The 61,884-nt window shown below is 37.2% G+C and overlaps 5 protein-coding genes across 8 annotated transcripts in view; 3 read left to right on the top strand and 2 right to left on the bottom strand.

Moving 5' to 3' along the window:
- Positions 1–2,860, top strand: part of LOC131312853 (microtubule-associated protein 70-5) — a 6,171-nt gene extending 3,311 nt beyond the window's left edge. Inside the window, exons 5-12 of the mRNA XM_058340854.1 lie at positions 1–104; positions 229–399; positions 482–637; positions 1,112–1,258; positions 1,431–1,502; positions 1,581–2,180; positions 2,297–2,445; positions 2,609–2,860. The exon at positions 1–104 is cut by the window's left edge and continues 67 nt beyond it. Coding sequence (XP_058196837.1) covers positions 1–104; positions 229–399; positions 482–637; positions 1,112–1,258; positions 1,431–1,502; positions 1,581–2,180; positions 2,297–2,440 — 1,394 coding nt within the window. The 3' untranslated portion in view covers positions 2,441–2,445; positions 2,609–2,860. The remainder of the gene's footprint in view (positions 105–228; positions 400–481; positions 638–1,111; positions 1,259–1,430; positions 1,503–1,580; positions 2,181–2,296; positions 2,446–2,608) is intronic.
- On the bottom strand, positions 1,687–11,970 carry LOC131312850 (pentatricopeptide repeat-containing protein At4g16390, chloroplastic). Of its 4 annotated transcripts, XR_009196002.1 has the most exons (3): positions 9,818–11,970; positions 7,920–8,018; positions 2,668–2,931 (listed from the first exon to the last, which is right to left on the bottom strand). XR_009196002.1 is itself a non-coding variant. In XM_058340846.1 (2 exons), exon 1 carries the CDS (start codon positions 11,894–11,896, stop codon positions 9,821–9,823), a length of 2,076 nt encoding a protein of 691 aa, XP_058196829.1. In that variant the 5' UTR covers positions 11,897–11,970; the 3' UTR covers positions 1,687–1,821; positions 9,818–9,820. The 4 variants fall into 4 exon arrangements, 3 of the variants coding, with proteins under 3 accessions (XP_058196829.1, XP_058196831.1, XP_058196828.1); XM_058340846.1 differs by lacking the exons at positions 2,668–2,931; positions 7,920–8,018 and adding an exon at positions 1,687–1,821; XM_058340848.1 differs by lacking the exon at positions 7,920–8,018.
- A 7,016-nt stretch (positions 11,971–18,986) lies between these two features.
- Positions 18,987–25,460, top strand: LOC131312854 (stemmadenine O-acetyltransferase-like). Its single transcript, XM_058340855.1, has 2 exons — positions 18,987–19,200; positions 23,934–25,460. The coding sequence occupies exon 2, from the start codon at positions 23,937–23,939 to the stop codon at positions 25,308–25,310; it is 1,374 nt and encodes a 457-aa protein (XP_058196838.1). The 5' UTR covers positions 18,987–19,200; positions 23,934–23,936; the 3' UTR covers positions 25,311–25,460.
- A 1,710-nt stretch (positions 25,461–27,170) lies between these two features.
- Positions 27,171–29,158, bottom strand: LOC131312859 (protein PYRICULARIA ORYZAE RESISTANCE 21). Its single transcript, XM_058340859.1, has 3 exons — positions 28,707–29,158; positions 28,319–28,400; positions 27,171–27,962 (listed from the first exon to the last, which is right to left on the bottom strand). The coding sequence occupies exons 1-3, from the start codon at positions 28,719–28,721 to the stop codon at positions 27,406–27,408; spliced, it is 654 nt and encodes a 217-aa protein (XP_058196842.1). The 5' UTR covers positions 28,722–29,158; the 3' UTR covers positions 27,171–27,405.
- An 18,973-nt stretch (positions 29,159–48,131) lies between these two features.
- On the top strand, positions 48,132–53,120 carry LOC131312849 (heavy metal-associated isoprenylated plant protein 7-like). The gene is made up of 5 exons (XM_058340844.1): positions 48,132–48,392; positions 48,603–48,777; positions 49,809–50,005; positions 51,994–52,084; positions 52,472–53,120. Exons 1-5 carry the CDS (start codon positions 48,384–48,386, stop codon positions 52,804–52,806), a joined length of 807 nt encoding a protein of 268 aa, XP_058196827.1. The 5' UTR covers positions 48,132–48,383; the 3' UTR covers positions 52,807–53,120.
- The last annotated feature ends 8,764 nt before the right edge of the window (positions 53,121–61,884 follow it).

Genomic DNA, 61,884 nt, shown 5'->3' with positions numbered 1-61,884 from the left:
CAACTCTTAGAAGGGTGCATGCAAATCAAAAGGATGATAATTCCGTTCCTATTGAGTCTGTCATTGCTCCTCTTGAGGCTGAGATCAAGATGTACAAAAACGAGGTATATAAGTTAAGGTTGAAAAGAATTTCTTCTAGGATGAACAGTATCTTTAGATGCTTATGCTACTCTTCTCCATTTGTCTTGTCTATATCCATGACTGTGTTATTTCCGTTGGCTTTGCCAGATTGTTGCACTGCAAGAAGATAAAAAGGCCCTAGAACGGCTCACCAAGTCTAAAGAAACAGCTCTGCTTGAAGCGGAGAAGATTTTGAGGAGTGCTCTGGAAAGAGCTTTAGTCGTAGAGGAGGTTCAAAACCATAATTTTGTGCTGAAGAGACAGATTGAAATTTGCCAGGCATGATTTCAACCAAAATTTCCGGTCTTTTATCTATTAACTGTTGAATAACTTGCCTGATGACAAAATGTTAATAATGCAGGAGGAGAATAGAATCCTTGAAAAAACCAATCGTCAAAAGGTGCTAGAAGTTGAAAAGCTTAGTGAAACTATCAAAGAGCTTGAGGAGGACATTCTAGCTGGTGCTGCAGCTGCCAATGCTGTTCGTGACTACCAACGACAGCTTTGTGAACTAAATGTAAGACTTCAGTTTAGAGTCGGTGATATCCACCGCTACATTGTAGGCTAGTAGATATTATTTACCAGGCGTTCTCATCCTTTGACAACTTTAATGGGGCTATATGTTGATGGACTATGATAGATGGACAGGGGTATAGGTGTTAGCGTTAGTTGCGGCTTGTGTGTTAAGTATTGGATTAATCTAATTCCTCACAAGGACACACCGGAATCTTTGTATTCTTGCTTACGTCTATTTTATGCAGTAAGGAAATTTGTGTTCACAAGGTGCCTTTGGACATTTTTCATGCTTTCTGTGAGTTCTATGCATAGTTCACAGTATATATTACAAAATATGCTTGCTAGGTGAATGTACAACTAAGCATGTCAACACAAAACATAGCTTTATACACGGAGCACATAAGTGTCAGAGAATAGTCTATATATATAATATCGGATAGGAACATTTATCTTGCATCTGCTCAATGTTATTAAGGAGGAGAAGAGGACCCTCGAAAGGGAGTTAGCAAGGGTTAAAGTTTCAGCAAACCGAGTGGCAACTGTGGTGGCTAATGAGTGGAAAGACGAGAATGACAAAGTTATGCCTGTCAAGCAATGGCTGGAACAAAGAAGGCTGTTGCAGGTATTTTTCCTAGTAAATGTTATCGTACGCCAAATTTTCTCCAAATCCAAGTTCAGAAAAAATACCATTAATGCCAGGAAATCAAATTTCTTTGTCACAATGCTCTAAAAGTCCTTTAGGTACCCAAGCAGTGACTCTAAACATGTATGGCTATCATTTTTGTACTTTGTAGGCAGAAATGCAACGGTTAAGAGACAAACTAGTAATATCAGAGAGGACAGCTAAAGCAGAAGCACAAATCAAGGTAAAGAAAATAGAAGAATACAGCTGCTTCTACTTTCTTTGTCAAAAAACTGGCCCCATTAATATAAATTTGCTCCAGGATAAACTAAAGATGAGGCTGAAGACCTTGGAGGAAGGCTTAAAAAATGTGTCACCTTTCTCCATCAGTCCTAATGCATTTCGTGGTTCTCCAAAACCTGAAAAATCCACTCACACCTTTGGATTCTTATCGACCAACAATGGTCAAAAGAAGAGATCTACATCACAGCCAAGAACGTCTGGTATATGGAAAAGATCTCCATTGCAGCAGCCAAACTTGGAAGATGAAACAACCATCGCTGCTGGAGAACCCAAAGAAGTTAATAACTTGAAAAAGAAACATGGCTCTGGAGAAAATTTTCTGAGGAGAAGTTTATGGGCATCTAGAAGTAAGGTTGTTGACAGTGGTGAAAAAGAAAACAAGGAGATGAGCAGAAATTCCCTTGTGAATGTTGACACGTTTGAGGACAATGAGACTGCAGTTTCGGGGGACATCACAATAAATAACGCAGGCAATGAAGCATCACAGATTAAAGAAAGTGAAAATGATGATATGGTTTCAGGGTTTTTGTACGATAGGCTTCAGAAAGAGGTCATCACTCTAAGGAGGTTTTGTGAGGTGAAAGACAGTACTTTAAACACTAAAGATGAAGAAATCAAGGTGAAGTTGCACCATCTCTCTCTCTCTCTCTCTCTCTCTCTCTCTCTCTCTCTCTCACACACACACACACACACACACACACACATGTTGAATATGTGTGCTACCTTGATTTACAGATGCTCGTGAAGAAGGTTGACACAATGACAAAAGCAATTGAAGTTGAGTCCAAGAAAATGAAGAGGGAAGCATCAACTAGGGAGAAGGAATCTGTATCAGCTAAGATGGATAATCACAACAAGGTCATAAATGCAAATGCCTAAAAAAGGTTTGTGAATTTGTCATACTTAGAAAGCCGTGGGGTGCTTTCCCGACACCAAGTACTTGTTTTTTGTTAGCTTTTCTACAGCTCTTCTGTTCAACATCCATGTTGGGTTTTGGTTTTTAACCTGCTGAATAGATTCATTCATAAACCTTTTGGTATTTTGCAGTGTTAATAGGATTCTGAAGAATGTTGAAGATGACTTTTGCCAGATGAAGAAGAAGGGACTGGGAATCAGCAGCTTCATCAGCCACATCTTGTGATTTGTTCTGTGTAAATATAAATAATATTTGAGTGATGGTACATAGTTGGAACAATGCTCTGATTTAGCAGGAGAGGATTTGTCCAGGAAAGATTTTTGTTGGACACATTCTACTCTTGAGATTTACATGAATGACATTCCACAATAGGTTTGATTGTATGTCTCTGTGAATAGCGATTGGTAGTTGTTTGTTGGATGGAAACACGAGACAGTGTTTGTTATGGGAATTGCTGCAATTAAAATGGATGAGATTTCTGTGAGAGATCCGGGAAACATATAAAGCAGCTAGTTGAAATGACATCATGTGATACAACAAATTGATTGCTTAATCTTAAGAGATTCAATCGGATATTGTGAAAAACACCACGAAAAACCCATGTGAAGTAAACCCTAGCAGAATACTTCTAGAGGAAATCTGAGCTCAAGAAGCTTCATCAGCAACTGAGATGATCAAGTAACAATTTTCACTACCTTGAGCTAGAAGAACTTCTATGTTTCTGCTAAGTCTTATTCTATAGCTTCTCTTGAGCGCCAAACCAACACTACTCCGTTCAGAGATACAGAACAGAAACAACTCTCCCTTGCTCCTTGTGGTTACTCTTTCCATCCTATTAAGTGTTTTTTACACTATCGATACCATTGAAATCACAGTTGCATCTACCAGTAATAGGAAAGTAAAATAGTTTTCCTAGTGGCACTACTACTCTGGGATGGTAACTAAAGATGGCTGTTATTTCTGACACCCTTCTCTCCCACATAAAGATTGAATCACAGCCATTTGAGAATGGAATTCTACATTTCTCAGCAGCAACTGTAAGTTACCCTCACGACTATCTTCATTTTCCGGCTCCTGCAACCATATCATCACTCATCAGCCACTATATGTAAAAATGAAGGGCTACACATACATCCTGAGTGCAGCATGAGATTGCAAACCTAACCTTGTGGTTGATGCCTAGAACTCTTCTTCTCCTCCATCAAACGTTAAAATTCTAATCTTCTTCTGCCATGGAGAAACCAACACATCTAAGCAATTTCCCAAAGTTCATGGATCAGTCCTAATACTCAACTACCTATAGTGTTGCTTAAATTGGAGTCACATCTCAGGCAGCTTAACGTGCAGGCCACCTTATTGCTGTTTATTAGTTCCTGCTAGTGCTTTCTAAAGAAAAGGGCTTATTTGTACGGATGGTCCTCAAAGTATTTCCGAAATGTCAATTTGATCCCCATATACAAATCATGTCTATTGCATCCCCAAAATATATGATGCACGTTTAAATGGTCCCCGGAGCTAACTCTGTCCAAATTGACCGTTAAAGGCAGGGGTATTTTGAAACTTAGGTACAAATTATTCATCTCCAACCTCCAAACCTCTACCCTAACCCTAAAAAAAAAAAAAAAACCTAAAATACTTATTTTAAATGAATTCTAAAAAAAAACAGTCTATTATTATTAAGTTTTAAAATGCATACAGTACTCTCTCTCTCTCTCCCACATCCACAACATCCCTCACAGACCACCGATGCCACCACTAACCACCACCCCTCTCTTTCCCTAACTTCCATCTCTCTCTCTCTCCCAAAATTTTCCTCGGGATTTTGAGATCTAAAACTTAGATTTTCCTAAATTTGGGTCTCCTGGATCTTCTTAAATGGCTAAACACTATCATCATCGCCACCCACTTCCAGCCACCAGGCTTTGCCTCTTCCTGACAACCACTGCCGCCGCTGCCACAAAACTCCTCAATCTTAGATTAATTACCAGAATAAGCAAGACAAAATTAGAGCTAACAAGACAAGCCATGCCGTTCAAAAAAACAAGTAAGACTAGCCTTTCTTGGCATTAATTGAAATTACAACGCTGTATTTGTATACATACATACATACATATATATGGAGCTTTGAAGAGGCAAATCGAATCTCCCTTCGTAGAAGAATGAAAGAGGAAGCGCGTGACTGTACATCCCAGGTTTCATTTTATCGACCTTGACAATCACTAGCTGATGCATTCGGCTGTGCTTCAGGGCCATTGGATGAGTGAGAACCCCAAAAGCGACGAAGATGGTGTTTCGTCTGAAATTTGGTCTCTCTCTCTCTCTCTCTCTCTCTCTCTCTCTCTCTCTCCATTTCTTTTTCTAGGAAGGGAAAAACTATGATACACGGACACGGGTATGTGAGGTGCGGGTACACATCTGAGGGTTGGACACCTCAAAGCTGAAAATAGAGGATTCAGGGATATGTATCCGAATTTGGGTACAAGTGCGGGGATCCGCTGAATATTTGTATATGCATAGAAATTTTGTATTATTTATAGGAATATATAAATTTATTTTCCAACATATCATTGTTTAATTAAAATTTTTATACATTCCAGCACAAATATTTTAAAAAATACTGTACTAAATAGGAGTAAAAGGTGAACAAATGTCTTTATGGCCCATTAATAAAGGAAATGCTGTGATGGCCTACTTATTGAGAAATACAAGTACATGCCTCATAAATGGTCCAAAAGTGTAATGGCCCAACAACTAGATGGTCCAAACCAAATAATCACAGCCCACGTCTAACATAAAAATAAAACCCTAAAATCCATATCTGCTTTCTGCGATTCTGGATCTTAGCAGCGAGCTGCTCTGATTCGTCGGAGATGACGAAAGGCTTCAGGTCAAGCGTCTCTCTCTCTCTCTCTCTCCCTTCTTCTTCTTCTTCGAAGTTCTTCCTCTTCCTCCTTTAACTAACGTGTCCAATTTTTTCTTGGAGGATCCAGTGCAGATCCCACACCCGTACGCGTATCGTGTCGACACGCGTTGGGGGATCCGTGTATCATAGGGGAAAAGTGGAAGAATGGGGTTTCTTTTCATGGTTGGCCTTAGGAGATGGTTGAATTTTTTTTTAGGGTTAGGGTGGAGGTTTGGAGGTTGAAGATGAATAATTTGTACATAAGTTCCCAAAATACCCCTGCCTTTAACGGTCAATTTGGATGGAGTTAGCTCTGGGGACCATTTAAACGTGCATCATATATTACGCGATTTGCATATTGGGGACCAAATTGACATTTCGGAAATACTTTGGGGACCATTCTTACAAATAAGCCTAGAGAAAAGGTATAAATTTATTTCTTATACGATGGTTGTCAGATAAAATTAGTCCCATATCGGTTGGGTACGGAACGGGAGATCATCACCTAATAAGTATAATATTGGGACCTCTCCGCCATGAACTTAAGTTTTTTGGTTGGATCTAAAATTTCTTTGAGGTACTAGAGCGGAAATCTAAAACGGTTGACCTAAAAAGAGGCTGCACATTACATAACTCTAGAATGTTTAAACATAAGTGTGGTGGGCCAAATTAGTTCGGTTTGGACTGGACAGATGGCTAGGCACCCAGGCAAGGCAAGGCTAACTGGGTCTGAGTGTACAGGCCAAACCAAACCACTGACTGAATCCATAGCTCGGGTCACAAGACTCCGCTATTACACGGACTAGCAAACCAGATCCGAACACTTTGATCTGAACCGCTCAATAGAAAGAGTATGCCTTGTCAGGTCCGACCGTTATGAACCGCATGACTCACAAATGCTAGCTCGCCCACGTGCACCTAACCAACTGGCTCCATACGTCAGTTATGACGTCAGCCGAAGCGGTCTCGCACAAGCTGGGCACATGCAAATTCGAAAAATATCTTCTACACGTGAGTTGTAACCGCCCCGATCAATACCTCAGTTGTGATGTCAGCCGAAGCGGTTACCGAGCTTGTCGGGCATGCGCATACTTGGAGAGCAAGTCTTGGAGCTCTATATGAGGGAAGCAAATCAACCCTAATGGGTACGCCATTCCTTCTAACCTTAATTGCTTTGTACGTTGCAATCCTCCTGCAACCTCTCACTCAGGGCCGGCCTTGAGAATTTGGAGGCTTAAAGCGACTTTTAAAATTGAGGCCTTAGGTTTTCGAACAAAAAAAAATTTCAATATAGGTGGTTAAAGTTTAGCAAAAAAAAAAACCATAAGAACGCTATTTTAAGCAATGAGAGAATTGTTTACTTTTTTTTTTTTATCAGAGTTTGTTGAGTGAAAACTAATTATTTTGATTTATTTATAGTCAAAAGTGTTTTATTTGTGAATTTGATATTAGAAGTTGAAAATAAAATTGAGATAAATGAAGGCAAAAAAAACTTATCAAATATTTATCTTGTGCTTTAAGTAATATCTACAATCACTTAAGCATAACTAATTTAGAATACATGCGATGCAAGAATGTCATTATCTACCTAGATCAAACTAGAAAAAAGAAGAAAAAAAAATTAGTTTGCCAAAAGAAGGCCTCCTGAGAGTCGAACTCAGGAAATGCAGGTTTAATAACCACTGTCATTTGCAAGCTTTGGAACAACTTATATATATAAAGTTCTGGTTTTGGGTTAATTTTCGGAGGCCTAAAGCGGCCGCACTCCGCGCTTTAGCCCATGGCCAGCCCTGCTCTCACTTAACCATTAGAGTACCTTGCTGGTATACTTCGACCAATTTGGGCACTAATGGTGGGTGTTACCTGTGCAAGTCAAGCAACTGAGTCAGGCCAATCCCATTCCCCGGACCAGAGGTTCAACCAAGGTCCAAGATTAGAATCACAAACCCACACCAAGGCAGATAGATGATACAAGTTCCACATTAGTTGGGTATCAAGTGGGTGATCACTCGATATTATGTTACGACCTCTCCTCCTAATAGCTTGAACTTATGGGTTGGACTAAAGTTTCTACGAGGTTGACTTCTTAGAATGATGCCTTCAAAGAATCAAAAGTTAATTTTTAAAGGGCTTTCAGAGGCAGTGTCTTGGGGATCATGTACTCCGAGATTTGACTCTTGCGGTCTGTTAATATAAAAACGATGTTAGATGTCAAAGAGTTAAACAAAAGCATTCTTAAATGCACCTAAGGGCATGTGAGATGCAATAAGTCAACCCCATATAATCAGCAGAGGATGGTGGAGGAGAGTGAAGCAGGGTTTCCTACGTTAAGGCAAAGTGCTTAGTTGTCACAAAAGATGGAAAGCCTTACCTAACTGAATTTAAATCACCAGAGACATAAATAGATCATCTATATATACTCGCTATCATCCCTTCATTCCGCGAGAACTACATTCCCAGAACAACAAACAACACATTAACACACGTACTACAAGCAGTGGTGGGAGGCCATATGAGGATAGATTTGTGAAACAACATACCTCGCACCTATCACATGTTCAAAAAGTGCAAAGTGGCAATGACAAAAAGTGCAAAGTGGCGATGAAGAACTTGCATTCAAGTTGCTTGACTTCTTTATCCTACATTTGTCCAACACAACGAAAAACAACCACTGTAACAATTTATCTAACTTGTCAACTAGCTTTTCTGTGGTGGGTTCCCAAAGGAACATGTGGGATGGAAATAAACACCACTATCAACATTAAAGTGCAAATACTCAATCACTGTCTTTTTACTGTCCCAAGGCACCACACTAGCAAGAGGCTGGAAGTTGGTTCAGCTTCCAAGCCTACACTTTCCCACATACCTATTCACAACTCCTACTACTTGGTTCAATATTGGTCCACTAAAGCACGATCGCAAAAGAATAAAAAAAAAACCGATCAATTGTAAAAGAAAGAAGCCAAGCATGAATTACCCATTTCCATGTATGATAGGTGCGTAAATACGCCTATTTACGCCCCCTAACTTAGGCTTGTTAAGTTCTTTTAATGGGCTACTTGGGGTTTGATGCTTGCGAATTGTGTTTCAGGACTCACGGAGCCGACAGATAACATTTGGAGCACAAAGTTAAATTTTATTTTATGTCAAAGCAAAGCCGGTGCCAATGAAATTAATCAAGAAAGAGAATAGAAGGGAGAAGCACTAGATCAAATTCCTAGCTGCAATGGTAATTGGGCCCACCAATTATAAGAAGAAACTTCGGCAGTTAACAAGAGAAAAAGGAGTGCCCACTAATGACTTGTTTTCAGAAAAAAATAAATTATGGAATTGGGAACCGACTACGGGGCTACAATATAAAAGGAGGATATAGGGTTTAAAGGAGGCACTTTTCTCATCACGCAATAACAGAGAACAAAGAGGGGCTGCGATCAAAAGTCTTGGTTCACGCACAAGCAAAGAGCTACGACACTTCGACACAGATCACGACCGAACCAGTGACAGGAGCTTTGGGTTTTATTCTTTTGTCATTCATTCGAAAGCTTTAAGTTACCAATGGAGCTTTATTCTTGCATGCTTATTTATTTTTACTCCATGAGTGGCTAAATCCCTTGACTAGGGTGATGAGGAGGGGTCTCCAAGTAGCGTAGTTGTTTGATTTCTAGGGTTTTATATTTGACTTGATTGTATGACTTGGTCGATTCATAACTTTTTATGAGCGTTTATATTTTTTCTGATATTCGAATGTGTTTGTATCCATGGTTTCAAGCACTGTCATACAATGGTTTCTAATATTTTAGGATAGGCTTTGAGATAGACTATACGACGTGAGACGGATCGTGCCGTTGGTTAAATCCAATGAGACGATCCGTGCCGTGTTGAGATAGCCTATACAGAGTACGAATCTTGATTATCTTTTTGGGAATTATTGATAGGAATTGCTACCCTACGGTGGTCTGGTTGAATGTTGAATGTGAACCCTAGGTTTCGAAATAATTATGAGACTGAATCGGAAACCCTAGTCCTTTCTCTCATTTGTTTCAAAATCCTTTAATCGCTTTCTAGTTTAATTTTAGTTTAATCAAATCCAAATCAAAATCCAACTTCTCTTTACTTTCCGAATTAAATTTAGAAATTAATTGAAACTACTGTAACTCAGCTTTTTACTCCCTGTGGATGATCCGGGACTTAACCACTGTTCTTCGGAATACTAGTTAATTCCTTGGTTTTATAAATTATATTTTTGGTACGAAAACGACAAACCAATGTAATATAACAAAATTTCTCTCTATCATGAGACCTAGGTAGAGCACAAACCTAAGGGAAAGGTGAATTCTGGAAAAACGTCAGCACCATTTATAGAGATGTGACTGCAGCACTAAGGCTGCATTTGGGAGATAAAAATCCTGACAAGTACAACAGCTAAGGATCTACTTACCAGCTAACGTGAGCGTCTAGACTCCAACCATGACTTGGCTGCAACCTTCGTTGTCGTAAACCAGCCAACCTTGTCAGGAGACTCGTGGAATGGAGCATTTAGTTCCTTCAGACGTGACTCCAACACTTCTGCCAAACTCGAGTCTGGATATCTGTGTTTCCCATGTCCAGTACTGATACCAAGCAGTGATGGAAGCTCCTCTTCACTTTCAAGCGCCTTGGACAAGTCATTCATCCAAACATGTAATGCAGTCACAGCTGCCCCAAGCGAGAGGCTCTTCAAGTTTAAAGACCAGAGCACCGGAGACTTTGACTGTACATTTGCGTATAACTCAAGTCTAAGCCCAAGGTCGAACAATTCACAAGCTCTTTCCAACATATTGAGATTAACACAGATCTCGATTAAGGAATTACAGTACGGCCTTCTAATGTCAGGGCCAACTGAATTTAAGAGTTCATGAGTTTCCCTCATAAGGATCTGTTCTTCTCCATTTCCCCCATCTACAAGGAGCTTCACCACATAACCAAGCTTTGCATTAGCCTTCTCAAGGCAGCTGATAATCTTACCAAGTTCTTCTGCTGGTGTGTGGGCCACCACATTGAGAAGACAACAACAGAACCGTTCATCTGGAGTTAAATCTAGCACCAAAATCCAGTTAAATGTTCTAACAACATCGTCTGTGCTTTTGGCTTTTCCATAGCATTGAACGAGTGAAGTCAGGATAAATATACTAGGTTCAAAACCTGCTGCCAACATCTCGTCAAATAAGGCTTCTGCTTCTGAGACTTTCCCGCTGCAGGAATATGCAGTCATAAGAGAAGAGAATGTTCGGCTGTCAGGTTTGCAGGTCCCGGACCGCTTCATATCCTCAAAAACCTCAACAGCTTCATCAACATACCCAACATCAGCGAACATGGCTAAAACGGTATTGTACAAGGTAACATTCAACTCCATCCCCTTCCGCTTCATCTCTCTATACACCCTTAAGCCATCATCAGCATGGCGAACTTTGCTAAAGGCCCGAAGTAGTGCAGCATGGGTTGCCCAAGACGGTTTAAACCCATTGATTATCATCTCCTCGTAAATAGACTTGGCCTGCCAAGGTCTCTTGGCTCTTCCCATAGCATCTAACAACGAGTTATATACAGTCAAGTTTGGCTTAACTCTTATTGCTTTCATCTCTTCATACACATTCAAGCACCCCTCGAAATTCCCAGACATCCCATATATCTTAATCAGAGTAGCGAATGTCAGGGCGTCAAGGCGCCACCGTTTAGCTCTGGCACGGTCATACAAGCTCAAAGCCATATCTATATTACCCGTTTGCCCATATGCGTCGATGATCACCGCGTGGTGAATATCATCCGGTTGACAACCGTGGGCAGGCATCTTCTCATACCACTCCACCGCTTTCTCTGGCAAACTAGACCGCCTAGCGCAGCTGATTATCGCCGAAAACGTAATATTATCCGGCTTAACCCCTCTCCGGACCATCTCACCAAACAACTTCTCTGCTCTATCTAAATCCTTACACTTTCTGAAAACCTTAAACGTAACATTATACAGAATCACCTCTTCCCTTATCGTTTTAATTCTCTCCTGAAAGTACTTGAGCACAAACGGTGCCGTTTCAGGGTTAGACATGCTATTGAGCACGACAACAGCGTCCTGCTCCACAATCTTATCATCCAACGCGTCTAATACGCTGTAAACATCTTTCTCATCTGGGTTACAAGAATTCAAGGACTCGGCAATGCTAACGAGATAAGCGTACCTGGCATCGTACGATTGCTCACGTAGCTGGGCAGCTCTTGGGCTTTTGGGGTTGACCCATACGTAGCTTTTGGGCTTTTCAGAATCTGGTTCGTGGGTTTGTCGTAACACTGGGTCTTGAACGGAAACCGGGGCGATTTGGAGAGAAGTTCTTCGATGAGGAGAGAGAGGGAAGTTGAAGTGCTGTAGAGAAGGGGTGCGTGGAAAAGGGGTTGGTTTGAGTAGGGGTGGAGTAGAGAGAGATTTGATGAAGAAATGGTGGTCTGGAGTGAGAGAACAGGAGCAAGAGCAGAGACGGGAAGCCATATCGACACTCTCTCGCTGCGTGACTCTTCTGGTTCGCTTTGAACCTAGAAGATAGTGGCGGCCTTATCGAGTGAAAATTGTGTTGAAGTACCATAATAACCTTGGACAATTACCAGAAAATTTCAGTGGTTTTCACGGAGCGGTCATTCAGTGGTTTTCCTGGTCTTCTCCAGTGTATATCGGTAGAGATAAATTTTTCACACCGTTGGTGTGAATATTTATTTCCTCCAAATCAAATTATATTGTGCTACGTCGTTAAAACAGTGGTCCCAAATAATAGAATATGGCGATATGGCGCAATATAATTAATTTGATGCAAACAAATATTTACACTCATAGTGTAAAGAATTTAATCTCATATTGGTAAACTAGAGATTTGTGCTCCAGAAGCACTGTCAAGTGATATTTCAAAGCCTTCTCCATCACATTGGTGCAGCATAGGTCATTCAGTGCTCTCCTAGACCGCGTGCTATAAATATCATTATCGGTTCTCAACGCTATGCTCCTAGAAAATGTGCTGTGAATCAATTATTTGACCAGAAAAACTTCCTTGCAGACCATTCCGTAAAGAAGACTTTACGAAGGTCAATTGCACGCGTTTAAAATGTTTTTAGATGATCCGGATAGAAAATCAATTGCGATCGGTCAAAATTAAAAATAAATCGCAGCTATTGATTGGGCGAAATAGACAGCTGTGATTGCGCCACTCTGTGAACAACCTCCATGAATAAGCTTCTCTCTTATTTAACAACCAAAATACCTAGTTTTGCCAGATGTTTACCACTTTGAAGCACGAGTTTCAATTCTTTGCCTATAGAAGCCTACCCCTAACGTCCCATTTACATTTTGCGTTCCAAGTAACATGGATGAACTTTTATGCTACAAATTTGTCCATAAGTTTTACAAGCAAGTGTATGCTTACATCAATATTACAGTTCTATCATGTTAAATGATATTAAAAAATCCCTTATCTATAAAATGATATAATTACATTGATGCGGAATTTTATTAGGGAAATTATCTTGTCACTCATTCTTTTGTTAACGTCACTTTCCTGCAAGTATATTTTTGCACCAAAAATATACTTTACAAAAATATACTTGCAGAAAAGTGACGTTAACAAAAAAATGAGTGGCAAAATCAACAGCCTTTTATTAAAACATAAAGTTTGAACGGGGAGAGAAGTTTGAAGCCTTTTTTTTGTCCATTCGAGCGGAATAAGGACCAAATAGGGGAGAAGAATATAAGCCGCTGGCTTGGATTTTTGTAGATTATTTTTTTATTAAGAAATAGTGTATATGAATGCATATATACGCCATAGCAGCCCAAGCCATTTTCCTAATGGTGCTGCTGTCAAAGGATCGATTTCCCACTTTATTTTCCTAATTAAGAGCCTGTTAAAATTTTCAATTGGCCGTTTTGTACTGAAAAGCTACATATGTTAAAATTTCAACTCACAATTTCATATTAACTGTAATATTTCTCTCCATATTTATGCTAATCTTATTAATAATGACAAAGTACGGATGACCTCCATGAGATTTGGCGATTTGACAGATGATCTCTTTCTTTGAGATTTATTAATGTATACATTGCCCCTCTGTAGATTTGAAGTAAAGTACAACGTCAACTCCTAACTCTGTTAATAGCAGAAGTAAAAAGACCATATTACCCTTTCATAAATAAGAGTCTTTTACTCTCCTTAACATGTTGACACAGAGAGGAGGAGAAGGAGAGAAATGGCTATGGAGATTTGGGGCAAACAAGACCTGCACTCCGCAGCTGCCGAACACCTCATGGACTAAGCCTAGATCGAAGAGTACAAAACAAAAACAGAGCATGCCATATTCTTCTCATCTTTCTTTACCTGAGATTTCGAGGTGAAACAAGATGATGCCTTTTCCACCCAATTAGCTTTACAGTCGAAATGGGCGAAAACCCAGAAATTATAAACACCAAATTTCCAACTCCAAAAAGGATTTTGGGGTTTTGATGCTATTTAGCAACAAACCATAACCAGATGGTCCAAAACAACTAGAAACTCCCAAAATTTAGTTACACAATAGAACCTCAAACAAAGAATCTGGTAACAAATCAGATTTATGTGAGGTCCTCTAGTTAAGGAAACCTTTTTTTTTTTCTTTTGATCCGAAGGAAACCTTAATTCACTAGGAATTAGAGATGATAGAATCTAAGGATCAACAAGGTATTTACCCAAAAAAAAAAAAAAAGGATCAACAAGGAGAGAGATGATTCATGGACACTAAGTAATAAGAATCTCAGGTAAAGAAAGATGAGAAGAATATGGGATTTCGATCCTAAACAACAGTTGTGTTAAAAAAAAAAAATTCATCAATCCCTCTGACTGATCTACGCCATTGCCATCATCACCGGCGTCGGATACGTCTGTCGTCGGACCTTTGCCGTCGTAGGGTCTTCGTTTTCCCTGTCGGTGAGGGATTGGGCCGCTGGATATCTGTAAAAGGAAAGGAGGGGCTATCGAAAAAAGGAAATGCACCTAACCCATCATTAGATGCCAGAAAAATGAGAAAACAGGGCTGGTGCATGCGTGGCGGTGAACTTTTTTCCAGTTCTCGGTGGCGGTGGGTGGCGGTCGGTTGCATCTCCGGTGGTCGGCAGGAATGGGTGCTGGTGCGTGGTGACTGGTGACGAGGGATTTGGGGGTTTTGGGGAGAAGATCAACAATGAGGGCATTATTGTCTTTTACAATGCAACTTTTAAAGAAGAAAAAGTATGTTTTCTCTGGCATACAAGAGATACAAAGCACGTGCTACACAAAATCTGTCTGTTTGGACGGAAAAAGTAACCGAAGCACTTTGCCCCAAAACCACGGGGTGATGTGCTCATTAATAAATCTCAAGGAGATCATCTGCCAAACGGCCAAATTTTAGGAAGATAATCCGTACTTTGCCCCTTCAGTAAATAATTCAACTAATGAACCCTGCTATGTATATAGGAGAATCTAAAGTCTACATAAGCATGGATAATTGAGGTTTAAATAACCAAATTTGCTGCAGTTAAATTTATCAATCTGGTAAATTAGCATGTTGCATAAACCATCGCTAGTGAATTAATTTAACTTGGGGGAAAGTCCACTTTGACCCCCTGTGATTATCGCCATGTGCGGATATCCCCCTTATGGTTCAAAACTAACCACATAACCTACCTATGATTTTAAAAATATGCTGATAAACTCCCTGCCGTCATATTTTCCATCCATATTAACGAAGGTGTATCTCACACGCCTCTAGAATGTAATCTGAGTCGTTCATAATGTATTAAATAAAGAATATAGTATCTCTGTAAAAAATCATCTCGACCAGGCATCAATAACCCAATGATCTAACTTTTAGTAAATTCAAATTTGAAATTTTTATTTCATAACAAAATCGATTCGACCATAAGTTTTTCATTTTTTTGATTTACATGAATTTTGGCATAGATGTAGTATTCGTCAAAATTTACAATATCAATGGTTTGGATTCAATTTTTGGTATAAGAGATGGTGTGGTTATATTTAAAAAAGAAAAAGAATCAAAGAACATGATGAGGGTATATCGGTTTTTTAATATTGTATCCGTTAATATGGATGGAAAACATGACGGCAGGGGGTCTATCTGCACATTTTCAAAACCACAGGTAAGTTATGTAGTCAGTTTTAAACCATGAGAGAAGTATCCGCACATGACTATAATTACAGGGGGTCAAAGTAGACTTTGCGCTTTAACTTGTTTTACCTTGCAGATAATGGAGGTTGAAGTCATATCCAGAGGGAGAATAAAACCATCATCTCCAACTCCTCCTCACTTGAAAATATATATACAAAATTTCTTTGTTAGATCAGCTAGCTCCTCCCTCCTGTCCATGTTGCCTCGGTCTTCAACTTGAACAACAATGGCTACAGATTAGTTCAATCCTATTTCTGTTGCGTATATCAGTATGGTATTATTTATCTTACATGTGGTATCAGAGCAACCCTCTCGCTCATGTTGTTCAGTAATTCGTTTCTGTTTATTTCATGCTCGTTATTAATAACTACGGTATCTTGCATGGTTTGAGACATCCGTGGATTTACTTCTTTCTGTTTCGATCCAGTGCAAATTCAATCATAATAGATTGATCTTTGTTTAAACATGCATGTCAGTTAATTTACCATTCATATTGATAAATGGTAACTCAATCACATGATTTGCTGCACCGATAAAGAAGATTTTGGACATGGCTCTTATATGCTTCTGATCACATCCATTTCTGTTCATTGTTCCTATTTATTGATACTTGTATGATAAACCTATCATCGTACCTAATCAGTTTATATTTTAGATGGGTCATACATGATCGTTTCTTATAACGAAATGGATTTGGTGTTTTGGCATGATGGGGTGCCTTCTATTTTTGGATATGATCGATCGGTCCAAGAGAAAAGAAGTGGGGCTTCTGTTGTGACTTCTTTCTCTTAATACCGTAATACATACAGCCATGCATAAGTTTATATCCAAGTTTAGGAACATATACATAAACTATTTTGGAGATGTGTGTAGCATCTAACTTTGCGTTTTTTCCTATAGTCTACTTGATTCAAGCTTTATCAATCATGTCTACTATTATTATGATATATGTGGCTGTCATATGATTTTCGCGGACAGTACATGATAGCCTATTAGTTTGATCATGAGGCTTATCACATATTATGTTTGTCTGATAAAATTTGGTTGATGTCTTTTTTGAGATGACTTGGACGTCGTAATATTTTGAGATTAGCCACAGCATCTTAAAATATTATGGAGTTCATATTAAGAATAGTCACATACAGATCAAATAGCCATTGGACTATATATATATATATATATATATATATATATATATATATATATATATATATATATATGTTGGTGTTATATGGCATCTATCATTTAGCTTGAATTGATAAGATTAATTATTTTTGTCCACTAGAGAATAATTAATTTTATTAGTTTGTTTGGGACAAAATTGAAAATTCCACATCAACATAGAAATTTCTCTCATTATTATGCATTTTATGTTGATGTTCGAATTTTACTAGTCTTGTTGTTGCACTGAAGTAGATTCAATGCGTGTTGCAGCCGTCGCCCACAAGGAGATTTGAATTTACTTTGTTTAAGATAAAGATTAGCATAAAAGTTTTAATTCATGAAAATAAAACTCAGTCATGCGAGGAGGCTGTTATTTTTGTGATTTAAGTTGAGTAAGAAGATCTTTTGAAAGTTGAGAATAAACTTTTCTTATGCCCACAGGTACGGAGAATTTGTTCTCATTATTTTGATCATTTATCTTATTCATACAGTGTTGCATAAATTCATGCATGATGCACCTCTACCCACAGAAATGTTATATAGAATTTACAAGCAAATTGAGTCATTATTTCTTGGTTGTTGTAGCCATTTATACTACTTATAAAATTGCTTCTTGCATTCCACTATAAAGTTGTGGGAATTATATTGACTATCTAGAAATTGACTTTTCTCTGATGCAGGGGTTATGATTTTGTGTTATGTGAATGAAGCATCTATAGTCACATAATCAAGTGCGCAAAATAAAAGTTAGAACATTAATAGTGGGAGAGATTTAACCCCTTAGGATTAATGTTCAAAGTAATATCCATTTGGAGTTTTTCTTTATACTTGTGGTTTAAGGATTGTTTGAAAATCCAATATAGTTTTGGCTTGTATAGAATTGAGAAAAGAGTTTAAAAAAAATACAGTCATTTTGCTTATAAGTAGAGAAAAAGTATACTCCGTAAGGTCAGTGGGAGCATATACATTTTTCTGGGCTATATGGATATTGGTCAAGTGAGTATGATACGAAGTACTAGAAGGCTACAAATAAAGATTATGAGGCACTTATAAAGAACTGAGAATCTTAAGTTGATTTACATGCATCCCAATCATGTCTTAAGTTGCCATTTCCTATAAATGCAAAAATTAATGGGTGCTATGCATGAAACTAGATAGCATGTAATGAATGGTCTCAGGTTGTCGATAGTATATTGAGACCATTACTATGTTTTTTCAGCTATAGTACCTTGTAAGGAGAGAGACTATTCTTAAACACAACCTGTGTCCATAGCATAAAGTCTAGAACTAATTTTTGCCTACAAAACAGTATATGTCATGTAGTGGATATATGACATGTTAGTTCATTTTATAATGTTTTCTCTCATTTGTTGCTCAATTGGGATTTGGGCATGCACGCTTTGAGTGTTCTTAGTGAACAGGGACGTACATGTGCACATAAGGTAAGAAGTACATATAAAGTTTATCTGTTGGGATAAATAAAGAGGATCCTAAATGACTACTAGTTTATTCATTTATCAAGTTTATCTTATTCATTCTTATCCGGTACTTGTTGGAAAGTGTCACACATTGTAATACATAGAAGGGAACGCCTATTAGTTACGGCACTACTGTTATGAATCATGTTTGATATTTTTCAATGGAGTAAGGTTTTCTGAATTTCAAGGATATGGGTAATTTCAGTTACATGGTCATATTAAAGTATTTATCACTAACGTGGTATACATGTGTCTCGTGGGCCAGTGGGAGAATGTAAGAAATATTTTAGGGTACACCTAGTCACATGTGTGATTATAGTTAGTTGCCCACTTACATTATATGTAGTGGTAGTTTCAAAAGCTTTTGGCTTTCCACTATCTCCATAAATGTGTTTTCATGATGGAGGAAAACTATAAGGTATTCTAAAGAAGATAAAGGGCCCTAACCTAGCATCTATTTAAGCCTTTGACATCCATCACTCAAGGAACTCAAGTCATGCATAGGTTAGAAGACACCTAAATCTCATACGTGTGTGTTTGGTATTCAACTTGAACAACAATAGCTAGAGGTTAGTTCGATCATTTTTTCCGCTGCGTATACCGGTATGGTACTGTATTATTTATCTTACAATTATTACCCTAATATGTTAAACTTCAACCACATATACTTATTAACCTCTATCTACTTTAATTGTAAAAAGCTGTCTCCTTTTGTCAACTCAACAATCAAATGCATGTCCTAATTAAATACCCTTTCATTGGTTAAGTGGGTACCCACATCCTTCAAGACTTCGAACATTAGAGGACAGATTGAGTCACAGAAGGAAACAAGGGGGGAGAGGAATGGAGGATGGAGCCACTTTTCAATCTCCATGAGACGTTGCCATAACCACAAGAGTCATCGTTGTTAACACCAAATTAATTGGCTTACTGACGATCACACAGCGGATCTCCTTTGAGGCCTTCTAATTTGGTGAGATAATTTCTTTTTTCTACTATTCAGGCTTTCTGTTCTCTTGTTTGTAAGATGTTAGAACATTAGTAAAATTGGCCACTCTTGTACAATCTGGCTGAATTTAAAAATTGGTAGTCACTTGGCTAGTCAGACCTCCGGTATATATATATAAATCCAATCACTTTACTACTCGTCCATTGATCACCCATTCGGTTGCGCCACTGATTCTTCATATAATTCCTACCTAAAAATGCCCTTTCACAATAGTAGTTGCAATCGGTAAAGTTAATGCCAACACTAAAGGCTAGTAAACCAATGGATAAACTCGATGTCTTCCAATCTCCTCCATTTTCTATGCAAGATCACTAATTCCATGTAAGCATGAGAACTCAATGTAGTGTGCATATCAATTATGTTCTTATCAAGTATCATGGGCTCCTTGCAGAAAGATCTTCAAGATACAATTCAACCATGTGGGTCAAATTTTTCCTTGTCTTAACAAGAGATGAGGTAGATGGCTTCAAACACGCCACACATAGAAGCAACTCTGTAGTGGACACAAGGAAACGAGCATTAAGTTCTTGAAGTTGCATATCAATTAGGGAGTAGAATATCTCAACACGAAAGTGATGTCAGTTAATTGTCACCTTATGAGCTTTTCGCCTTTTCTCCCCTTGATGTACGTACAAAGAGTTCATATTAGGTGAATGGGCACCAACCCTCCCTCATTGTTTGGAGCTGCCTTTTCGTCAATTGAACTTGACCCATGGCATTAACAATATCTTGATCTTTCCTTTGTAGTGCTTGTGATAAGTCACTCATTATTCCCAATATGATTCTCATGATATGAAGATGTAAGATAAATTAAAAAGATTGAATTTACTCCAACAAAGAAGTTGCTTCTAATCTTTGTTCTAAGTTTGTACCATCTTCCTTCATTATTTCGAGCACATCAATCACCAATGCGTACATACCCGTTAAGCTTACCAAAAAACTATAATGGGAGCTCCAATGTGTATCCTCAGATTGTTTGAGACTAGTTTGGTGGTTCAACCCTTGCCCACTTGAAAGCTCTCCAAGATTAAGGTTCCGTTTGTTTTGACGTAAAATATTTTCCTATATTTTTGGCGTTTGGTTGGGGAAAATACCATAAATTAAACTATTTTACCAGGTAAAACCTTTTCGGTCATATGGATGACAATGTTTTACTCTCTGAAATGGCGTAAGTCGTTTTTGGTTGCTTGTTACTTCACGTGCTCGATGAATATCGTGAGTCTATTGGGCTCCTCCACAGCCTCATGTCTTCAGCCAAGGCACCAACCTTTTCATTCTCAGTATCTTTACGAAGTTGAAGCACTCTAATCACAATCAATCTATATGCTTCATTTGTGTCCACTCTATTTACGTTGGGGAAAATTTTCGTTGGGGAAAATACTCTTCAACTATCAACCAATTAAATACCCAAAAAGACGAAACGGAAATTTTCTTTTGGGGGAAATTGTATTCCATGGAAAATATTTTATACCAAAAAATTTTACGCCAAAACAAACGGATCCTAAGCATTTCAACAACTTTTTCCGCTTGTTTCTCCGAATCTCCCTAATGTCTCACCACTTGCATGATGCTCCAACAACATTCACAACTTTAGAGAGATGCAATACGGTCATCATTTGTCGACATAGCTACACGAGCTAATTGTAATTGGTGTGCCAAAAAATACACATAATCTCCACAAGGATTTTCTTGCAGTATGAGTGCTTTAAGACCATTTAGCTAACCTTGCATATTGCTAGCTAGTTCCATCATAACCTTGCCCCCTCGTCTTCCAATACTCAATCGAAGTATAGAAAACAAATTATACACAGTTTTCTTGAGTGACACAGCACTAGTATTAGGCACACGTTCAACACGTAAAAATCGCTCAATCGCATGACCCGTTTTGTCCATGTACTGAATCGCAACTACCATTTGCTCTTTGATTGAATTGTCACGGGATTCATCAATCGAAATAGCACAAAGTGCATCACCAACATCTCTGACAGTCACATTGACAACTTCACGTGCAGCCACACATAAAATGTCTTTTTGGATCTCAGGTAAGTCAATTCTTAGCTTAAGAGACAATTTGATGAAGCCTAGCTCAATTTATTGATAAACTTGAAATCAAACCATATAAATTGTTGATTCAGTGACTGTGAACCAGTGGATGCTGGAGAAGAATCTGCTTGTTTGCCGCTTGTTTGCCAGTATTATCAACTTAATTGTTTGCAAGTATCAGTTATGGTATCTTCAAACTTGTTGCCAAGCAAGAGTGTTATTTATGCTTAATTGGCTTCTCTAAAATAGTAATTAGCTTTCAGAAGGAACAAATAACTAGCTACTTTTCGCAAGTCTCATCGAGCAATGTTTCTGAATTCCTGGCCTATACATATCTAAGCTAATAACATGTAGTACTTTGTACCATGACCAGGAAAAGGAAACTCAGCAGGATTCGGAGCTCTGTTTGAGCAACGAATTTGATCGATTTCCAACCCTGATCGGTTAATTTTTTCCAATCTAGTTACGTTCGATCTGTTCAATTCCAATAGAGGTATACATTTGTTATATAGCTAAGAAGCACCAGCCTTCGCGGGGCCTTTCGTATAGGGATCACAGATATGCTCAGACACGTTCCCGACACATGTCTGACACGTGAAAATATGTGTCCGAGTATTTAGTTATTTTTCTATGTTGGGAAAGTTTTGGACATGTATCGGACACATTCTATTATTTTCTCATTGGATTTTTTATCTTTTATTTGGGAAAAAAAAAAAAACTATATACTCCTATCAAAATTTTATATGTATACTTAGCAGGGATCATACGAAAAAGGGCGAATTCTAATAGCTACAGAACAAAATCAGAGGATAGAAGGAAAAGTTGTACTTTTTGAAGATGGTATGAAATACATCATCAGAGTAGAAGAGGAGGAATCTTTCAGAAAGGTGGAAATCGTGGAATCGAGCAATCATCTCATGGATTCGAGTTCGGATTCAAAGGAAGGAAACGATGTCAGAGACCATTATCAGAATGAGGATGGGGACATAATGAATTATGAGGAAGTTAGTAATGGCGATATGGAGGGATCAGTTGAGGAGTCTATTGATATCAACTCAATTTCTACACGGGCTGGATTCCATTGTGGAGGATTCAATGGGCCTTCTTTCTCTCTTCCATGAGGATCAAGATATTGGAAGGGTGCATGAACCTATAGTCCTTGATTCTGGGGAAAATGACGGCCAATGACGTGTTTTGATAATTAATATCCGCAAAGGATATTTTCAGCATTAACAAATGTTCTTAGCATGTACTTGGCGGGTATTAATTATCAAAACACATCCTGAGCCATCATTTTCCCGATTGTGGAAATTTCTACTTCAGAACCCAAAGCCAGTCTTTAGTAGATTTGAATCCTAAGGATGGGGGACGGCGTTGGAGCACTCAGTCTTTCGATGACTACCTCCAAAAAAGAGGAGACCAATCTGAGGAGGTTTCACAACAAACTCAGGGCAGGGACCAATGTGATCTTCAATCTCTGGGGGCTGGTATTCAGAGAGGAGTTGGGAGGTATATTACCGGTGATAGATCGTCCTCTAAAGCCATCATTAAAATGGAAAGGAGAGTGAGAAGATCAAAAAGAAAAAAACACCTTGCGGAGTTTGGTGTTGAGACTGGTAATCTAATCCTCAAGAAAAAGAAAGGCCTTTCCTCTTTGCTTCTTTTCAAGGAGGCTCGGAAGACTCTGGATTTTGGTCTCAAGTTTGGCATTAAGCCTAGAGGGGGGAGGAATTTTTTGTTAAAGCGATTCATGGAAATGCAGGAAAATGAATTAGGGGATAGAATTAATGCTCTTGATAACCTGAAGGAGGATGTTGACTTCGAGGATCTGGATAATATCGAAGAAGGCGCCTCTTTTTTCTTGGAGTTTTAACGTCGAGTCTTGCTGTTTTTCGGTTGCCCCCTCGGTTTGCGTTTGTGCTAGGTTTTCTCCTTCAGATTTAGGTAGTTTTTGCAGTTTTTTTGTTTGGGCCTGGTATGCGGATATCTTTGGGTTGGTGTCTTTGGTCTGGTTGTGGTGTTTTGGTCTCCGTTTGCTTGTTTGGAGTTGAGGCTTAATGGTTGTTTTCTTTTAGGTTTTTTCTAGTTTTTCGATTTTTCGGTTGGCATCTTGCCTTCCTTTAGGTCTTGAGTGGCTTTATGCTTGTGTACCCTTATTCCTTTTAATCTTTGTAATCATTTATAAAGATTAATAAATTCTTTTTGCTTGTATAGCAAAAAAAAAAACGTTTCTGTATCCTAAATTTTGGATCGTATTAGTGTCTGTGTCCCGTATCCATATCCGTGCTTCATAGTTTTATAGAAGAGTGTCATTTGCTTCTCATTTCTATTGTAGTGGTGCATGAGGACTTTAATTTTAAGAATTGTTTCTATTGACAATACAGAATTTGAGCTTGTCTTTAATTCGATCAATCTATTCAGACGAAATGCATGACATGATGCATTTTATCATATCACTGTGGTTCTTAAACATATATGTTGATCTCAAGCTTACAGACCTTGTCACATGTATTATTTCGATCGAAATCGTAACGGAACTTAAGTGCACTGTCAGATTGATTGGAATTGAAAATGGACGAATTCGGACTCACATTAATTTGGTTCGTTCTGTGTCAACGAGTAGACCTTACTGAATTACTGGCTTATATTTGCAGATAATGGAGGTTGAAGTCAAATCCAGGGAGAGAATAAAACCATCATCTCCAACTCCATCTCACTTGAAAACACTCAAGATTTCTCTCTTAGATCAGCTCTTCCCTCCTGTCCATGTTCCCTTAGTGTTCTTCTATCTCAACACACAGACTACTAGCCCTATTCCCGATGTCATCTCCAAAACATCGGTCTCTCTGAAGCAATCGCTAGCAAAAACCTTAACTCTCTTCTACCCATTTGCCGGAAAAATAAAAGACCATCTTTCTGTTGATTGTAACGATGAGGGGGTCTATTATGTCGAAGCACGAGTGGATAATAATCTGTCCGAGTTTCTCAGCAAACCAGACGTCCGGTTGACACAACATTTTCTTCCTCATGATCAATCCATGGATCAAATGTACCCAACCGGAATAAGCTTGGTAATGATTCAAGTGAACTTCTTCAAATGCGGCGGTATGGCCCTTGGCATGTACTGCTGCCACAGAATCATCGACGGTCACACTTGCATCACATTTGTAAGAGCATGGGCAGAAACCGCACAAGGCTCAGGAACTGAAGTAATCCCCCGTTTTGTTCCATGTAATTCTCTTTTCCCGCAAAATCCTTCGCTGCCTAAAGATTCAACGTTGCTTATGTGGCCCTCGATGTTCAACCAAACCAAATACGTAACAAGGAGGTTCTTATTTGATGCCTCGGCATTAAGCAGCCTCAAGGCCAAAGTAGCTAGCTCATCATTTGTCCCGACACGTGTTGAGGCACTATTGGGGCTCATCTGGAAATGCGCCATTTCGGCTTCGAGATCAAGATTTGGTTTCCAAAGACCATCCGTTTTGTCAATTGCTGTGAGTCTACGAAGCAAATTCTTTCCACCACCGTCACAATTTGCCACGGGAAATCTCCTTTGGAGTGCGGTTGCACAAAGCAAAGCGGATACTGGGACAGAGTTGCATCGCTTGGTGAGGAATTTGAGAGATGCCACATCGAAAATCGATGGCGGTTTTGTCCGTGGAATACAAGGGGGTGAAGGTTTTTCCAAGGTTACTGAGTGTCTCAAAGAGTTACGGGAATTGTATTCGAATGAGGGGGCAAATTACTACACGTGTACAAGTACGTGTAATCTTGGGATGTATGAAGCAGATTTCGGGTGGGGGAAGCCTATTTGGGTGAGTCTAGGCGGAAACGAGGATCCGATGGTAATGAATCTTATATATTTGTTGGACACGAGGTCGGGTGGTGGAATTGAAGCCTGGGTGAATTTGAGTGAGGAAGACATGGCTGAATTCGAGCGTGATCCTGAGCTACTTGCTTTCACTTCTTTGGATCCAAGTCCTCTTCATATTAATACTCCTAGTAGTCATACCGTATGTGCTCGCATGTAATGTAGTTTACGTGATTGAAAACATATGTCTGATCAGTATTTTGAATGGGCGGGATGGGATCGACTGTGTGTGTAATTTCATAATAATGTGCAATTGTGATTGACGTTGGAACTTTTTAAGATTATAAATAATTATGTGTCCCCACTGTAAGAATCCCTCGGTCCGCTAGGTAGCTTCCATTACATACCTGAACAGACTAACTATTGGACACGACGTTAACGATCCCTACGCCCAAAAGCTATCAGATATTTGCACAATGAATTTTAGGGCTTACAGTGAAATTCATGCTGCTGATTGTCCTTCATGCATACAAGTGTAGCATGATTCCGAGTATACTGTCCAGTGCAATGCAAGGCCATCCTCGCTGTTTCCTAAATTTAACATTTACGGTGAGTTTGGACTAACTTTTTAGGGGCATTTTGCTTATTTTAGATTAATTGGCTTTGGGTAAAAGATAACTTGTTTAAGCTAGCTAACTTAGTTGTGAGGTAGTTGACAAAAGCCCAAGTGGTGACAGGTAAAACAACCAGAAAATGTCAGAGAGAGAGAGAGAGAGAGAGAGTGTGTGGAATTAAAAAAATGTGGTTGCAAATGCCAGTGCGTTATTTCATGGCGATGTCCTCTGTTCCATCCGGCTGTGATTGGATCTTACATTTGTAATGAGAGTTGTGGGTGGGAAAATGAGATATATTGATCCCCACTTGTCCAGACACAAAAATGGACGGCAAGGCAGATGAGTCCAGGCGAATCGGTGACCATCTTACCTACTATTCGATTTTTCACAAGATTACAACATTATTTTTTTCTCAAAATCTTTAAAATTATATAAGTCCGTCCACCCAGTTTGATTAAATAATCAAACACCTATCCAACCAAGAGTTTTGAGAAACAAAATGTTATTCTTACCAATACTTTAAGTTTTTGGAATACGAGTTGCTATTTAATATATATAAACGGAGAATACTAGATTATATGCATTTATAATTGCGAATGATTATATCTTAGTAATTAAATAGGTTGATCAACGTCTGTGTCATAATTTTTTAGTCTTATTTTCAAATTTTAAATACATGCAAAACTAATATCGCATTTCCTATGCTATGTTAGTCCGTGCAACCTTAAAATCATGAGTTCATCCATCTCTAAGCACAGTTCCAGACACATATATGTCCACAGCCTTCTGATGCTTGTGGGTCTAAAGCGTATCGTCTAGGATCCACGTCTATCGAACAGCTCAAGACATATTTTTGTTCCGATATATGTCCGAACATACTAGTGTTAAATAAATAATAAAAAAGCAAAGGAAAGGAAAGGAAAGAAAAGACAAAAAAAATGTACTATAGTTTATCCAATTTATTTTCTTTTTTGAGTGGCATGTGGTGTAGGAGCCCATAATTCTAATGAATTGACCATCACTTGTAAACTGGTCATGTTTTTCTTGGTATCGAAGGCTGCTAAGATGTTTCCCTTCTATAATATAGCAATTTCGTGTGCCTAGTGCCTTCTTTCTCAAGTCCCTTTCACTCTCCTTTTATCATTTCAGTGCTATAAAGTTTTTCATCTTTTGTCCTTAAAGCATATTGGTATATATGCTAGCTGAGGAAAAGTTTAATATATGACCTTTTATTGACTAATAATACATCTAGTATTTTTTGATCGGCAATAATACACGTACTATTACTGGTTTGACCAATCATGCCTATGTCTTGCATATCATGGAAATATATTCCAGTTACATGACCTTGCATTACTCAAGGTCTGTATCCACCTAGCTGTACTCATATTCTTTGTGAGTTCTTGATCTAACTTTGAAGGAACAACAAATTATGTAAGACAAAACAAAAGCACATGTAGAGTATATGATTAAACGAAGAATCTTATTAACCAAAAATCATTACATATCATCTTATAACCCATCTCAATTGACTATTTGGCCACCACCACCAGACTACCAAACTCGTTATTGACCCTTATTTTATACTTTGTATAAAATCATAGTCCGAAAAACATAACCCCCCATATACCCATAAACAAGTATGCCTTTTGTTTTCCAACAAAAGTAATCAAAAAGCTTGATCATGAGGAAGCACTACCATCACATGATTGTGCAACCAGAAGTGTTTTCTTCATTAAAGTACTCATCGCAACGACTTACTCCATAACATGCCCTATTCCCACCATACCCATACCCATCATAGGATGGTACTGGTCTCCCATACCCCTCATAGCATGGGCCCCCAGGAATACCGTGGTAACATTGCCCACAACATACCGGAGCCGGGTAAAATGGTACATAACAAGGTGCGGGAGCCGGAGCTGGCGGAGGAGGTTTGGGCTTCTCCGGTTCCTTGGGCTTGGGCTTCTCCGGTTCCTTGGGCTTGGGCTTCTCCGGTTCCTTGGGCTTCTCGGGTTGCTTGGGCTTCTCGGGTTCTTTGGGCTTTTCGGGTTCTTTAGGCTTTTCGGGTTCCTTGGGCTTCTCCGGGGCCTTGGGCTTTTCGGGTTCTTTGGGTTTTGGTGGCGGTTTGATCTCAATGCTCTTGATTGTTTTCCCACCTTTGCAACACAGCTTGTCACGAATCTTCTCCGGGTTGCAGCATACTACAGTGATCGTCACCGTATTCTGCTTCTCGTCATAGGCCTGGTTTCGAATTTCTATAATTTGTCACCAAAAGTTTCACATTGCACAAAAGTCAGTTTCTTATACGAAAAGTTTAGAAAATAGTATCGAAAAGCAAATAGTAGTTGTTGTACTTACTACTACTTTTTATCTTGTTGTACTCTTCTTCTTATCTTTATTCACGTAAATGCATCAAATTCTTCTTCCCTCTTCTTTATTTGATTTTTATGTACAGAGATAACAATTTTGTACTACTATTTGTTGTTGTTTTGCGTGAATGAAAGAAAGAAAGGATAGAAGTGCAAAAACCATTCTCCCTTCGATGATAAATGTACAGGTTGTATGAATAAAGAAATATACAGTAATTAGTAATAATAGGTGCGGGTCTCACGGGGAAATTTAGCAAGAACTTTCTTGATCTTCTTGTAGCAACTAGGACACTGAAGGTCCACCTTCAGCACCATTGTTGTAACCTGTTACATGATTGAAAAGACAAAATACAAGAGTTACATATTAACAGCACTGTTCGGAAGCAGGGGATATTAACTCAGTGGTACCTCTATGATAGGAGGATCCGGAGATGTATAATTGAGAAGAAATAGAATCAGGATCGGTGGAGTAGACAAGGAACAAAATAAAGCAAAAAAAAAAAATAATAATAATAATAATGATATATATGGCTAAAAAAAGCAATTAATCCACGACCACAGAAAAGCTGAACTATATATCTTGTGTGGTATTTATGTATATAGAGATAGAGGGAAATTGTGTTTACAAACCTTCTTCTCGGCCATAGTGAATTGTTGATGACCTGTAGAGAGAGAGAGAGAGAGAGAGAGAGAGGGAGAGGGAGAGGGAGAGGGGGGGGTCGGTGGATGAGAGAGATCAAGAAGGCCTTGCTTTAAGAATGGAAAAAACGCTGTTGTCGTACGTAATGGAAATTAGCTTAAGAATGGAAAAGGGCAGAATTGAAAATTAGGCCGGAACCAACAAGGTGCCGACACGTGTTAAGGACGATGGAAGTCCATGCGATCATCAAAATTGTCTCCTTCAATTTTCCCACAGAGGTAGAGGTGGCCTTTGATTGCTGACTCTTTACTCTCCTCCTCCACTCCACATTAGCACAGCATGTGCTGGCCTTTGATTGACAGAACCATCTCACCTTCCGATTCTTCAATCACTTTTTTTGTGGACAAGACTCACATCCTCGAATAACAATCAATCTATCTATATACTGGAGTGTGTGTGTGTGTATATATATATATATATATTCTATAAGAATCTAATTACGTCATTATTTAAAACAAAATTCTCTCAGGTCCCGTTTCATAAATCTTCTTAAAAAATAAACAGCTTATTTCATATTTTTAAATTTAAAAATAAAGTAAATGAAAAATATTTTTTCAATTTTTTTTGCATCATATAAAAGATCTTATCGAGATCTTCCAAATAAGATCCATATTGCATATTTTTAGATTTCAATAAACTTATAATTTTTTAACTTGAAATTACTTTCTTAAAAAATAAGAATTTTTTCTGGGTTCCGGAACGGAGCCTTATTGACTCCCTCTCATACGTGATAGTATTCTATAAGAATTGTACGCAGTAGTTATCTAAATTAAAACGAAGTTCTTTCCTCAACTCTCTTTCCAACTGGGCGGAATAAGTGTGAGCCATCTTGTGTGAATTATATTAACTGGATACTTTTGAACACATTTTGTGTCCAACATTTGTGTCTAGAATCTCTCTCTCTCTCTATATATCAAATGAGTACTATATGCGTCTGTATATTTTTGGTGGTAGGATAACTCAAATTTAAGTCGGTAGGGGTGCAATAGTACTGGTTCATGCACCCCACATGGCTGGCCGTACACGTGTCCCTAGATTGATTATCACGCATCCTTCAAAAAAGTGCCCAAGAGTTTGGGGTCTTTTATTATTTTCCTACCCCTCATTTAAGAACTTTTCCAACCACTATAATTTACAACTGTCCTTTTTTTTTTTTTTATTGGCAAAAAGACAATAACTTCGATATGAAGAAATACTCCAGTTTATAAATTACAGGATGTAACATAGGGCGATCCGCTTTCTTTTTAAACTTTTTTTTTCAAAAAGAAAGTAATTGCAAGTTTAAATATAATGAAAATTAATTTTTTAATTTTTTAATTTTTTTTGCACCGTTTGAAAGATTACAATAAGATCTATCAAACAAGATCCATATTTGTAGAAAAATTATTTGCGTAAACAAATAATTTTTTAGTTTGAAATTACCTTCTTTTTTAAAAAAATTCCTTTGTTAAAAAATTATGGATCAGAAATTTTTGTGGTGAACACAAACATGAGTGTGGTGATTGTTGTGACCACTCTCCCAGTGTGTGTGAACTCCACCATTATTATGAATGTAAATGTGTAAATGGTTGTGGTGGTAAAATGATAGTAAAAAAATGTCGGTCTCCAGTGTCTACAAGTGGATTGAAATCTACCAGAAATTTGACTTTTGGTGATTTTTGGTGACGAAACGATTATCAAATTTTGTCGGCAAAAGTAGTATTAGGGAGGAAATGTTTTTTCTGCCAGTTTCGTGCCTATATGTCGTCATAAAAAATAAGGATATATAAATGTCAATAAATTCCCTTTCCAACTGTAACTTGTTGGTGACAAAATTGTTTTTGCCACTAAAGGCGACCCAACTTGAAAAAAAATGAAAAAAAACTTCACGGGTGCTTATATTCGAACTCACGAATTATGGTTCTCAAACTACCACTCTTGTTGATCCCAAAGTTCTGAATACCGTTTCGGACAGGGAATCGATTTTCTTATTGGTACGGTATGTATCGGCACCGGTTAGGTACCGGATACCGTTTCGGATTTACTGCAACTACAATTATATATAATTATAACTCAATTTTTTTCCATACTATGTAATTCATTCTATAATAAATATACATAAGACAATAAAATTCACATAATTTCCTCTTCCCAACAAACTTAGAAATCCATTTCTTCTCTTCCTTTTTTTAATCGGAAAATTACTCCACTTCCATTCTCAAACCATGTGCTGTAAACCACTGGTTTTGTACACATAAAAGAAAATTTCACAGTTTTTGTAACTTTTCGGAAAGGTCTTTTCCCAATCCAACTAACTAACTAACTCTCTCTCTCTCTCTCTCTCTCTCTCTCTCTCTCTCTCCTCAGACAAATGAAAAACCCAGATGAACACCCGCCTGAGGCTTCCTCTCTCTCTCTTATACTTACAGTCTTACACCACTCCATTTTCCTTAACCAGTGGGAAGATCAAATTTCATCACCCGTCCCTTTTATTCTCCAAGTGGGTTGTATTCTCTATTATTGAGAGGAATCCCAATGGAAAGATCTATGTATGTAATCACTTCCGGCCATGGTCGATCCTAGGATAAGCTGGAGAACACCACGAGGAGCCACTTTTTTTTTCCGATCTCTTCGTTTCTCTTTTTTTTTTTTCCTTCTATTTCTCCATTTTCTCCACTGCCTAGTGCGAAAATGGTCCTGTTTTGCAAAATTCCGGCCGAAATCGCCCGTAATATCATCTCGGCCGGTATTGTCCGGTATTTCCTGTATATTTCGGTAAGGTCTGGTATTGGAGCCGGAACGGTATTAGAAAGTTACGGTACCGTTTTTCTATCAAACCGGTACGTACCGGCCGGTACGGAACGGTGTTCATAATTATGGTTGACCCACTTAACATTTCGATGATAATATTGTTAAATTTAATATACAACAAAATCTTATCAATAATTTTTCAAAATTAATCTATGTATAATATATGTGATATATATATATATATATATATATATATATATATATATATATAATATGGGAGGGTGGTATATATTTTTCACCGTTAGATTAGTACATATTTTTCAACCGTTGAATTTGAAATACATGCCTTTGAATCCTTTCACATGACTTTGAATCAATCATGCCTAATATTTCGGAAAGTAGTGACTAATTATGGTAATCTAATGATGTTATCCTAATCCTAATGCTATAATCCGTCAAAATTGTATATTCCGAAAATTGTATAGTCAACCAATATGGTATAATCCTAATCCTAATGCTATATTCTGGAAATAAAATCAATCATGCCTTTCTTTTATTGACTAATCTTAATCTTAATCCTAACTCTTTCTTTTATTGACTAATAATATTCCGGAAATCTGATCTTATGCCGGTTCAATCATGCATTTTCAGTCGAAATTAGTGGAAAATTATGCCGGTTCAATCATTCTTTTTAAGCCGAAATTAGTGGCTAACTATGGTACTCTATAATCAAGCCAAAATTGAATACACATTATGGTAATCTATAATCAGCCAAAATTATCTCCAAAATTTGTAGGACAATCCAAGAAAAATCGAGGACCGTGAAACCGGTCCAGACCGAACAGATCCGTGCCTTTTGAATTTTGTCCGTGTATTTTTGACCCTAGGATTAGAGGTATATTCAAAAAGGGTAATGTGAGATTTTTGGTGATTGGTTCCCTGTGATTTCGGGAAATAGTATTACCACATTTACCAAATCTACGAAACTAAAGTAAACGTGCAATTTTGAACTAAGATTGAAATTGAGATCTTGGGTGATTGGTGCGAAAGATTGTTACCACAATTACGAAAGTTTCGGAAACCTTTTTTAGAAGGTCCACGTTCTCTGTAATTTCATTTCCATCCATTTGAATCTTGCATTTTCAATTTTGTTTCAACGTAGTCCTTCCGTCAGCTTACCAATAGTGTGGTAAGTTCGATTTCTTGAATGATTTTTTTCAGTTATCATGCAAGGGATTCAAACATTGAAGGATTTTTTTTTCAGTTCTCAAGCATGTCACGATTTTTTTCTTGAACACCTTTTACTCATATTGGGTTTGTTTTGCCGAAAATTGGAAAATTCTTGAACGATTTTTTTCAGACCTCATGCAAGGGATTCAAACATGGATTTTTTTCAGTTCTCATGCAAGTTCAATTTTTTTCTTGAACGATTTTTACTCATATTGGGTTTCTTTTGCCGAAAATTGGGAGTTTTTTGAACGATTTTTTTTTTCAGGTCTCATGCAAGGGATTCAAACATCGAAGGAGTTCGATTTTTTCCTTGAACGATTTTTACTCATATTGGGTTTCTTTTGCCGAAAATTACAAGTTTCTTGAACGGTTTTTTTCAGGTCTCATGCAATGGAAACATCGAAGGATTTTTTTTCAGTTCTCATGTAAGTTCAAATTTTTTTCTTGAACGATTTTTACTCATATAGGGTTTCTTTTGCCGAAAATTGGGAGAAAAAATATGAGTGTGAGAGAATAGTTTTTTATTTTTTTTTATTTTTGACAACCTTGGGTCTTTTACGTTAATCCTAATTTTGTTGTTTTCTTCTACCTTCTTCTTACTTTCTAATATTTTACTGCAGAAAAGATCAGCAAAAATACATTTAGAGAAATTCTGCATCGAACTTAAATTCGAGGTACTACTAATATTTTTTTCCTGTTGGTACAATCACATAAGGTAAATATGTAGCAGAGGAATTAATCATGAGGGAAAGAGGGATACACCTCTATAAAGAAATTTATTATATACTCCTATGCTATACGTTACGTGTCTACCCTAATTGACTCAATTTGGTTTGATTGAGACACAAGAGTCAATTTAGTTCTTTAAGTTTCAACACATTAGATTACTGAAAAATGGTGCGAGTTTAGAAAGTTCCTCCACACATGGCTCAGAGTGCTTTCTTATCTTTATTCCAGAAGTTGTATTTGATCGGGAGCGAGACAATTGTGAGCAAGACAATTGTGAACAAAAAAGGTTGGAAGAAAAGCGAATAGAAAACATTCGGTACGTCATTTTTTCTGCCAGTTTCCTCCTTTCTCCCCTTCTAACTGATGTAAAGTGGAGACTATATTATTTGGTTGCAGAAAAACAATTTTGGTTGCTGAGGTCAAGAGGTAGAAATAATCTTAGGATGGAATTGGGCACCCTATGTGTATATAAATTTTCCGTGATGCTACTTTAATTTAGAAATAATCTTATGATGGAATTGGGCACCCTATGTGTATATAAATTTTCCGTGATGCTACTTTAATTTCTTTCTTATACCACCACTCTTATAGGTTGTCGGCTTTTGTTTCTTATGGTATATGTAATTTCTTCAGAACAAGAAGTTTTGGTTATAAGGTTGACCAACTTGAGATAAAAAAAAATGTCATGCGAACTTCCTCGCTTTTTTCTTTTGCTTTTTTGCCTTCTTATGAGGCACCGACACTCTTAGAGATCTTTGTATTTGCGTTGAACACTCCGGGTACACGTAAATCTTTCTTATTGTGGGTCATGTCGAGGACACGCACAGAGACATGACAGGGTAATTTTAACAGATCAAATTTAAAAGCTTTTCGAGGTTGAAACTATAAAAGTACTGGTCCAAAAGCAAAAACATATGTGTTGTATAGGCATGCACCATGAGTCAATATTGCATTCAATAGGCATTCTAACCTAAATATTTTCTGATTAAATGTTTGCATAATTGAAAACAATTATTTTAAGTAATGGCGTGTTCGTGACTCCACTTTTTTAGAATTACCGTGCCCCATTTTGGTGTTTGTGTCCGTATCGGGGCTACATAGATGCCTTGATACTAATTGAGTTAAGATTTTGTAAGCTGATCATCTATTTTCTGTCTCCAATGTGTAGAGGCAATGGAAAACTAGAGAGTTTGATTTGAAGTTGTGCAAATCTGCTGCTATTTCTCCTTTTGCTAATTGTATTGGATTTGCATTGAGGTTACATCTACGAGAATAATTTTGCAATTATTAAAAGGAAAATCGAAGGCAAGGAGAAATGGCTCAATAAAGACAAAGATCTACCACAAAAGACAAGGAAAAAGAAAAGGCAACCGGCCGGTTGGAATAGAAAAGAGAAAAATTGGGTAAGACTTTTAATCTGAGTGATCGACTTGGTTGGTTGGTGCAAGGTGTGGCAAGTGCATTTGGAACATGGTGTATCGTTCTTTTTGCTTTCAATTCCTTTTTTTTCTTTTTTGATGGGCTGCTTCCAATTCCTCTTCATGCAGTATTACAGGTCAATTTTGGAGCGTGACTTCAAAAAAACATGAGAAATCTATATAATAAGAAAACCTTATTACAAGACATGACACATTATTGTATGATTTGGAATCGTGAAACATGTACTTACATTGGAATGGTGCCTTTTGTGAATATGACATGTTTTCGTGCGTTCTTTTAATATATGTCTCCTCAAGTCACATATTTTCATAGTTGTGTATCGTTCCTATTTCCATTGGTGTCTTGGATGGTGTGTTTTATTTTATCAAGTTTCATGCGACAATGAGTTTTTGCATGCACAAGTTGGGGATTGCTAAATTGTTTGTTCTTTATTTGCTAATTCAAGTTAACCAAATCAATGAATAAGCTTGGGCTATTATTTTTTGCATAGTTGGAATCGTTGGGCAGTGAGTTGGTTGTTCGAGCCGTGCCTTCAGGCACGAACATGCGCTAGTATATATATAGTTCATTTCAAATGAGGACGTCCTTATTTTAGTTAAAATGCAGACCTACTCATTTCTCCCCGTTCCCAAACGAATTTTGATAATCCGAGCCGCTTAATGTGATCAAAACGTGATTTTAAGGGTATTCTCGAGAAATCAACAAAAAAAAATGGTCAGAGAGGGCTTCATCAAAACAGTTTTTAATTGAACAGTTCAATAAAAAAACTGCTCCAATCAAGCCCTTCTTGATCAATTTTTTTGCCAATTTCAAGCGGGTACTCGTAAAATCACGTTCTGAACACATTGAGCAGCTCGAATCATCGAAATTTGACCAGGAATGGGGGTCCGCATTTTAAGAGGTCCTTATTTGAAACTTGCCGCATATAATGTATTATTTATCTTAGATAATATGATTTTTTTTTTTTTAAATGTGAAAGATAAACTAGTTTAGATTTGGCGACGAAATCCTATTTGTAAACCAAAAGGTACCATTTGTTTGGCGAGAAAAACATACAAAATTCATCGCTAACTTTTGTCGTCAAAAGTCATGTATGATCATGCACTGTAGCGTCCCTATTTCCAGCAACGCTAATTAAACAAGTTTAAAATATACTGTATATTTCATTAATAAAGCCACAGTACAAGGTGGAAAAAGTGATAAATTTAACATTGCCTCTAGAGGTTCTCAGTACCCAAAAAAATTAATTTAGCCCTATTTTTTTGTGCATTTTCAGTCCTCTGGTTAAAATAAGACAGAACGTAAATACACCATCATAAATTAGGAAAAATTAGCCATAAGTGAGATAAAATAGTTTTCATTTAGGGAAATAATGTCATCAAAATAGTTTTCAGTAGAGGTCCTTCAAAATTTTGAATTATTTAGCCATAAGGACAAAACGTATTTTCACGAAAAAAACTACCTTAGGGTAGAGTACTCTAGGGTTTAGACACTTTTATAGGATATTAGGGTGCACTTTTCTATTATAGGATTTTAGTAGTTTAGACACTATTATAGAATTTAGAGTTTTAGGCATTTTCATAAGGTATCTTAGGATTTTAGTCATAGAGTACCCTAGGGTTTTAGGCACTTTCATTAACTTTCAATTATTAGTGAACTTTTACTAGTTTGAAGAAAGTGTATTTTAGTAATCATGCAACACACCTTCTTCTTTTTTGTCAAACGGAAATTCACTCATTATCCTTATGTTTAATTGCAAAGGTGATTATTCTTATGTTTGATTGCAAAATGTGCTTGTCTTTGAGCTCAAAAAATGTAAATATGAGGGATTATTAGCTAAGTCTCCCTATAAATTATAAAGAACAAGAAAACCTAAATGGGTTGGCCCAGTAGATTTGGGAATTAGATATTTGCTCTCTCCTAAGATTTTAAGTTCAAAATCTCTCATGTGATATTATCTCTTATGGGGGGCAGTCCATTCAGGGATTTGTCCCAACTTTACTCAAGTTCTCCACTAGTGGACGGTGGGATCGTGTCTGTAAAGATCAATCGAGGTATCATAAGCTGTCCCGGACAACTTGAATAATCAACACATAGTATAAAAAACAAGAAATGTAACATTTTGGGGTTCGAAGAAGGACCTGATCCCCTAGCTCTAGCAGCCACACAATGATGGTTGCTCTACCCAAAAATGTAGGAGCCTCACATGATTGTGAGTCTTAGGCAATATTCATTTATCAAGAATGTGATGGAAGAAAATTACTTTCAGTAACGTAAAGAAAAATGAAATATCAAATTTTCAATCGATAAAACACAATTTCAAAATGAAACAATTTCGTATTTTTTACCTGAAAAATTACTCCTTATAATTAGAATGTTCTGAATGTGCACGTCAAAAGTTTCTGCTAACTAAACGAATCGAAACATGAAAAACAAAAGTTCAAAATTTTTATATTCTCTCCAAGTAATCGAACGGCTGGGAATTTACGCAATATGCAGTACTATATATATATATATATATATATATATATATATATATATATATATATATATATATATATATTTCCCCTGCTAGGCCAGCTCAACGTTTTTTGTTTTTTGTTTTTGCATCAGTGGTTAAACTGACTATTTTATTGGACGGAGTATATGGTTTTGTCATATATATATATATATATACAGTGGAGCCGGCCGGACCCATTTTGGAAATTATTATTATTATTATTCTCTCTATATGTCGCGTGTGTATAGGAAAATCGCTATCTGATGTTGATGTTGAAATTAGTAACCAATCAATTAGTTGCAACTAACTCATTCACTTTGAGTGAAAATTTGACTTTAAAATGGATTTCTATCCAACAAATTGCTTTCTCTATCCAACAAATTGCTTTCTTAATTAATTACTCGATCGATCATATGAGTTGATGACAGTGAATTATTTGAACTTATGCATTTAATTAATAAAAAGGATAATTCATTCCGGGGGTTCTTGCAGTCCACAAAATCTGACCAACCCCGCTAGTTAATTAATTTAAATATATATATATATATATATATATATATATCATGACCGGGAACAATAACTTACTACTGTATATATGGAAATGAATATATCTTCAACTCGTAGGGTCTGTTTGGTTAAGAAGAATTGATAATTTTCTTGGATTATAATTTTCATATTGTAGCTTCCGGATTTTACATTACGAAAAACTCATAATTGGGATCTGTGAAAGTGCTTACTTAATTGATGTATATATGAAAAATAAATTATGGTCCTTGAATTACTAGATTGTGGATGAGCATTGGACCTCTTTGTCTGATTATGAACATAACTTTGTAAACATTTATAAAAGAAATTATTCAAATCTGACACACCATGGAAATGTACATACTATGCATATTTTGGATATACTTGAATAATACAAATATTTTGAAATAGGTCTAATCTCTTAAAATAAAAGAATTATTTTAGGGATAAATATTTAATTTGGTTCTCAAGCAATAGCCAAATTAGCAACAGGGGAGAGGGAGAGAGAAAGAGAAGAAGAGGAAGAGAGCCTGCCGGCCAGAGGGGGGGAGCTTGCTAATAATGAAAGTCACAAGAAACTATATGCATTTATCTAAATCAGCATTACACATTTGAGATATGACCACTTTTGTAACAGTGAGCAATTGAAAAGAAAAGATAAAAACTTGAAATTCAAGTTTTAGATAACTAGCTTCACGAAAAGGAAAAAAAAAAAATTGATTTCCTCGTATTTTTTGTTAGAAAAATGACAACTTCAGATGCATTATAGAATTTTTTAGTTTCTTGCATTTTCTCCCTTCTTTTTCTAATCGTAAGACACAATAAGTTTAATTTTTTTTTCTCTTTATTACGTCATTTTCTGTCATGCTCTTACTACTCTAGAAGCCTCACAATGCATGTCACCATCAAGACATGTTGGAAGCAACAATATTGGCAAAATCCAATTAAACTAGCTATATACCAGCCTACCATGATATATAATACAGTATATATTTGGATAACCAATTTGTGATCGAGGAGCTTGAGAAAAGGTGATATTTAATATAATTTTTCAAAAACTAGCTACCAGCCTACCATGATATATAATATTTGGATAATCATTCGTGAGGTGCTTGAGACAACTATGGGTACACACCATTTGACCGACACCAAACGTGTACCGAATTGTGTGGTTTCTACCTCGTAGTTTCACACAAATGATTGGAGCCATTTAATTTATCTAAAATATGTTTTTAAAAGTTGCAATGGAAAATGAGCTCATTCAAATATTAGTAAGGACTTGATCGATATCCGTCCCTAAATTTGTAGGGACACAAATTGAATGAATTGATCAAATCCTTATCGATATTTGAATGAACTAATTTTTTTCACGAACTTTTAAAATAACTTTTTTTAAAAATTAAATAGCTTCGCACATCAATGTGAAACCCGAAATAATTAAGATCCATATATTCTCCGGTGTACCCTTAGTCGGGCTCATAATTCTTTGTTTACATATATATCAAGATTATTACGTCTCTGATCGAAGCCGCCGCACCCACCCTCCTTCCCCTCCCCCGTAGGGTTTTAAACCCTTATGCGGCGGCGGGAGGGGAGGAGTTTCTCCCCTTTGCAGGTGTTCTCCCTCTCCAGATCTTAAATTCGGGAGTTTTCCCTTTTTTTCTCCGTCACCTCCCATCCTCTTCCTCCCCATAACACCAACACCAGCCGCTTCTCTCCGTCACTCCTTTTCCAACGATGTTGCTTGTTTTTACCATTTTGGTTGCTGGAGGTTGTTTGCCCGTGGTCGCTGAATGTGGGTTTTGCGGTCGAGGTCGCTAGAGTTTTGACGAAGAGGGAGCCTTGATCTTAGGATGGTCTGTGATGGTGTGACTCAGTGGGTGACTTAGTGGGCTATTCGGGTTACTTATTAATTGACTGGTTGTTTCTTTTTTCTTTTTCAGATCTTAGCTTTCTGCTTCCGTTTGAAGGATTGTTCTTGTTGTTTTGTTGGGCCTCCATTGGGAGGTTGTTGTTCTTTGGTTTGTCCTACACCTGTGCGTGCTTTTCTTCCCCTTTGCGGGCTCACTCCTTTGGGGGCTGTGTGGAGTGTGTTGATGTGATGACTGTGAGTTTTTAGAGTGATGGCTATTCCGTGGCGCATGATGTAGCCCAAAATGCAGCAGGATGCGTACTTGGCTTGTATCCCCTTCCTGATGTATTGATTTCTTTTCCTATCAGAGCATCCGCACCAGTCTCTTCAAATTCCATACCAAATTACACCTTAAAATGTCACTCTTTATTACTTTAACTAGTCACTTTTAAAATACTGTATCAGTCTCTCTATTCTAACTTGTGGTCTATTAATATATTATTTTCTTCTTCTTCCAAAACAAAATTATATTGAGATGTTATTTTTTTTATCTTTCTCAAATGTAATATTCTATAGCAGTCTATTAAAAAAATTAAGTGCTCCAATTTTTAATTTTTTGATTCGGTGTAAAAAATATATTTTTCTGATCATATTATTTTAAAGGGTCATAATTAATTTTTTATCTCTATGGCTCCCATAATTAAATATCTGCTCTTTATTTGGGACCCTATATTGCAAAAACTTGATTATGAGATTCCTAGAGATTAAAATTAATGATGACCCTTTACGATAAAATAATAAAAAAAAAAGTAAGATCTTCGCACCAGTTCAAAAAGAATGAAAATTGGAGCATTTAATTTTTAGCCATATTTTTTACTATATAGATAGTGTAAAAAAATCAAGTGCTCCAATTTTCAATCCATTTTGAACCGATTATTTTTCTGATCATTTTATTCTAAAATGTCATAATTAATTTTTATTTTTAAGGCTTTTATAATTAAGTTTTTGCTCTACAAGATCCCAAATAAATAATAAAGTAACAGATTAAAGAAATATCAAAAACTCTGTAAATCTATGAAACGAACTTCAAGAACTAGAGAGGGAAAGCTATGGTGAAGAGAGAGAAAAGAGACTTTCATTTCTGTATGTTTTTGTTCGATGATTACAAAGCAGGGGGAAAACCCCTTTTATATGCTCCTGATTACAAGCTACCAGTATTAGCCTTACTAACCTCAACTAATTAACAAACTAACCATACACCACTTAACGTTGACGTGGCAGAAGCTTTTTATTCTGTAGCTGACTTAGAAGAAGAGTGAGCCATGCTTGAGTTCAACTCCTTTACAGCCCCTGCAAACTCAAGGGTGGTTCACCTACCTTGAGTTTGGACTTGAGAGCTTGAAATCTGTGTACGGACAAAATTTTGGTAAAGATATCAGCTATCTGTTCCTCAGAGCAAATATGAGCAAGAACAATACTTTTACGAAGCACTTGCTCCTGAATGAAGTGATAGTCAATTTCAATGTGTTTAGTTCTTGCATGGAAAACAGGATTTGAAGCAAGAGCAATGGCAGACTTGTTGTCACACCACAAAATAGGTGGTGAAGCCAAAGAAACATGCAACTCAGAAAATAGTTACTGCAACCAAACTAAGTCACTAGCAGTATGAGCCATGGCCCTGTACTCAGCTTCAGTAGAAGACCTAGCCACAGTATGTTGTTTCTTAACACACCAGGATACAAGATTAGACCCAAGAAACACTCCAAAAGGGACTGTAGCAAAGTTAAGGAAATTGTAAAGTAGCGAGAGAGGGGAAGAGGCTGATGCATGGGAGAATTTGCTTGTTTCCTCTTTACTTTAACTCTGAAGAAGAAGTAGCGTGTTTGATGTGAAAGCTCTCAATGTAACTATCCCAAACTTTGCCCAAAAAAAAAGTTCTGACAATTACAAGTGCTATGATATTTGCAAAATTGCAAGTTGTTCTTTCTTCTTTTGGGCTGTGGGGCTGTCTGTGGGAATAGACCGCCCGCGAGGTTGGGCATTCGCCAAAAATTATTTCGACACATTTTTAGATTCTAACTTTTAAAAATTAATTTAGGATTTTTGTCAAAAATTATACATAACTAATTTTTAGAATCTAGAGAACCCAAAAAGGAAAGAAATTTTCAAAATTTCAACTGTGGGTTTGGGTAGCTTTTAGAATTCTGCAACATAAATTCTCAAAAAAATGAATGAAATTCTCATAATCTCTCAACTGCAACAAATAAGTATCTCAACTTCTACTAAAATCTGGAATCTAAAATCTGCAGTAGAATCTGAAGTTAAATTCTAAAAAATGTATCCACAGTTATCATAAACATGCCCTAAATTTTAAAAGGATGGGGCCTCGGCCTGCCATTTAATTTTTTTACATTTAGTTTGTAGAGGAATGCAAATAGTTTAGTTCAGAAATTTTTTATTAGAAAAATGTGTGCATGTTTTTTGTGAGTAAGAAATGTAAAGATATTGGTACTTGTTTTTCAAATAAGGAATGGAAAAAAATAATTGTTGCAATGTTCTTCCATCTATCATAGACCCCGCTGGACTGAAAATTATTATGTAGTCCCGGAGCACGGATAGGAGCACGAAATAGTATCCGTGCTCCCTCTCACATAAAATGCCGGACCCGCATATGATCTGTGGGTCCATCTCTTCGATCCCACATGCATGTTATGTGAGAGGGAGCGCGGATATTATTTCGTGCTCCGACACTACTAAATAATTACTCCCGCCGGACTCAAATCTTGGCTCTCCTCTGATTGGAAATAACATGTCTGGTCACTATGGAAAGAGACCTATTAATTTCACAGTTTTCACTAAGAAATACTACAAGTGAGTTTTAGCTATACAATTAATGAGATGTAGCCCGTGTAATTAGTTTTCATATTTTTCTTTAATATACAAACATAAAATAACTTTAATACACTAATGCATTGCCCTACTTATATCAATGTGGCAGGCTTAAATACTAGTAGTCCAAATAATATACGTGAACAAAGATACACAATCGTTGTCATGACGAACCATTATTGGGAACCAGGGACTTTGTAGTGTAAAGGTGCACTACAGGATTAATACAATTTGACCAATCTAAAAGTGTTTTTATGGTCTAGATTTGCTAAAAGTATAATACAAGTAAGTATCTTACTTGTAGGATACATTTTGAATCTAAACCATCAATTGTACAAACTGATGGCTCAGATCACCGACGACGCCCCTGTAGTCAATGTTCTAAATGGTGTTTGGCGGTAGTAGGGCGGAGACCCACCTCCAAGCGCCAAGCCGCCTAGGCGGCGCCAAGTAATTCGGCGGATTTTTTTTTTTTTTTAACAAACCATTATCCAATCAAACTATATTCTATGTGTTCATAATACAAGTTCAAACTTCAAAGTATAAACCCAAATGAAATTAAGTAGTAGCAACTAGCAAATAAGTTGAATAAGACAATAAGTAGCAGGGTTTCGCTCACCTCCCTCGTATTATTTTTTATATATATATTTTTTAGGCCGCCAAAAGCCTCCAAAGATGCCGACAATGCCACCAAGGCCGCCAAGACTGCCAAGACACCAAGGCCGCCAAGACCGCCAAGGCCGCCTAGGCGGCCACCAAGCCCGCCAAGGTCGCCTTGGCGGCCGCCAAACATTGTCAAACCTCCTTGGGCGCCAATCAAACGCCAAGGGCTATTGGCGTGGCGGCAGGGTACCTCCAAGCGCCTAGGCGGCCTCCCTGGGCGCCAAATCCCCGTAATTGATAACAATTAAATCCATGCCCATTGCCAGCCCCATGCAGGCTGTACAATTTCTAGTGGAGAAGGCCACTGATTCTGTTGGGTTTATATACAGAGAAAAGTCTAACTGCACAGGCTTTGAGATTGGGCCTTTTGACAATATTTAGACGTTTTTAACGAGATTGGGCCTTATTGAAGTTCGGCCCTTTATGCTTCCCTCTCTTTCATAACTATATCTACAACAATAATTTAGAATATGGGCTGGACTCCGCCACCAACCTAACTCAAATTTTGTTTTTCTAGAGGAATACCTTAAGTTTATTTTTTACCTAATAAAAAATTACTATGTGATTAATGGAATTCTCTGCAAAACTTGGCTGTCTTTTTGCCTAAAAAGTGAAGCTGTAGTTTTAGAATGGTTGTCTCATAGTTAATTTTCAGCCCTGTTTGACAACAATGATCAAGTAACACACACAAAAATTAATTTGTCATTAGCTTCAAACCACATCTCTCTCTCTCTCTCTCTCTCTCTCTCTCTCTCTGACCTTGACCGCTCGTTCTAATACGAATCGTTAATGCTGGGTGACCATATCTCCCTCAACAAATCACAAACATCTCCGGCCACCGCCAACGACCCACATCTATGCGTTGTCACCATTTTAAGCTTAATTCCGTCATGGTACCAGACAACTGGTGAAACATCTGTTCGGATACCTTTTCTGACAACCACCTTCGACCGCCATTGTTCATCGACTAATGGTGATTTTTATCCAGTTCGGACGGTGTCGGTTGAACAAAGAGTGAAAGACTAATGTAGCAATTTGGCTCAATTAAGCAAATTGATCGATGCTTGCATGTTAGGTGAGGGATGAGCCCGGCCTCGCATCTAACTGAAAGTCCACGGAAGGATCGAGCTAGTAGAAGGCAGGCCAGGTAATCTAACTGATCGAAAGTTACTACTTGATTCTTTTGTATATATAGTACTAGATGGGATGGGATGGCCACAAGAAATTATATATATATATATATATATATATATATATATATATATATATATATATATATATATATAATACTACAAGTTACGGATCGAGCTAGCTAGCTTTTTATCACATTGTCTAGCTATCGGGACCAGTAGTAGTGTTGATATCGATCATGTCTATCAGGACTTTGGGCGAGTGCTGTGGCTTTTTCCTTTTGGGGTTCTTGAATCAATCAAGTATATACATGTACATCAGATATTTCAGAATCTAACTTTTGCATCATATATCCACACACAATTATGCGTATGGGCTTCCATTCCTTGTCTTTTTTTTTTCATATATATGCATGTAGTTTTGGATAATTTATTGCTAGTTCCTTGCCTTAATTTGTCAATATTATTCTCTCTGTTCGATCTTAGATTTCAAGTATTGTATTTGTGTGTACAAACAAGAAGAACATAAATGACAATCTAGGTAACACGGACACTTAATTCATCGGAGCTTGCGTACCGGGGGTGTCAGACATGTGTCGGACCCACACACTCTTCAGATACGTGCCCGACACTCAAATTCAAAGTGTTTTATTTTTTCTCAATGTTTTTTTTAGCAATCTTAGGATACTTTTATATATATATATATATATATATATATATATATATATATATATATACAGTTATTTTCAAATAAGGAGGTCCTTATTTTAGTTAAAATAAGGACCTCCCCATTTCTCCCATTTTTCGATTGAATTTCGATGATCCGAGCCGCTCAATATGTTTAGAACGTGATTTTAAAGGTACACGCAAGAAATCGGCAAAAAAAATGACCGGGAAGGGCTTGATTTGAGCAGTTTTTATTTGAACCGTTTGATAAAAACATAACAAAAGTTGCTCGGATGAAGCCCTTCCCGGTTTTTTTTTTTTGCTGATTTCTCGCAAGTACCCTTAAAATCACGTTCTGAATACATTGAGCGGCTTGGATCATCAAAATTTGATCGGGAAAGGAAGGTCCTTATTTTATTAAAATAAGGTGGTCCTTAGGAGAAGGGGACTCATATACAGTTATTTATATATATATATATATATATATATATATATATATATATACACACACATACATACTCAAGACACACGCAAAACAAGTTCAAGGTCTTAAAAGAAAGGACATATATATACATATAGAAGAATTTTCAAGTGAGAGATCCCTCATTTTGTTAAAATGAGGGACTTTCATTTTCCGATCAAATTTTGAAAATCCGAACCGTTCAATGTGTGCAGAACGTAATTTTATGGGTCCCCGCAAGAAATCAGCAAAAAAAATGACCGGGAAGGGCGTCATCCGAGCAGTTTTTTTTAACCGTTCAATGAAAACTGCTCGGATGAAGCCCTTCCCGGTCATTTTTTTGTGCTGATTTCACACGGAGACCCTTAAAATCACATTCTGATCACTTTGAGCGACTTGGATCATCGAAATTCAATCGGAAAGGGGAGTTCCGCATTTTAATAAAATGAGGGATCCCTCACCGGAACTTAACTATATATATATATATATATATATATATATATAACACACTAATTAAAACTTAAGGAACTCTAATTAAAACATGTGCGCAGATGATGGTTACTTGATAATAACGAAACATATAAATGATAAATTGATAAATTTTTTAGTTTCACAATTTAACTAAATTGTTTTCCTCAGACACATTTACTTTCCAATCATTATCTTCTCATTTGATGATACATGATCTCCATGCATAAATACTACACACAGTACTGATCATCCATATATGTCCATTAATTCGTGTGAAACATTTCTATCAGGGCAAAATTGGAGATTCTTTTGCTAATCAGACACAACTTGCTTGCATGAAGACAGGAATTCCTCATCAATCACCTTTCTTTTTTGTTTCCCCTTTTCATCCTTTTTCCTTTCATTGGAGACTCGAGATGATGATGAACAGAAAGCTTATCGTAACACGCGTCAAGCAATGAATGGATTTCATCTCATGGGTCCCAACCAAAATTCCCAACTTTCTCTTTTCAAAATAATGAGGCATCCTTAGGCAGCGAAAGGGTTATCACGGCTGATTAATGAGTTTGCTTTTCACACAATAAATCTTAGTTTGATCGTGATTCTTGAAGTCAGATGGCAAAAAAATTATTATTTCTTGTGAACCCTATCGTACCGGTATGGATGACGTGTCTTTAACTAAACCAGAGAAGATATTAGTTGAAGTGTGCGTTAGCTGATCCGAAAATTTTGACAAGAGAAAGAAAGAAGGAAAGATAGGCATCCCCTGGCCGGCCATGAGTTTATTTTCGTCCATATGATAACTGGAGGAGGCTTGGAATCAAAAACCACTGGGCTCCACCGCCAAAATAATTCATATACTTGCATATACGCTCATTGAGTGAAGAATAATTCCATGCCCAACAAAAGTGGTCTTCCTTTTAAACCAAAATAATTTGAGATTAGTAGTTTAATTATTTACGTGCACAAATTGTGCGAGGTCTGCGTGGAACACAAGAATATTACCCGTCCTGGACCAATGACCTGTGCTGCCCTAAACCAAGATTGGCCATGTGGCTCGCGGCCTAGCGCAGTCTTGGCTGAGGATATAAGTGGGAGAATTGTTAAGCTGTGAAGAATTGATCGTTTCTGAGGTTTCTGAAAATCCCTCCCGCACAACAAAAAAAAAAAAAAAAGCGACAGTGAGTTGTCACTGAGATAGGTGAAAAGCTGTCCCTAAAATTTTTTTGCAACACAATTTTAGTGACAGCTCAGTGACAACTTTTTTGTCACTATTGTTCATTTTTTTTTGTATTGCCAGGCGATTTCTGAAAATTTCACCTGGGCGGTCGGGCGCGAGAAAAAATGCGCGTTCCAGTATTATTTAGAGTTTTCTAATGTATTAGTTTGCTTAGGCAAATTTCTTAAGTCAGAACCACGTATATCGCGTGTCTCACCTTTCAATTCGATTGCTTGTTTCTTTTCCTTGCATGTGTGTTTGTTCTCTTGCCCTAACAAGAGCAGATCAAACCTAACGTAAGTTCCGAATACAATAGAAGAGGCGTTTTTATTTAGTCTAGCTAGTCTAGATATTCGGCCCGGTGAATTAAGAGTATTTGTACCCATGAGATCAAGACCGTTCGGGATATCAACGCCAAGCATATGCTAGGAATTCTTTTTGAAGAGGTATATGCATGCATTTTCATTTGCATTCATATATGTTAGAGATCTTTCATGCATCCATTGAATTTCATTGTCCAGATTTTTCATGGTGAAAGCACATGTTCTTGAATCTCAAGGCTATGGGTAATTTTCATCATTAATTCGTCATATGTTAAATGGTGGAATTGTGTCGAAAAAGGGTAAATCATTAATTACACGTGTACGCGCGTTATACGTCTGATAAAATAAATATAGTACGTCATGGATCGATGTGCTTAAATTTCATGCAGAAATTTAGAAGTAAATGAGTTGTTTGTCCTATTAGCTAGCTAGTTTGATGATGTTAACAGTACTACGTACCACGTATGGTAAAATTATTAGATGCTGACTCAGCATGAAATGAAAGACGTTTGTCTAGCTTGCAATATCAGATTTGCAGTATCACCCCTCCCCTGGCCTGCTTAAATGTTCGTAATTCTTGCCCCTATAGAGAGGGAGAGAGTTTGTGTGGAGAGAGAGAGAGAGAGAGAGAGAGAGAGAGAGAGAGAGAGTAGGAGGAGGAGGAGGTCTTCAGTGTCTCCTAATATATATATACTATAAGAGATTATACTTGTATATACTCAGCATCGATCTTAGGCTGATCGAATTAAGTAGCTAGCTAGCTAGCGTACTTTGGAAGATATGGGCGAAGTAAGTGATTTCTCTCGGTCTTGAGCTTTTTTCACTTGACTAATTCAAGTGGAGTAGTGTCAGGTTTCTAATCATAGATGTTTGGTTTTATATTTAATTTAAGTTTTAATGTTGGACTAGCTAGTACTATATATATATATATATATATATATATATATATATGGAATTAATTAATGTCTTAAATTAATGTTTGTTTGGTGTGAATGAAAGGAAAACAAAGAGGAGGAAAAGAAGGGAGAAGAGAAGAAGAATGAAGAAGAAGGTGGCGAGAAAAAGGAACAAGATAAGAAAGAAGAAGATCAGCCCCAGGAGATTGTGGTCAAGGTTGATATGCATTGTGAGGCTTGTGCCCGCAAAGTTGCCAGAGCTTTGAAAGGATTTCAAGGTCATTTTTCTTATATATACTCCAATTAAGTACTGCTCCTTTAATTTCTTAATGTGTACGTTGTCGAGGTCATTTCCACAAATGCTAGCTAGCTAGCTAGCTAACCGGTAAATTAATGGTGATGTTCTTGATGCAACAATATCTAGAGTATCAAAGAGAAGTACATACGTTACAGAAATTGGGTGTGGTGGTCATGAATTTTTAAAAATTAATTACTTGTACCGCAAAAATAATTTTAAGCACTTGAATAATTATCATAGCAGTAGTTGAGAATAATAGGCCCACATGGTTGCGATTTTCTAATCTCTGTAACTGTATCAACTCCAAAAATAGCTATCTTTTATTAACTAGTTTGCCTACATAAACTTGGTTTTCCTTGTTTACAGGGGAAGGGAAAGAGGGTTTTTTTTTTTTTTTCCCCTTGAAAAACGAAAAAATAAAACGAGTTTATTGTGGTAAAAAAACAGTAAAAAGTTGATTTTGGGACCAAAGTTGATACTATAACTAATAATTGTATCACATGTTAATTACATGTCATTAATTACTTCGTCTATAAGTAGCAAATAAAATAGTAGGTAAGTTGTAAACCTTTGGACTATAGAAACAAAGATTGACCGGTGGAGGAGATCTACGCATGCTCAAAAAGGGAATTGACAAAGGAGATACTCCATCAAAAGATAAAGCGAGAAAGAAAAAAAAGCTAGCTTTAAGAACCCAAGGATTTTTGTTCGGTGTTTAAGCCCCGAGATTAAGAATTTGTCCCCTCTTATGTTTTGATCGAAATTTATTAGGTGCAATCAACTCAGATCTTGTGAGGTCAATCCATACATGATTTTATCCGATTTTAATCGAGTTCCCGCTAATGGAGAGTGAAATCAAACTGATCACCTTTGAGTTATCAAAAAATAAAAAGAAGGAAATCTCTAAGCTTACAAAAGTACACATTTTTAACCCTAACATAGTCATGCAACAGCTAAAAAAACATGGTATTAAATGGGTTAAATTTAAAGTATACGGGAGCAAGCATGCAGGTGTGGAGGATGTAACGGCGGATTACAAGGCTAGCAAGGTAGTGGTGAAGGGGAAGACAGCAGACCCTATAAAGGTGTGCGAAAGGATTCAAAAGAAAAGCCGCCGGAAAGTTGAGCTAATTTCACCTTTACCTAAGCCCCCTGAGGAGACCAAGGAGGAAATCAAGGAACCGCCAAAAGAAGACAAGAAAGAAGAGGTAGGTATTCATATCTTTTCCATTTACTTACCGCCCAAAATTTAAAAATACCGGCCTCCGGCCGCTCATCCGCCGCTGCTAATTGGTTTTTTAGCCCCGATATCGAGTAGTACAAAAAACACGCACATGTATCTGTTGATTGCCGTTACCTATCGATTTGTAGCCTTTTTTCTGCCCACTTCAGAAAACCATTGGCAAATAATTGACCGTTGTAACTGTTTTAAGTGCTTGAGGGCCAAATATGATTCGTAAAATTTTAGGACCACTGTACCTAATTTTCGCTGCACATCATCAGATACAACCCTGCTAACGTTGCACAGTTACTGTTATTCTCGGCTTGCTACCGCTATTTAAAACCTTGCTTAGTACTACAAAATAATGCACCGTATTTGTTAACTTTACTTATATAGTTTGTCGGTTGAATATGTTGTTGTGTTTTTTATTGTTACCACCACATGCAAGAAAGTGAAGATAAAAAAACAAGTCTCTGAAATTAGGTAGGGACGGCATTAATAGATTTTAACGCAGGTTGGCATTTTAGAGGGGCCAAGCCCACCCACCCACCCACCAGCAGCAGAAATATTTCATCAGCCATACATGTGGGCCTAATATATTTAAACATATATATATATATATATATATATATATATATATATATATATATATATATAGCAGCAGTTGCAACTTGTGACTGCTGTTTTGCTGCTGACATGAAAGCAACATAGCATGTTATATCAATCAGGTGGACACCCAGTGTAATTGGAGTAGTGTCTGTCACTGTACGTGGCACATTTTACTAGGAAATTTGAGGACCATGCATGCATGACTCATAAACCTCAAAACTGAACTTTCACCGCCCTGGCCTCTGTAACCGTGGTGGTGGTGGGTCAAGGTGCCTCGTGGGTCTGCATGTGATCTCTGCTCAATTTACCCCACTATATTGGAAGAATAGTACTCCTGCATGTACTGGAAGGGAAAAACAAATGACAGTAGAAAGGGGAAACACTCGCACATATTAATTAGGTGATCACTCATTCCGTGTATATGCAACGTGGAATGGTGTTTCTCAAACATCTAGCTCCTGATTCCAACGAATCCTCTGGACTAGGCTGACTATGGGCCAATCTTCTTTGGACTGGCGGCATGGGCTGACCTGATGTCCTGCATGGGCTTTTCTCTGTTGAGTTTCAGGTGGTTCCTAACTCCCAGGCCTTGGTTGGATATCCATCCATGAATTCCCTTTTACGCTGTCATTTAAGCGTCTAATAGTCCAAACTTAAAGATATATATACAGTGAGATTCCATATAACTTGCACTAATATTTGTGATGTCCAGGACTAAACCAGGTAAGTATATATTAGCTCCCTGTACCTGGTGCAGATCCTGTGGAAATCGTAGCCATTTTGGAAAGTTATGATAAAGGACGACTTTAAAGTGAAAATTGATAGGAGTCTGATGTACGAATAAGGTCTCTCGATCTGTTGCCGCATTCAGAGATGCATGGTTGCAATCGCATGGGCACTTTGTGATTCAACATCGCATATATGTCCTGGAAAGATGACTTTATAAGCTGGTTCACAAAATCCAAATGTGACTTGGTGCGTAGGTAAATGTGACTTGGTCATATTATCATAACTTCGGCCTGTGAATTAAAGTGCGTGGCCGATATAAATGTGTTATCACCATAATGTTAGAATGCAGAAATCCAGAATTGCAAATTCGTTGCAAAGAAGAGAATTTTGTTTACTAAGAGGTTGTTGTTCTGGAAACAGAGTAAAGATTCTGTGATGACTGTTGTTCCTTTACCCAAGCTGTTGAATTCATGGAGGCCAAAAGTAGTAATCTCGTTCAAATTTTTCTGTCAGAATTACATTCTTGACTGTTCAACATCTTACTTTGAAGCATTTTGCTGCCACCAAGGTCAACAATTTTACTTTAATTGGATTGTATGATACATATAATGGATTTGTTCTGTGATTCCTTGGCAGCCTCCTGCTGTTGTAACAGTTGTGTTGAAAGTTGGAATCCATTGTGAAGCATGTGCTCAAGATTTGCAGAAGAAAATCCGAAAGATCCCAGGTATATATACAGAGAACACATTTGCCTCATCTCCCACATTCTCTACTTAACTAAACAAGATCATGTTACATGGTGGTTTCCATTTTCTTTTTGGTCACCTTTCAAATTCTACTATTACAGATAAGTATAGTCCAACTGTACAGATATCAAGAAGAATAAACTTATTTCTAGGCCGCTCTTTTGGATAAATATAAATTGCATCAAATGACCAAGAAAAATCTTTGGCAAGATACCAAATTGAGTCGCTTTGCATGTTCGTTGATATTTCCATTCATTCCAAATATTCATTAGTGTCTGTTTCTGTTCATCATTTAGTACTTTCAAAATAGCCTGAGAAAACCAATCAGAAGTTTGTAAAAAATTTCAGCATATTGAAACGTGTTTCAGGAGTAGAGTCAGCAACTGCAGACCTAGCAAACGATCAAGTAATTGTGAAAGGTGTCATTGATCCCGAAAAGCTGATCAGTGAAGTATACAAGAGAACGAAAAAGCAAGCTTCGATTGTGAAGGATGAGGAGAAGAAGGAAGAAGATAAGAAAGAAGGAGAAGACAAAAAAGAAGATGAAAAGAAAGATGGGGAAGAAGAGGGGAAGGCTGGAGATGATGACAATAAGATGGAGATCAAGAGAAGCGAATACTTAGCGCCAAAGTACTATTCGGAGTATTATTATGCCCCTCAAATTTTCAGTGATGAGAATCCGCATGCTTGTTCTGTAATGTAAAACTTCAGTTACTGTGCTTCCAGATTAGCTACCTTCTGCAATTTCCATGTTTTTACGCATGGTAATAAGATGCATGGTTCTTAGGCAGGCAATTGAGGGTTTATGCTATATTTTGCTTTCTTAAATAACTAAGTCCCATTTCATGAAATGTAGATACCCAAAAAAATCTGGGTAATAAGAGCTGATTGATGTTTTGGTAGCCTGTAGATTAATTGTGATGGGTTGAGATTTCCTCAAATCTCAACGCTATAATTGCAAGCTTCAGATTTTAAGTATGTACTTGTAAGGTTGTTTAAAAAGTTCCGGAGACCAAATTTTGGTGCATAGACTACAGTACGTAGATTCAAATTCACAGACTCCTCCATCAAATGCCTAAGCAAAGGATATGTTATTATTTTAATATTAAATTTTTGTACATCTTTTGGTGCTAGACTTTTACAAGTCATGTGTATATCTATGTAGGAGGCTCTTATCTTAGCATTTATTTGGATATCCACTTGGAAGATTAAATCTAATCTTGAGATCACATCATTTAATTGGATGTTTGGATATCTATGAGCAAATCTATGAGAATATCTAGTAAATCTAGAAAATTTAGAAAGAGTTAGGAGTATATCTATCCATATATAGCATCTATAGCATATCTATCAATATCTAAGTGGATTTAGTCATTAATGAAAAGATATAGTTTGGATTCTTTCTTGCCTATATATAGCATACATAAGTGGTTTTGTAAGCAAATAATAATACCAAGACTTGTCCAAAACACTTAAGCTTTTCATACTTAATTCTTCCTTCTATTTTTGTTCTCTCAAAACCAGTGAGTTTTTAATATGTATTCCCTCCGTCCCAAATTTTTTGTCCGGTCTGCAAAACGAAGTGTTAAAAATAATACTCCCTCCGTCCCAAATTTTTTGTCTGATCCACAAAACGGAGTGTTAAAAATAATATAATTTTTGCAAGAAAAAATCAAAAGTTTTTCAACAACTTACTAGATATCAATGTGTATTTTTAATTTGTGAAAAAAGTTTAAATTTTTTCTTGAAAAAATTGCATTATTTTTAACACTCCGTTTTGCGGACCGGACAAAGAATTTGGGACAGAGTGAGAACAATTTTTGCAAGAAAAAATCAAAAGTTTTTTAACAACTTACTAGATATCAATGAGTATTTTTAATTTGTGAAAAAAATTTAAATTTTTTATTTTTAACACTCCATTTTGCGGACCGGACAAAGAATTTGGGACGGAGGGAGTACGTGAGAGTCTTGGGCAAAGTGTAAGAGTGTTCTTTTGTGGAGCTTTGGGTTCTCCTACTTGTGCAAAGTTGGTCCGAACCATACGATAAATTATCGGGCTGTTTATGTCCTGGAGGGGACAAGTCAGCGATTTTCTACTGCACCGGTTTGTTACCGTAGAGGGCTTGAATCACCTTAAAGAGAACGAGATTTTTGCGACTCAACCTGTTAATTTGTCCATTATAATATTTATTTTTGGTGTAAACTTTTGTAATATCACCAACAGGATATATATTGATATTACTTCATATTTTTGTTCAACCAAGAAATTTAGCTTTTGCATCAACGATGCTCCTGCTTCTTTTCAGCAACTGATAATCAAGAAAAATTGGGCACATATCCACAAAATGATCTGTTCTGCTTGGCACTAGTACGAAAAATAACATTTTCATCATGTAATGGATGATGGTAGATCCGTGACAGAGATGGACTTAGCCAAAAAATGCAGAAAGGCAGCGGTCCTCAGATACTTAGATTGTTACTTTTGAAATGTCACAATTCTGCGCGAGGTGCATAAAATGTGACCTACAACCGTTCGACATGAATAACACGAGCACTTAGAAAGATAGAATTAGAATCTGTGGTACAAAGCTAAGGGGGAAAAATTCCCCACAAATCCATATTCACATTATGGATCGATCACTTGTCCGATTCGGAAAAGTTGAAGGAGGACAAGATCATATGAACCACTAGCAAAGATGCCCTTGGTCCCCTTGGCCTATCGCTAATTGTGAAGACCGACCAAATGGATGGTGCATAATCTGAGATGCTTGCCTTTGTGAACTGAGAACTTTCAAAATGAAATGATGGTTTTCGACATTTGCATGTTTCTCAAGTCAAACTGATTTAATCTGCTGCCACAAAAGAAGGCCTATTGTGAAGCCCAATTCAATTAGTTTTCATTCCAAAAGAGAATGTGGGCTGCACTTCTGGCCTACCTTTAAAGCAATGACCTAGAAATTTTAAAGGATGACCTTCCCACAGTTCCATCCATGTCACCCAACACGAGGATGCAGCAGAGCAGATTTTGTCAATTTGTGTTTGGGGTTGAGGATCCTGAAGAAACTAGTCCTGTCATGACCAATGCTTTAAATGTCAGAGCGTTACTGTTTTGGGCTATCCTTTGCATCTTGACATACTCACGAGTTTGGAAATTTGCATTTGTAGCGGCCCAATTCCCGATACGTAGTCGTTCCTGGGTGATTCACCACCATGTGGTTCTTAGCTATTGCGGCCAATTCAATGTCTTTAAAGCTCTTCTTTTACCGTCAAAATAATTTTAGGAAGTTCACAATCATGACGTTGACACCTTATTTTTGGTACCAGGCAAAGGCAATCACTCAATACCGTGATTGTTATGGTTATATGTTTCAATACCGCAATCTGAAATTATGCCTGCAACCTTAAGAATTGATAAAGCAACCAAAACTCCGGGACCACTAGGTATAGATTGATGATTATTGCCGATTCAGAAAAGAAAGTTTTGATTGATGATTACAAGAAGGAAATGAGATACTAGATAGCAATGCTTGCAGAAAGTAGTATTGGCGTTTGTACATCTCAACTTCACCAATTTGGTTCTATTAGCGTGGACCTTTTTGTACGAGGGGGACCCTTTTAGATTCCAAACCATTCCAGAAAAAAGGACTACACAATTGTCTTAGTAGCTGGATGGTTAGATTGCTAGCTCCACGTGACCCGACCCATCGAGGCGGTGTGTAGTGAGCCTTGGGCTCAACTTAGGATCCAAACATTAGTTTAGTCTTTTTGTCCCTACTTTTCTTGTGTATTTTCTGTGATGGGTTGGCTGTAGTTTTCCTTTTTATTAAATATGGATGAAATTGTTATAAGTGCCGTTTTGCATTTTAATGAAATGTGCTTCGGATCAAAAAAATTAAAATTTTGTCCTGTACCTCTGTATCAAAACGTCCCCCCTACTCCACAGTGAAGAATGTCACGAGGGACTTTGATATCAATCCAACGCCTATTTGGAAATGTATATAGGTGTGTGTCTAACACCTATCTGGGGAGTGTTGTGCCCATGTTCCAAGTGTGTTCGGACATGGATACGATGTTTCTGTGCTTCTTATGAATAGATTTCTAAACATGATTTGGGAAATCTAGTTGTGCCCTGGTGCGCACATTGTTGATTAAGAATTTTACGTTTTAATGACCAAGCAACCATAACATAATGCGTACTCCTCTTTGAACTCATTTAGCCGCCTCCTTCGATCCTTGGGCAAGAAAAAAGACTTCCTAGCCCTAGCCGCCTCCCTCCTTCCCTCCCTCCCCCTAGGGTTTCCACCCTATGATGGGCGGCAGGAGGGGGTTCTCCATTAACGTTTCCTCCACCTCCCATTTTACATCTCCGGCGACCTCCTCTGCCGTCCTCTTTTCTCCACTTCCTCTCCGTCTTGCCTCCCTCTGGCTGCCTCTATCGCCGCCGTCGAATAGATCCTCATGCGCGACCTCTTCCCGGACATACCAAAGCTCCGAGATCTCCTCGACTGGCTCGAAGCCGTCCACAGTCGGGAATCCAGCCGCAACACTTTGCTAAAAATATTCTGGTGACCAAGGGGGTCAGGTTGCAAATCCATTCGGGACCCCTGATTTGGAGTTGATTTGGAGAAGGGAAGGTTGGATTGTCTGATTCGGCACTGCCGGTGGTTTTCTTTTCTCTTTCTAGTTTTCTACTGTGATGTCCCGCTTGCAGGTGTTTCTCCCTTTCAGGGGTCTTCCTAACTCTTTTGGATGTAGTGTGTTTTTCTTTCTTTGATGTAGTGTGTTTTTCTTTCTTTATGTGAGTTTTTGCGGGGAAAATGCAACACAATCATTCATAATATCGAAGAAAGACACAAATAAAATGGAAAGATTTCACTAGAACGATTTTTGTTTATGGACCCAAAGTGAGAGCACTTTTCCTTGTGGGCACCATCCTCAATTCGAGTACTCTAGTTTCAGAAATTAGGTCCAATTGCAACATATACCTGACCAAATGCCTACCAAAAGAAGGAACCTGGGGAGGTGTTGTGCGGTATCGTGTTTTGCACATCTGGACCATTGATTTCGGCAATCAACGGTCTGGATTGCCGAACAGTTTGTGCGTAATCTCAACCGTCCAACTGTTCAACAATCTAAATCATTGATTACCGAGATCAATGGTCCGGATATGCACATCACGGTATTGTGCACCCCGCACTCCCAATATAGGCCAATACCTTTCCTACCATCAATCTTATTCTGCCCTTCCCGCACCTCACCCACCACCCAAACGCTTTCATGGGCCCCTTCTTTTTTTGGTTTTTTGGGCACAAATTCATGGGCCCCCTTTAGACCTAAAGGTACTAAACTTGTTACAATATCCATACGATTTAGGGTAGCTTTGTTTTGGATCTTGAATTTGTGGAGCCATTTGTGTGGGGGGAAAAGGGGTATGGATTGATTTACTTTTCATTTTTTCTACGTAATGAAGTAGATATCCGGTGCATTTTTTCTCCTAATATGAATTCATCTGCAAATTCAAGATTCGGACACGGCCTTTAGTGTTGAGAGAAAGATAAGCTAATATTTGTAGGGTTGGCAAGAATATTGTGGTAATTTCCTGAGGTTTATCTTAATAACAGATACCCCCCTCAAGTATGAGAAATAAAAATGAACTTCTTATGATTTCTACGTGCGTTTCACTAACACCCCAAATCGATAATTGTTTATCTAAAAAAGTGATGGAATGAGCCAAAAATGACTTATTTTATAAATAAAAAAATCACCATTTTCTAATAATGAAAAACTATCAACTTCCACTTATTTTGAATCAAAAAGGATGAAACTTATAAATAACTATTTATTTTTTACTACTCGAACGAACCGTTTTCTTTTTCAAAAATGACAAACTTATTACTTTTGGTAAAAAAAAAACTGAGAATTAAAAGTTATTTATCATTTATTCTATTATTATTAAAAGTGATAAGTTTGTCAATATAGGACACTTTATCTAATTCTATCGCGTGTTTCGCATGTTTGGTCAAATAGTTGTTGGTTGGATATCAGTGAAATGAACATCAAAACCATAATCATTTCTCATACGTGAGGAGGTTTTGTCATTAACGCAAATCTCAGGGGGGGTAAGTGAAATTTACCCGATATTGGAGTATGAGATTTTTGTTTTAACACCTCCATTACATTGCTCGTGGAAAATGATTTCGGGTGGATTTGGCTTTAAAAGTTAAACAGTTAACTTATTTTGTCTTTATTCAAATTTTTTTGCATTTGCTAGTTTTGCGTCAAACTTTTGTAACTTATTGATTTGTCTCGGGGAAAGAAATCAAAAAAGTAAAAAAATTTAATCGAAACTCATAAATTTTTAAAAATAAATAAAAATAACTAAAATAATATTTTTTTGTCTTTATTTAAAAAATTATGAGTTTTGATCATACTTTTTTACTTTTTCAATTCCTCTCGATTAGACGAATCAATAAGTCACAAAAGTTTAACTCAAAACCAATAAATATAAATAATAATAAAAAAGTTATCTGACTTTTTAATCTAAACCTACCCGAATATTGATAGTGTACCATCTATTTCGGTGACCTTCACATAAAGGGGGGAATATTGCCTGTCACTTCGATTGTTTGGACAAATTAAATAATTGACGAATCCTAAGCATAAAGCAACAGAAACATCGCTGTGCAACTTCCCAAGTTTCTCACTCTGTTTATCGATCTTCTCAATTCAACGGATTGATTGTTTTTGAAGGTGACCCATTAGCCCACCTTCTTTGTTTGGTTTTTGGTAGAAGATGCAAAGCTAGGTCTGTCCAAATATCTATGATCTTATTTTCCGGGCCTTCAATGTGAACGCAACAAACTTGTTTTCTTTAAAATATCTTTGTTTTATCGCTCTTGAAATACGAACAAATTATATCCCTTTGGATTTTATACCAATCGCTCTTTTTGGCATGCATACGGTTTGATGGCGTAAGAAAACAAGAGTGTGAGGCATGCTTTGGGATTCTATTGGAGAGGTCGCAACTCGCAGGAGGACTCAACTAGAACGTACCGGGCTTCTCTTCCGTCCTAGAAATGGTATGGGACCGAATAATTAAGTAGTCGTGATTCGTGAATCTGTCTTAACCTCGATGACGTAAGACTTTCATATCGTACATGAAAAACCTTTTTTTTTTTTGATGAAACTTGGAAAACAGGTTATCTATCAACAGAATCATATCATATTTACCTTTCATTAATCTTACCAAAACTCATACTACTAGTCGTGTAATTTTATTAGACCAGTATGACAGAATTGATAGGCCCCAACTTAATTGAATAATTCTAAACATAGAGGTGGACCATGGAGGTTGAAATGTATGTATTTTCCTTTAATTTATGCTGCAATAATTATATAACCACACTGTCACAGGAGCAGATTCAGTGTAGGCACAGAGGAGTCATGTGACCCCTCTAAAAATAGGGCTTTGGAGTAGGCCCCCAAGTCAACTATATCGCTATATACTCCGTATATTTATTAAAAAATTGGCCTAGGGTCCACTATAGCATGTTTCTAATCCACTAGGTCTACTGATTAAGTTTTTAACCCATTAGATCCACTAATATGTATTTGATGAGGCATAAAGTCCACTACATTTAAAAAAGGAAATAGTGGCTGACGAAATTACCCTTTCCATTCAAATCTCATACTTTTAGCCCATTATCCGTTCTACGTTTGAAATCCCGGCAGTTACGTTGGAATAGAGTGACAGAAGATTATCCTTTTCTGATACACTGTATATAACGTTATTGTACATATATAACGTTATATACTTGATCATCAGTTCACATTTAACATGAGATACTTACATTTTACGTTATATACTCATTCATCAGCTCGCATTTAACATTATATACTCATCCACTCATGACAGAAGACCACATATAACAATATTAAGGATGCAAACCTAAAATGATTTTGGTTGTTTAGGTTTAACGTTATATAATGTCATATGTTCATTTTTCAAGGGATACACATGACAGAAACATATATTTAACGTTACATACTCATTCATCAGAAAAAAAAAAAAAAGAAAGTTTGATCTGGCCTCATATAACAATGTTAAATGGGATTCCGTCGTGTATTTGAATGCATAAGTCAATATATGACCATGTAGGTATAGAGACCATATAACGTTATATGTATAGAAAACATATGACAGAGTGGTACTCTTTACAACAGATTATATGTGAATGTTATTGGTATGTAAGTGAGTCTAAAAGTTGATAAATGATCAAATATGTTAGCTACGTTGGCATGATTTCATCTTAATCTCAACTGCTTTGTTGAATTTTTTTTTATTTTCGTTGCACAAAAACTCTCGTATAACATTATATTTTCACTTTATTGAATTGGTACGCGCAGCGGCCTCAATGACTTGCTTCTAGTAACAATAATACACACACAAAAAACGTAATACATGTGACAAAAAATAAACATATAACCTTATAATGTTATACATGAGATTTTGTCCTTTCTAACTCTAAAAAAAAAAGAAGAGGAGATCTCATAACTTCTTTCCATTATATTTTCACTTTACTGAATTGGTCCACACAGCGGCCTCAATGACTTGCTTCTAGTAACAATAATACACACAAAAAAACGTAATACATGTGACAAAAAATAAACATATAATCTTATAACGTTATACATGAGATTTTGTCCTTTCTAACTCTAAAAAAAGAAAAAGAGGAGATCTCGTAACTTCTTTCCCTTCGTCGCCGTCGCCTTCTTAACAGTCGACTTCACAGGTAACTTAATACTCTTCACCCCTTGAACAACTGCACAAATAATAACAAGTCTATTCACACACATTTTACACTCGCAGCCTTTAACAAAATTAGTATATAACCAACATTGATATAACCATATATAACACAGTTTTCTAAGAACTTTTAATCATATATAAACATTTGGGTTCGCATATCATCATATAACCATATATACGATGAGAAATATAAACTACTCAGAGCAGGGTCTCAGAATTTGATAAAACCATATCTACTCGCAATCAAAACCCTAAATTAACTTAGCCAAAGCATTGATCCGAATATATAGGCAACATTGATATAACTATATGTACTCGCAATCAAAACCATAACATTACTTGGCCAAACCATTTATATAACCATATATATACGAATAGAAACATAAACTGGACTGATCAGATATTGATATAACCATGTATAATCGCAACCAAAACCTTAACTTAACTTAGCCAATTCAGTTATATAGCCATACATATGAATAGAAACACATAAGGTGGAAACTGGACTCCTCAAACATATACATAAACATAAACCATTCATAAACATATCACCTATTAACCATTAACTTAGCCAGACCAATTATACAACCATATAAACAGGACTGCTCAAACATAAACATAAACATAAAGCATTCATATATTTTCGCTAGGATGCTCTGTACAAAACCCTCAAACAGAAGGTAAATAACTTGTTTGAACAAGGAATCAAACAAACACTGATCCAAAATACATCTGATTCATGCTATAACAATATAGATTCTCGCACTACAAAACCCTAACTTAAATTAACCATATATACGAATGGAAACATACCTAGTGTATCGAATGCGTCGTCGGATCTGACAGCAAAATGAGGGCGAAGAACGGCGACTAGAAGGGGCGACCAACGGAGAAGAACCACTGATTGTAACTAGGGCGACGAACGGCGACGGTTGACGACGGATATTTGCAACGATCATACCTTGGGCTAGG

This window comes from Rhododendron vialii, chromosome 13a, assembly GCF_030253575.1.
Source record: "Rhododendron vialii isolate Sample 1 chromosome 13a, ASM3025357v1".
Taxonomy (NCBI): domain Eukaryota; kingdom Viridiplantae; phylum Streptophyta; class Magnoliopsida; order Ericales; family Ericaceae; genus Rhododendron; species Rhododendron vialii.
Note: the sequence above shows the minus strand (reverse complement) of the source record. Positions and strands in the feature narration are given on the sequence as shown.

Excerpts from the sequence above, each read along its gene's own strand:
- LOC131312859 (XM_058340859.1), bottom strand. Across the intron at positions 27,963-28,318 it reads AGTTCTTGCTAAATTTCCCC|AAATTCGAAACCAGGCCTAT; the intron begins GTGAGACCCGCA and ends GACAAATTATAG.
- LOC131312854 (XM_058340855.1), top strand. The coding sequence starts at position 23,937 with ATGGAGGTTGAAGTCAAATCCAGGGAGAGAATAAAACCATCATCTCCA.
- LOC131312850 (XM_058340846.1), bottom strand. The coding sequence starts at position 11,896 with ATGGCTTCCCGTCTCTGCTCTTGCTCCTGTTCTCTCACTCCAGACCAC.
- LOC131312849 (XM_058340844.1), top strand. Across the intron at positions 48,778-49,808 it reads AGCTTTGAAAGGATTTCAAG|GTGTGGAGGATGTAACGGCG; the intron begins GTCATTTTTCTT and ends GCAAGCATGCAG. Across the intron at positions 52,085-52,471 it reads GAAAATCCGAAAGATCCCAG|GAGTAGAGTCAGCAACTGCA; the intron begins GTATATATACAG and ends AACGTGTTTCAG.